At 38.2% G+C, this 72,089-nt stretch overlaps 4 protein-coding genes across 4 annotated transcripts; 1 reads left to right on the top strand and 3 right to left on the bottom strand.

The window, feature by feature from the left end:
- Positions 1-29,649: 29,649 nt before the first annotated feature.
- Positions 29,650-35,112, bottom strand: LOC139745407 (uncharacterized). Its single transcript, XM_071655799.1, has 3 exons — positions 34,550-35,112; positions 33,501-33,735; positions 29,650-30,723 (listed from the first exon to the last, which is right to left on the bottom strand). Exons 1-3 carry the CDS (start codon positions 35,110-35,112, stop codon positions 29,650-29,652), a joined length of 1,872 nt encoding a protein of 623 aa, XP_071511900.1.
- Positions 35,113-37,566: 2,454 nt separating this feature from the next.
- LOC139745406 (photoreceptor outer segment membrane glycoprotein 2-like) lies at positions 37,567-40,013 on the bottom strand. Its single transcript, XM_071655798.1, has 3 exons — positions 39,436-40,013; positions 38,610-38,844; positions 37,567-37,716 (listed from the first exon to the last, which is right to left on the bottom strand). Exons 1-3 carry the CDS (start codon positions 40,011-40,013, stop codon positions 37,567-37,569), a joined length of 963 nt encoding a protein of 320 aa, XP_071511899.1.
- Positions 40,014-45,065: 5,052 nt separating this feature from the next.
- LOC139745404 (tubulin-specific chaperone C-like) lies at positions 45,066-47,409 on the bottom strand. Its single transcript, XM_071655795.1, has one exon. It carries the CDS (start codon positions 47,407-47,409, stop codon positions 46,354-46,356), a length of 1,056 nt encoding a protein of 351 aa, XP_071511896.1. The 3' UTR covers positions 45,066-46,353.
- A 3,220-nt stretch (positions 47,410-50,629) lies between these two features.
- On the top strand, positions 50,630-60,177 carry LOC139745403 (arylsulfatase-like). Its single transcript, XM_071655794.1, has 7 exons — positions 50,630-50,846; positions 55,080-55,219; positions 55,707-55,856; positions 56,595-56,707; positions 57,628-57,850; positions 58,744-58,908; positions 59,528-60,177. Exons 1-7 carry the CDS (start codon positions 50,716-50,718, stop codon positions 60,175-60,177), a joined length of 1,572 nt encoding a protein of 523 aa, XP_071511895.1. The 5' UTR covers positions 50,630-50,715.
- The last annotated feature ends 11,912 nt before the right edge of the window (positions 60,178-72,089 follow it).

The raw sequence follows: 72,089 nt of genomic DNA, 5'->3' as shown, positions 1-72,089 counted from the left end.
TTTATGTCTATTCATCTCATTCTCCCTGCCTGCTCTCCCTCTCCGGGGCCATGAGAAACCTCTGACATTTCAATGATGATGGCAAGCAAATATTATGAGATGATACCGTGTCAACACTACAGCCATATCTATTTGGAATAAGTCTACGATTCAATGAGGGTGTCTAAAACCTTGTGTGTGCTCTTGTTCTTGTGTTTTCATTTTGCTGACGTCACTGAAGGAATAGGCGCGATCTCTTCTAGGCACTCTCCTAGCTAAATCTCAGAAGGGAACAGATATTGAAATTATTATGTTCCCTATTAAATGTCACAGATTTTGATCGAATTATTGAATATGTTACAGTGGTGTGCAATCATGTTGTAAGACTAGCGACCTTCAAGAAACGGATGGAGAAAATGTGAGATTTAAGACCTTTACAAGGACAAGGAAATGATACATTTTGAAACCAACTTTGGTATATTTTCATGCTCTTTCCAGATTTTCAGATGGTATGAGAGATTGTTTCATATATTTTCAAATTCAAGTAATTAATTAGATGGTGTATCATTCCTATAACTTTGCCGTATTGGAAGGGTCTGAAAATGTAACAAAGTCCGTCACGAAAATTGAGAGGTGCTCCCATAATTCCCAAATTCTCAATTTGTGAAAAACAATTTAACATTACAACGGAAGAGTCATGCTTCTTCCTTAAGAAAGAAAGAACAAAAGCCAAAAACGTTTTACAAAAAGGGAAATATCAAACAAACAAAACGATGGAAATTTCACAAAAATTGGATAGGATAACGAATAGGACAAATTGTTCTGGAATTCTTCAGATCCCTATACGAAACTGTCATATGTTCACAACAGATTGTAATCGCATTGTAAATTGTATGAGTTGGTGACTTTATAAACCATTAGTCTCCTAAAAAATCAATTCACATTCCAGTTTTCAAATTTAACAAATTTCCTGATCTTGATGATGTTCTTCTTCTTTTTTTCAGTACAAACAAGTTGAAGAGTATTGAGGAAATTTTGCCTAGTCCCAATCTTATTTGCATACCGGTATGTGTATTGTATCTCTGATCATGAGAAACTTCAGAATTTCATAATATACGTTATGAAGCTTATCCATGATAGATTACTATTATATGTGTTGCGGCCAACTTGAAAGAAAAGGAAGCATAAGTAACAGCATGAAAATAGGACGCAGTAGGGACCTAACTACTAAGAAAGCAAATTAACAAACATCGGGTTCATAAATTGTCATTTCAAATGAAAGATGGGCATGCTGAGCTGAGCTTGAATGCAAATCTCGTCGAGCTTGAGTCATGCATTACGCGTTGGCGGAATGAGAAAGAAATCCCTTCATCATCATCGACTCAAATTGGAATTTTCTCACATCCCCCCCCCCCCACCCCCATCCCCTATTCTTCCACTCTTCCTGATGCGATGCGAGAGCTCGGTTGGCTTCGTGTATTATAGCCGTCTACTCGTTCCATCTTGGCCTGAGTTTCCCAGCCACGAACTAGACAGAGCCCCCCGATCTCTCCCGGACGTGCGAAGCTTTGCCCAACGGGTAAGTGCACTTCGAGAGCCCCTGATGGCCTACAGAAACAGACCGCCCAATTTCGGACATGACCAGCCAACAGATCGGGAAACATAATTATAACTCCCTAAAGTGCAAGTACTTTGCAAAAAGAAATTTGCTTGAACGAGGTCTATATAGGAATATCTACATGTTGAATATGAATTATTTGAGAGTGGAACACAAAACCTTAGACCGTGATTGTCAGGAATCATAATATATAATAAACCTTGTGTCAAACGTCCTGAATTTCTTTTCTTCTTTTTTTTTTCATTGAGAGCAGGCGTAATAGTTGAAATGAAAAAAAAAATACCACCATGATAATTCGTCTTTGTATTTTCATTCTAATCGACATAATGTACACGTGAAAAGTTCTAAAGTTATAGGTCTCATAATTGCTTCTTCAAACATTCAAACATGATAAGTCAGTTCGTAGTTCCATTTTGCGCTTGAGCGGAAAAATGTGATTTGTACCGACAGGCATGTTGGTTCTTAAATTCACTGAGATAAGCATCTGTGATGTAATATTCATTCATGTTGGTCCTAATCCTTATCTATGGTGCGTGCCATCACATCCACCCAACAGAAAGCCTTGTATTTGGTAATATCAATAGGAAAAAAAAATATTCAATTCAAACCAATGAAATTGATGCTTTCATAAGTGTCGATTCGCGAGCCATTCTGGTCACCTGGTCTACGCAAGTTTATTCTTTATTTGAACATGAATTCCATAAATTGTCACGTCAGGCAAGCTGATGCATTACGTCACTTTGAAAGTGAGTGAATTGCCCAAGTGACAAAAATAGAAATGTCATTAATCTTTGTACCAATGTGCTCATGAGGTAAGTAGGAACTGGTTTATTAATGTCTGTGGATTGTCGTCAATCGTCTCATGATAAAGTAAAAAAATTAAGTTATTCTTTGCCTCATGAATATGAACGGCATGCAGTGAGCGGGCAGTCTTGATGTGCCTGCAGGATCATGAGTACGCATTTTCAACCATTAGCAATCGATTCATATCAATGAGAAAAACGATTGACATAATAGGTTACGAATCAATTTTGATTCTTTCAGTTTCTTAGTTTGTAGGAACAAGCGCACACACACTTGAAGCGTTGTACTTCGACGAGATAAATGCTATACTTTATACGACTTATAATAAATTGGCTGAATTGTCTCTCAAATTCAGTTGTCAAATTGTGCCTCCCGTCTTTTCTAATAATTGACATTCATTCTGTTTTCTCAGAAAACTATGGGCAGAACAGTTTGAGTTGTTCCTCCGTGGTCAGATTATGCTGGGATGTTCTCACATGGACAGAACATTCAAGGGTGTTCTCCCGTGTGCAGAACATTTGAGATGTCTCCCATGGGCTTAATCTGTGATGTTGTTCTATGGCAAGAATGTTCTAGGATATTTTCCCGCTGGCATGAAATTCGGGAATGTTCTCCAATTACCAGAAGATTCTGGGATGTTCTCACATGGGCGGAACGTTCTGGAAGATTCTCCCCCTAAGGACAGAACGATTTCGAATGTTATCCCAAGAGAAATATGTTGGGGTTAACAAAACTATGGTCAAAGAAAATAACAAGACTGCTGAGTTTTAGTGGAACCGATAAAATAAATGTTTGAATTCTGTGTTACAATGATATACAAAGATGGGTATTTTTTTTTTCTTTGTGCAGAAATAACAGAATGTTCTAACCTCAGAGTTTATTGTAATGCCTCTTTGGGGAAGTTATAAGTTCGTAAACTTAGTCTAGAGATATAATCTCCCACAAGACAGCATTTTAAACCCTTTGCAGTGAAACATTAGGGACGTTTCTTCCTATGCCACTGATCATCTTCATGATGTATGCATGAACACATTGTTGTACGTGGGTTTTTTTAAAATCTAAACGTACACAGGAATAACGATAAATAGATGGATATGCAAGGAAAAGAAAGGTGGCGAGATGAATAGATGTAGATCGGTCGATAGACGGAGAGTTATAGAGATATAGACAGATAGATAGATAGAGATATAGATAGATACAAACGCAGATTTATACATAGGTAGATAGATAGATAGATGAGATAGAGATAGAGATAGATAGATAGATAGAGAGAGAGAGAGAGAGAGAGAGAGATAGAGATAGATAGATAGATAGATATAGATAGATAGAAATGTAGAGAGGTAGATATATAGATAGATAGACAGATAGAGATAAATAGATAGATAGATAGATAGATAGATAGATAGATAGAAAGATATAGACAGATAGATGGCTGGATAGAAAATTGATATAGATAGATATACGCATATTTTATAGATATAGATGCGCGCATATGCTAAATTTTGCTGGCATGTCTTGCTGTTCACGAAATGAATTTCAACCAAGACACGTAATTGACCTACTTAGTTTTTAATGAGGGTATTTTTGTTAAAACCTTCAAGTTCTGGTTGCCTTCGGTAATAGAGAGGGGTTTTTTTGTGTTTTGTTTTGTTTTTTTTTTTTGGTTGGTTGGTTGTTTTTTTATTGATGTCGCATATAGAGTTGCAAAGTTATGGAAATTTGAATGTTTCAAGTGTTGATATCGAACAGTGAGTTTGGATGGCAATCATTGTCTCATCGTTACACAACGCTCCAATCTATCAACACAATTATCTTGACGAAATGTCCTTATTTGACCTGAAATCCAAATAGATAATATAACTTAGTCGGGATGACGTTAATGTGGTAGAGGTTGAAGTTGCTATATCCTATGAAAGAATAGACTTGATTACCATCATTATTTGCCGGAAGAGAAAAGTCATATCGAGAAGAGAGAGAGAGAGAGAGAAAGAAAGAGAAAGAGATGGTAACGAAAACATGGAGGGGAAATAAAAACGGCAACATTATTTTAGAAAAAAAAAACCTGAAAGAAGAGCAAAAAAAAAAAAGAGAAAGACAAGATAATAGATTGTCGCTCGTAACTTCGTGTTTGCGCTTTTCTTACATAGCTAAATTTGATTGTTAGAATAAGATGCAAATCGCCGCAATTTGGGCCCAGCGTCTACCAAGCATCCTCCAACTTATTGGGGCCACCCCCTTCCCCTCGCGCAGGTGCTATACAGGTGTACTACGGATGAGGGACGGTCTTCGTGCTCCTGCTGCTGCAGCTGTTCGCTGTCAGACAACTTAAAGGGGCACAGACGATTTCTGTAATATCACATCTTGTAGCACATAAATCGACAGCTCCATGTATAGATTTGTGGAATTTACTGTGGTCCTTGAGCAGAGAAACCAATAATCTTAAACAAATCACTCTGAACAGTTTTGATGACATAGACCCTCACACATTTCAGAAATGTAGCAGTGTAATTCCATTACAATACCGCTTGCTTAACAAATCCACCTGTGATGTAGAATCTGTGCATGCCGTCTTCTTTTGTTCTGCTTCCTTGAGTCCCAACTCATTCATTCTTATAGTGAGGCTGCCATGTCATCATCCCTGTTCATTGCATTTCATTTGTTATGAATTTTGAAAACATTCTAATTCCTCATCCTAATCACTATAAATTCTGAAACCCAATACTCAGTATAACTAATTTATAGTTGTTCAAAATCAAAGGCCTGAAAATCATCCGGAGGTCTCCTTTTTAACTAGTCCTGAACTGAATGAATACGGGGTGATGGAGGATGACTCGGAGAGTGGGTGCGGAGAAGTCGGGCGGTCTCCATGACGTCATTGTAATGACAGGATCCGGAGGATGTTGTCAGCCTCCTTGACCTGTCACGTGGATAAAACCTCGAGAAGAAAAAAAAGAAGAAGAAAAAGAAAGCATAGACTGCAGTGACCTCACCCAAGCATGTGTTACCTATATATAATTATAGAGGCACGTAATTAGGATTGTGCAGTGGGACTGCATGTGTAGGGTAGGCTTGATGGATAAAGATAAGATTGCAGGTCAACCTGTCGTAACCAAAGACGATCTGACAACTGCTTTCCCCTTCTAATACACCCCCTCCATTTCTGTTCTTTGCCAGACCAAGGAGGTTTAAGAGTTGGAGTTCCAACTGGCTGTAATTATTCAAACAGTTCTCAGATTTCTATTGATGTACAAAAGAATTTCACAGGTGCATTTTCATTTTGTGCCTTTGATGATCGATGTTCGACGCCGCCGTTTTGCTGAGCAATCTGAAGATTCATTTTGAACGTTAACATGATATTGGCCATATTTTGCTTACTTATTTATTAAATGAAATGAAATTTTACTTAAAGATAAGCATGTAAAACAAAAGTCAATCCGGTGCAGAAATTTGTGCAAAAGTGTAAATCAGAGCTGTACCATGTGAAAATGTTTAAAACTGTACCATCCTGGAAAGCTGGTTTTATCACTTTTCCGCTTAATTTCCACAAATAAAACTAACATGGAATAATCTTCAAGTACAATTCTTTATTAATAGATATATCAGATTAGTGCCCGGGTATGCCAAGTTGAGTAATTTACATCTTTATTTCAGCATTTTTTTTTCGCAATTTCTATTCGCACATCCTCGTGTCTGTACCACCCACTTTTTATAAGAAGGGATAGCGAAAAGTAATTACCATCACAAAGACATATCTTCCTTATAAAGTGGCTGGCGATTATGCAATGAGACACGAGTCAATAAACTGCGTGGCAGATCCTGTTTGGCGCATGCTTCAAATATTTTTGAGCGGCGGCATCGAACACCTAGCAAAGGAAATAAGACGGTTCAAGATTCAAGATTCAAGATTCAAATTTATTTTCACTTCCATCAAATAAACAAAGAAATTATTTACAATGCATATACACAGGATATTTGTAATAATTGCAGAATGTGATTTAACAAAGTACTATGTGAAAATGAGTAGCAGATGAAAAAAGACCCCACAATTATATCTTTTGAGTCATTGGTGATATATGCATAAAGCGTATAATACAAGTTAACTAAGGATGGGGATGGAAATGGAGGGTCCCACTAAGAAGCAAAGCTTGTACGATATGGGACCCTCAGAAAATACACAAGACAGCAATATAAAACACAATAAAACGAACCAATATCAACTGACATGAAATCAAAATAATTGGGAAGGGAAAACAGAAAGAAAGAAAAACTACAGCACGTGCCATTATGGACGCAAGCAAGCTGGATTCCATGATGTAAAAGTAGTGATAAAATACAACCTGGATTGAATATAATGCAAAAATTTTTATACGTAATTATACCGGTAAGAATGCAGGAGAAGGAGAGAATATAGACACATCGGTATATACGGAACAATAACAGGAACATGTAAGGAGGACTTGTGTTTTAAAAAAAAAATCATAATTGTTTAATTTTCAAAGAAATGATGACTTGAATGAGATGGTAAGACGGTTTTGACTCTATTCTCTTGAACCCCCTTGGCCAGACCAAGAAAAGAAATGTTCTGTCACCCACCCACCTCCCACCCCTCTCCAATACCAAAGGCTCCAATATTGCGGGTGACACGTGAATTATTTTGTTTTCTATACATTGTCGTTGAATTTTCTCACTGCGCTTGTGATTACACTATGGAAAATGTTCAACAAAGTTCTATACAAAGCAGCTGTGTTCACTAGTCAGTGAGTTACAAGTCATGATAAGCAGTTTGTTCGAGATGCCGTTCCGCAAAAAGATTGAGAAACATCTTGACGTGCAGTTAGGCCTACGTCGCGATGAATAATCACAGACATGAGGTCAAAAATTGTGCCCATGTACGAACGCTAGCGCACGCCGAAATCGAGTGCCCATATATAAGAAAAGCACTTGAACGAACAATCAAACTCAGAGATGTGTTGATTTCCTGCTTTGCTGAATAGTTATGGCCAGAGTATTGTATTTGCACAGCTTGCCTGCTTTACATGCATATTATTGTCAACAAGGGAGACACACTCAAATATGCTTAACATGCATAGATGTGTATGTTGAATTCGGATATACCCAGTGTGAAAAGACCCGCACGTGTCAGCTATCGACATAAAATCTCATGACATTGTGACGCGATGTAAAAGAGAAGTATATGCACCTTATGGAAAATATGACGTCACACACTTTTTATGAATACTTTCAGGGACTCTACGAGGGATATGATATCGATCACAAATTTTTATTACAGGAGGATGCCGAGAGTCATGAACTGAACAGATCTCCACATAACCGTGTTGACTGTTGAGTGCTGAGAGAGAGTGAGATTCCGTGTCGTGGTCATGTCGATCCGAGACACTGTAATTTGTTCTGTAAACGGACAGAAAGCAAAATTCGAAATCGACGAAATTTGCGTTCTTTCTGGTGTCTCTATTTCTTACCGTCTCTTCCTCATCTCTTTCTCATAAAGCGGAGCTTCATCTTTAGTTGTTTTTTTTTAAATTTAAGCCATTTTGGTATATGCTTTGTTATGGGTTTAATTCTAGGGCGGGGGCTAAGTAATACAAGCTCTGTTCTGAATTTACCCCCCCCCCCTCACTTTGGTTCGTATTTTGTATTACCATTAATTGTTCCAAAAGTATAGTCGTTATCAGAGTATGCTTTTCGAATATCTTTGTATACGTCAAAAAAGACAAGATGTTATTGTATAGTAATAATCAATGTAACTATAATGTTTGTTTCTTTGCTTTTGTGAACACGAAGTGGAAACCAATTCAAATAAAATGAAAAAATAAAATCAAGTCAAAGGAGGAGATATTCGTCGTTTGCTTTTTCCACGTAAATAACACATTTGAAAGAGCTGCACAGAAAAATAAAAAAGAGATGTTTTGTTTTCAAATAGACCAGGGGGTGTTTCATAAAGCTGTTCGTAAAGTTACGAACGACTTACGAGCGACTGGTGATCAGTTTTTGTGCTGAATTATTGAAATTCTGATAAGTATAGCACTTCAGAACTGATCACCAGTTACTCGTAAGTTGTTCGTAACTCTACGAACAGCTTTATGAAACAGGGCCCAGTTTGATAACACCTTAAAATTTCATGCATTTTCTTTTTGCACAAGGTAATAGTTCCTGATAACAAGAAAGCTCGCCCAATACAAGACTTGCCCGACATAGCAACAACTCATGTACGCAGGCTGGATTCCAAGTATTGAAGTTTACTCATCAGGAAGAGGTTAATGGAAAAGCTATTTAACTAGGACGTCAGGAAAGAAACATTCATAAATTTGACAATATTCACGACATTGGTAAATCGGTCTATTGGTATACGGCATGAGCGCTAAGCCTTAATCATTATGCCCACTCCTCATTAATGTATGTGACTGTGAATGTACAGCGGAAGGAATGGTGATCAATGAGTCAAATGATCAATTCCGACACTATATAGCAAGGCCGAAATACATGTCACTTTTAATTGTTTATGGCACCACATGAAGGGCACGGATTATGCAGACTTTCAGCAGGTGCAGCGCGTGGTTATTCATGACCAGTACCAGGGCCAAGTTCTTCGTACTTTTGATCTGAAAACTCCCGGAAACGCTCCACTTGTATCCGTTTTCCATGAAAAACACGATGAAGACCTAGACTGGTTGTTGCAATGAACTAAACGTGTGAATCATGATTGGCTGTTTTCTGCACTCGAGTGCTCATTTCCTTTCCTGCAGATGACTTGTCGAAGTTTGCACGTGACGCAGCGTGAGAGCGACTTGTTTAACACGAGAAGGCGAGAAGGCGAGAAGGCGACTTGTTGGGGCACAGATATCAGGGCGAAAAGTCAAGATGTAATACCCCGCCAATGCGGCCCTGCTGATGAGGACAACGTGGCAAGACAACTTTTTAAAAACCGGCGAAAGTGTTTGGGTGCCTTCTCGTCCTAAATGACGCACTCAGCCGAGGTGAAACAAATTGGCTTTCACCACGCGCTGAAGCTTCTAAATACGAATAAAGATGATTTTTCCTTCCACATACACTGACATGATAGGCGTACCAACGCGCGAAGAAGGGAAGGAATTTCATATTTTTATGCAGTTGTTGTTGGGTTTTTTTTATATTCTAGAATTAGAACAAATTGCTACCATGTTCGTTTTTCTAGTCTTTACGACAAAAAGTGTTTCTTCTTTGATTATGTATTCTGCCTGACTTTGACCACAGGCACAAAATTAACTGTGGATTCCATTCATTGAAATAATATGTTTGACAGCTGAACAGGTGAGCTGAATAAGTCGTTCTTCGGTCAGCATCTCAAAGATGATAAAATCTTTCACAAATTTGAATACATCAACAAGCAGCTCCCCAATATGTATGTCGTTTTAAAATGCTACAGATTTACCTGTGTCAATTTTATGAATATGCAGTTTTGGTGTTGTCAGGTTTCTTTGAGAAATGGTACAAAATGGCAGGGCTTACGTTAAAAAACCCTCCATCAACTCTTTTTGGTCTGAACTCCTATTTCAGACGAGCCACAAATGCACTTGGATTGCAAATATTGAAAACGTGTCATTTGATATTCGTCAAAGGCGTGATCTGAAATGGAGGAACTTGACACAATCCACGTCAAACAAGGTATGAATTATTCTTTGTAATCCATCACATCAGTCATTGAAACTCCTCCTCCTCCTCCTCTTCCGCTTCCTCTTCTTCTCATCATCCCCTTCTTCTCCCTCCTTCCCTTCTTCCCCTCCTCCTCCTCCTCCCCCTCCTCCTCTTCCTAACCGCTTGTCCACCTCCCCTCCTCTTCTTCCTCCTCCTCCCCTAATCCCTTTCTCGATCCCTCCTCCTCCTATCGTAAGGAAATAGTTAAAAGAAAGAGACCCGACCTAATTTGCCTACGTGTTTCAATACGGGGTTGGCAGGAAATAACAGGTCTTACGGAGGTCGCTGAAATTGGACCAGTTCATCCACTTCCCCAACTCCTCGCCTGATGTTATAGTAGGAGTACATTGTACAAGGAATTCTAACATAAGTGTTTGATTTGGGTTTTTTCTGTCATGTTTGTCTGAAAGTTATGCAGTTGAAGGAAGGGAATAGATTATATTTGTTTTCAGCGTTTTCATTCGATGTTTGGGTTGTTTGATTGTTTGTTTGCTTTTGCATATAGCGTGCTTGTTTCTGTGTGTGCAGTTTGTCGATCGAGGATGGTTGATCAGATTTTCTTCACATTATATCAACCCTTTCCCCTTCGATAACAAAGAATAATTGAGCATGAGAACGAAGGAGTTTCGTTTGTTTGAGAGGAGGCAGCGGTTAAAACTCAAAGACAGGCGAAGGAATAGGAGTAGGCCTAATACGCATCCGACAGGTTGTCAATTTATGCGACTAACAAGGCAGACTGGACGCCACGTGTTTCCGCTAGCATTGCGTTAAGACCGAAAACAATCAAACAAACGAACAAACAAAACATGAATTTGAGTGAAAAAAAAGCCCCAAAATTTGTAATTCATTTAGAGGCTGGCTGCGATGGCTACGTAATAACTTGCTACAATGCAGAGTGCTATGTTTCATCCCTAATTATAATAAATCCTATGGAAAATGGGATTTAAATGGGAGGGGCAGGGGAAAGGGGGGGGGGAGCGGGATACAAAATTCGAACGTGACGGACATCGTGCGTAAATGGATTTCGCTTTGCGATGACTTCGCTGCTCCGCTTTGTCACGCACGTACTTCAAACTTATCCAGGTGTACCCAGTCTCGCCCAAGTCGCCCTGTCACACGCGAATGATACCTGGATGAATTGTTTGTCAACGTGCATCTGTCGACATGCGGGTTGCTAGGTAACGATGGTCGTCGGACGAAGAAGTATCTTCCTGTCAGTCACACCTGACTCTTTGCCTTGAAATAATATATGTTATGTATACAATCAATATATACATGTATATATATATATATATATATATATATATATATATATATATTCTATATACATATAATATACACAGATGGATAATAATATGTGTGTGTACGTGCGTGTTAATTGAATGACCACTATATATCTAGATCTTCAAGTTTCATCAGGTTTCAAATTCATCACTCCATCTCATCATATTCAATTTTATTCCACATCATTACTTGAGGAACATTTTCATGCTCTGCAGCAAAACCAAATAAAGACTTCATTCACAGAAACAATACACAGGATTGGAAAATTGAGACACGTTCTCGATAAAGCAACTACAGAAAAACTGGTCCATGCGTTTATTTTTAGTCATTTGGATAAAATAATGGTTTGCTCATTGGAGTTTGTTTGATAGATACTTTATTTTCTGCAAATCAATATACATTGTACATAAACTGAATAATCGTGAACATGGGAAATATACAAAGTATATTTGAAACAGAGTTGTTTGACTTGCATAAACAATGATATAAAAGGAAATTAATGATATTACAGTATGCATGTCTATGCAGCTGGGATTACAATAACAATATTATATTTAGGAAATGATAATGCAGAGGGCCGCCATTGTAAGCATTGCTTGAAAAGATGGCCGGCCCGAGGAAAAGGTAGGTAGGTAAATTGGTAAACAATACAAATTCTGCTGCGAGGATAGCAGGGGAAAATAAACTCTGATGTGTGAAGGTGGTGAATGTGCGTGCGAGTGCTTGAGAGTGCACAGGGGCAGATAGGCTGGGATTTGGAATGATAAAATTGGTTTGCTGGAAGAGGGAATGACTTACGATGTTGCTACTATCGGGAGACCAACATAAGTCATATAAATTATTCGGGCTTAATTCGTATTTGAAGTATACTGTGATAATGTATGCTTCTTTAAGTTTGCTTTGAATGAAAACAAGGAGGCACACTGTTTCAACTCTTCAGGAAGAGTGTTCCATGTATCCGGACCGTGATGTCTAATCGACTTTTGAGCAAGTAAAAGCTTTGGATTACTTAAATGAAAATCATGGGAACGACGGGTAGGGTATGAGTGAATATGATCATTAGTAACTAGGGCATTATGGAAAAATGGTAATAAATTTCGAATGTGTTTGTACATAAATATAGCAGTTAAATATAAATGTATATCATGGGCCTTTAGGGTTTTTAGGCGATAAAATATGGGATCAGTGTGAGCCAAAAAAAATTGAATGTGTGCATATACGAAGAGCCTTTTTCTGAAGAAGAAAAATTGTGTTCAATTTGGTTTTGCTACAGTTGCCCCATACAATATTACAGTACATTACATATGGTAGAAATAAGGTGTTGTATAACATCATTAAAGTTTGATCATTAATTAAGTATTTTATTCTCCTTAACACACCAGTTGCCTTAGATATTGCTGTTATAATATTCTGGACATGAGTATTCCAAGTTAGATTGTTATCTAGGGTCACTCCTAGGAACTTGGTTGAATGTTTCTCAGCAATGTTTATATCATCAATAGAAATACTTTGAGGAAGGGTGGGTTGAGATTGAAGCGTATGAAAATGTATAAAACATGTTTTATCAATATTCAATGAAAGCTTATTACTTCTAAACCATTTCGAAATATTACTTAATTCCATGTTAAATGTATCCACCAATGTTACAATATCCTTGTGGGAATAAAAAACATTGGTGTCGTCTGCAAATAAAATGAAGTTTAAACGAGGAGAGGAATTAATGATATCATTAATATAAATCAAAAAAAGTAGGGGCCCGAGGATAGATCCCTGAGGGACACCACATGACACGTTCAAATGGAACGAATGACTGGATTTAAATGCAACATATTGTTTTCGATGACTTAGATAACTTCTAAACCATGACAAAGTAATCCCTCTCACGCCATAATTATGTAATTTTTCAAATAAAATGTCATGATCAATAGTGTCGAATGCTTTACTAAGATCCATAAAAACTCCAATTATGTGCTCCTTTTTAATAAGCGCATCAATAATATTATCAACAGATTTAATTATAGCATAATCGGTAGAAAATCCTTTCCTAAAGCCAAACTGATTCACATTTAATATTTCATTTTCAATCATAAACGAGGAGAGACGCTTATAAACTAATTTTTCTAAAATTTTCGATATTGCAGGTAACAATGAGATGGGTCTATAATTTTTCACCAGTGATGGATCTTCTCTTTTATAAATGGGGATAACTTTGGCGATTTTAAAAGAGTCTGGAAACTCACCGTTAAGTAAGGATAAATTAAATATATGGGTGAGAGGGGCTGCTAAGGGGTAGATTATTTTTTTCAAAAAATTCACCCTTAATTTGTCAGGCCCACAGGAATTACTACATTTCAGAGATCGAACAATATCAATAATTTCTGATTCATTTATTGGAGTAAAAAACAATGAGTTTTGATTACTTTCAGGTAAGTAATCTTTATAATTTTTGATATCATTTATGGGAATAGATGCAGCTAAAGAAGGACCAACATTAACAAAAAAATTGTTAAAAATATTTGCAATTTGATCAGAATTAGTAATAACTTTATCATTATGGGTAATGCTATCAGGATTCCAGACTCTCAGCTGAAAGGACTCCAACGGATACAAAATTCAGCCGCAAGGCTGTAACACGCAAAAGGAAATTTGATCATAAACTCCCATTCTTCGTAGTCTTCATTGGTTGTCCATAAGAGCTCGTATCAGGTTTAAGATTTTGACCCTTGTATTCAAATGTTTTCATGGAAATGCTCCTGCATATCTCAGTGAACTCATCAAGCCATATCATCCTGGTCGTAATCTGCGCTAAAAATCAAAAAATCTCCTTTCTGAAATAAGTGTCAAATCTAAGACATTTGGTGATAGGGCTTTTGGAAAAATGGCACCCTCATAATGGAATAACCTCCCTCTCAGTATTAGATCCATTACAGATTTTGATAAGTTCAATACGTTCAATCTGTGTTAAAAACTCACCTTTTTGATAATTGTTGATTACATGTTTGCATAGAGAAATATGTGATAAATTTTGTTTTCATTAATTATGATATTATGCGTTCTAAGAACTGACTATTATTATTATTATTATTACAATGAATCAACCAATAAGATCACAGTGTCCACAAAGTTTGCAGTTACAATGTACGTGAACTCACTTCGAACACGCATTTAAAATAATGTGAGAAGTTTGCGAACTTGACGCATTAATCAAAGCATAATGACGTTGACAGATCTCATGATCATCTCTATTCAACAGATGATAACTATGGAAACGTCAGCTCATCCTTGAAGCTTCGTAAAGTTACCAACAATTCCTTTCCGAAACAGCTTTCTCTCTATCATCCTGTATGTTTGCCATTGACACCGACAATTTCTTCAAAGCCTTGTTTAGCCTTTCTGTGCGAGGGACTTTGGACAGTATGTAGGACCTACAATGTTCTCTGTACCAATCGGTACTCACAGCACACAATTAATAGTTAAACATTGTGATGGCTCAATTTCAAAGATTGTCGAACTGACTTTGATAGCTACATGCGTGATGATGTTCCAGTGTATGAAGAGAAAAACATTCTAACGTTCTACAGTTTTGATAATAATCATATGCTGTCAGTATCAAGATATCTGAACAGATATCACTGTTGCTTATACTGTAGTATGGTTTATTTTAACCATACTGTCTATGGGTAATACTGAGTATGGTAAATTCTGTCAATCAGATTTTCATTTTTTAAAGTAAATAGCATTGATTTTCAACGATATAACTTTTTCATAGCATCATATTCAGACAATATCAAAGACTGTGGAAGCATGTACATAATGATTTTTTTTTTCAAATTGGAAACTAATAAAGATATCATTATGAAATTCTACAGCTTTGATTAATTGAGACCAATTTAGGCCATTTATTCGGCATAAGAAACACTGGCATTTGTAATGACAGCCAGGCAGCCTTGAAATCATCCCGTGCACGTATTAGGTTTGAGCTAACATAAATTGTTGTGACTGTTCAGCCTGGATGTTCAAATACAAAATAATCAATTGCCTAAACGGTAAAACAAAGTAGGTTCCAAATGCTATCGTCCTAAGATGTAAAAGAGTAATGTTTTATTCATTCCACACATGCATGCTCAAAATAACGGACCGGTATTTCTGATGGAGGAACAAAATGTGTTATCGTAGCTCTTCTCGTCAGAATTTGGTGTGGAACAAAATCTCGCAATCTTGCGTGTGTGCACGTCTCAAAATATGTTTGTATATAATATTCCTTGAGGGAAACGATATTCGCCCTGGGGTAAGAGCTCAGATGTTCAGCGTTTAACGATTTACAGCTCGCAAGCTAATAGACCAGGTGTCGATTTAATGAGGTTCATTGTCCAGCTGGCAGTAAGAAAGGCATGCTCATTCCACGTCCACCATTCTTTCTTCCACGAGGCCTCCCTGTAAAGTAGGGCAGTAACGACGCGCGTGTGTGATATACGACCTATTTCGATTTCAGGCAGTAGAATGAGTTTCTTTTCTGTATCCCCGTGCAAGGGGAGGGTGTGTGTGTGGGGAGGGGGGGGAGTGAAGCTGGAAGAGAACGATAATAACAATGACATACATTATCGATGCAGATGTGTGCGTGCAGCATCAATGTTCATTAGATATAAATCTAATTTGTAAGTCATTGTACAGAATATGCCCTCAAATAGTTCGTACACATCGTGAATAGTTTAAGGTCATAGACATCTGTACCAGTTGGCGATTGATTGTCACTTTTCTAAACTGACCGTAAGAGTAACTGAAAATACTAGTCGAGCGGAGACTGGTCATTTTGAAAGCTGAAGTGGCTGCAGCCGTGGTAGTTGCCAACAATATTTCAGAAGTTGCAATTCCGACTTATCCAGCGGAAATCCCTTCGACCTTTCCTAAGATGAGAACAGTCCACGGTCCAGCGGTTGAAATAAATGTATTTCATTTCGCCAGACTCGATTTCAAATCTCCTTCGTATAATGCAAAAAGTGCTCGAGCTGGTTTATAACTATGAATTAAGATGTTGAGGGATGCCGAGATTTTCGTGGGGAATGATGGCATCATTGTTAATTCAATCTTCTTGCAGTCACTGTCATAGCGGTTGCTTAAAAAATAGTCCCGACGTGATCCGAGGTTTGGAGAGCTGCCTTGATAAAGACAGAAAGAAAGAGGGGGAGGGGGAGGGGGAGTAAGCAGATGGAGACGGAGGGATGGGGTGAGAGAGAGGGGACGGCAGATGAAACAGAGGAACGGAGTTAAATGGAGTGTGAGTTAAAATGGGCCAGCAGGGTTGTATACGCCCACACTCGGCATCTTCCGTAGATGTCGAAAACTCGCATAATGGCGCCAAGGCATAATGGCGCGTCTCATTGATGGTTAAAGCGCCCGCGTAGTTCTGCATGATGTGTCCTGACAGATTCGCTTTCCTGCTGTGAAACGGTAATGGTGCTTATAGTTATCCTTTTATCTATTTCTCCATCTGTGGATACTTCTTGATACCGTCGCTGTGTACGAATTTCCAAAGCAGAACGCAGAGGCCGCACCCCCAACTGTGATCCAAATTTCGTCGTACAATACACCCCCGCTGTGTAGGAATCTTTGCGCTTCGGTGATGAGTAGCTAAAACTTAAAGCGTACAAGTTAGTAAGGCCTCAACATATTACAGAGGGCCAATGCAACGTGATAACAACACACAGACTATGAGGCTGGTAGCAGTTTGTGTTTGGCTTGCATAATCATCAGACACACAACAGCACAAAAGGTAAATAATTATATGCAAACACTATGCGTCTTTCTCTAAAGTGTCCTGTCATCTCAAAGTTTCAAATGAAAATAAACCACTCTCTCTTATTACGGCTCTGAGCAAAATCCGATACCTTGTTTTTCTGTAACTCACAGATTTGTCGGCACACATTTTCGTCCCCCTAGACGATAATAAACATACGTATATTTGGAACGTCTACTGCCCCTTCCCACTCCCTCCCCTCCCCCCCCCCCCCCCCTTCCTCCTGCCAAACCTCGACAGTCAAGCCGATTGAAGTGACAAACTACCCCAAATATTTGTCAACGTATGGCTTCGCTTCTCCTTTGCCGTCCTCCGTGTTTGCCGACCAGATCGAATCGTGCCTCGGAAAGCGTTTCTGAGGTGTATAATGGATGACGGCTGGCATCTAGGGAGGGCAATCCGCTCGAGAATCACATACGCCGGTCTTATAGCGTCAACCATGGCGGGAATTTCCGACACAGCAGTGATTCGCCACAAAACGGCTCTCGCACCTACATAACAATGTCATCTCAAAACAGGCGTTAATCTCTGTTTCCTCCTAAAATCTCAGATCTATTCAGATTCAATTTGTTGCTTGTTTGTTATCCCATACTGTCCAAGTTGTTTCACCCTAATGCGGTTAGCGATTTGATTCCAATCTTTAGGCATGATTGCCAATTGATATCGATTTTTTTTTCATTTATTTCTGGTGACGTTAAAGGAAAATTCCGGATGATTGTCAGACTTAAGCACTGGACATCTATATATTAGATTGGTTATAATGGGTGCAGAGTTTCAGAATTAATAGTAATTGCGATGAGGAATGAGAATGTTTTCAAAATCAATTAAAAAATCACAATGAAAGAGGATGAAGACACAGTAGCTTCACAAATGAAGCATGATTGGATGCTCAAAGAAGTAGAACAAAGGAAGAAAGTATGCATAAATTCTACGCAGATGAACTTGTTTAGCAAGTGGTACGGTAATTGAACTATATTGCTACATTACTGTAGCACTGACTAGAATATAGATTATGTGAGCTTATTATATGTCATCATCCTTGTTCAGTGTAATTGTCTTGGGCTTTTCAGAGTACTGCATATCTGCTCAAGGACCACAATAAATTCCACAAAACTATTCACGGAGCTGTCGATTTATGTACTACATAATGTGAAATTATTAAAATCCTGGGGCTTATTTTCATCTTCATCATCACCATAGATAGATCAAAATAGATATGAATTCATAATGACGTAACAATACCAGTCACAGAATCAGGGCAGATAATGATTTTTTTCTTCGTTTCGTCGAATATCCCTGTAAGATATGCTGGCTAGAAGCACACGAGATGAACATTGGATGTTAATCAAAATGAGGTAAAGAATCTGGAAATTGCATCTTCTGATGGTTGGTTTCAAGAAGAAAAAAAAAAGGTCATTACCAAAATTCAATGCTCTCTTTTTACCATACTTTAGATGCCCCTCTAACGTTTTAGATACCAATCAAGCAATGTAGATAAACACGTAATGATATACCTCAGGTCATGTGAGTCACTGTGTTTGTGATTTGATTCCCAGTATGTAAAAAGATGACGGTTTTATCTATCAGAGGTAGCCTCATCACTGCTTTCAAATCCCATCCCCCCCCCCCCTCCCAAGGGGATCCTACCATGATAGTATCTTCAGCATTGTCATCACAGCACTCCAGGGTATAAGGAGAGGCTAGTGAATGAATCACCATTTCAAGAGGACGAACGCACAGAGGTTAATCAAACTCCGGAGGGGGGATTCTTGTTTAACGTGTCTATAGTTTAGGGGGCCTGCAGGTCATTCGAGACCCCATATACATAAAGATGAGGCAAATATTGTTGAGACGATTCCTGCTTAAAACAATGTCAACGAAATCAACTAGACTCATTTCATGACTTCGGCGTAGGATATGATCATAATCTACTTGATTTGTTAATCGCGAATAAGTAAACAAAATTAAATAGTACAACACTTTTGAAACTTAGCATTATTATGTATTTGTTATCACTCATCATTGTAAGTGTTTATTACTCACAGTCTAGATAGATGTGACCTTTTGTGGAAGTATCGTAGCATGAGATATAGTAAACAGAATGATATAAACTGAAACTTCAAATCCAAGTTTTTACAATTAAGATCTGACCTCCATTTTAAGCAATATGGGCCCAGTTATTTTCGACGTAAATGCGTAAACGGGTTCCATGTCTGCTCTCCAGGACAGAATTGACTTTGCATGGAACATGTTCCTTCAAAGAAAAAGGGAACAGAAAAACAAAACGATAGAAAGAAAACGTGTTGAGGGGAGCATGATATTGTTTCCGCTGAATGTTTTTTTCGGAGAGTGCCGAACGTGACATCGGGCCGTCACGGGAATTCCATCTCTAGCGCGTTAATTAACATAATGAGCGCAGAGCGGCCCCCAATCCGTAGTATAGAGAGGGAGTTGGTTAATGTTCTCAAGAGGCCCTGGCAGCCGCGCGGGAGACCTGGGCAATACATAGATGTAAAAACCGGGTATAGGAGACTCCAATTTCATCGTTAGCTCTTCGCCGCAGAGTCGTTCCAGAGGTAATAATAAAAAACGACCGTTTACTGGATGTGGCGCATCCGAGACGGATTTATAGGCTCACTATGATAATAATATGACGCACCATCATTTCGTTTGCCAACTCCGCGTTAAAGACAGGATTAAAAAATGTCCCCCCCCCCCTCCTCCCGTCTCGTTCTTATATTTCTTTCTTTCTTTTACCCCTCTCCGCTTCCCGAATTCTGATTTATTCACTCTTGTGTGATCACATAATATCTTCACATCAATCAATAGAAATAAGTTCTAATTTCTTTCAGGCTATCATTTTGTTTTAGCTGTCATTTTGTCCAGCAACACAACCATAATATTTTTTTTTCTATTCCCCTCCTTTTTAAATAGTTTTTTTTTTTTCTGTGAATCTCTCAGCCAGTTTTGCCCCGTATTGTGTTCTAGTGACGCAGAACAAAAGAAAAACATGCATAAATTATACACAGGTGAAGTTGTTAAGTGCATTGTAACGGATTTACAATGCTTGCTTCATTATACTGGAATAGATGAACATCATACAGTATGTCATCATCCTTGTTCATGATGTAGCATGTTTTGGGTTTTCAGAGTATTGGTTTATCAGCTGAAGGACCACATCAATTAGATCCCATGGTGCTATCGATTTATGTACTACACGATGTTGAAATTATAAGAATCGCCTGGAATTTCCCTTTAAGTTAGTTTATTGCCTTGCTCAACGTAAAGTTAACTTGATGAAATTTCCGCACGCACAGTGAATTTTTCAGTCACAAATTAATCTACTTTTAGCGTTCTAAATTCTATTCTCGATTCATTCCCAATTAAAAGTCATTTGGTTTTGAAGCAATATGGAGTATTCTCGTAGCAGTTTTCATTTAATTCTCGTGGTGAACGCTCAAGGACAAAGACATTAGTTTATATTGATGTTAATTTGTATATATATGTATGTATACAAGTATATATATATATATATACATATGTATATATATATATATATATATATATACATATGTATATATATATATATATATATATATATATATATATATATATATATATATATGTGACGAACTCGCCTTCTCGTCGTGATTGTGAGAGAGTGTATTTGACTGTCTGTACAAATGCCTCCGCGAGCCGTGTCAGGATGGCCGAGTAGGCGGGGTTCGTTTTGTTGCAGTTTACAACGATCCCTTTAAATTATTAAAACTACTAGTCTGTATGCTACCATGTATTATGTTGTGTCAGAAGCAGCTCACCAACACAAGCGGCACACATACCAAGTTCAGCATCACTTAAAGTATGCCACTCCCAAACGTCACTTGTAGAGGATGTTAAGTTGGTACACTTATTTGTTATCAACTTTTACTACCAACTCTTGCTACCAAGTTCTGCTACCAAGTGTTGCTACCAATTCAGTCACGCTAACGTGGAACACCTTTCACAATCATTATGGTGGCACAGGTATCGTTGGTGGCACGGGGTAAAGTGCTATATCGCACCGTTACCAACTTCCTCAGGCGACGACTGGAACTTGGATTGGGCACAGGGCATATGCGACAAGTCACATTACCACTATTCCCGAAATCCAACGGCGACGACTGGAACTTGGATTGGGCACGGACTATGCGACAAGTCACATTACCAATATACCCGAAATCCAACGGCGACGACTGGAACTTGGATTGGGCACGGACTATGCGACAAGTCACATTACCATTATACCCAAAATCCAATGACTTGCTAGTTGGTCTTCTCAGGAAAGGCGCTCCAGCTCAGGAACATGTACCACCACTCTCCAAGCTGTTGTATTGTGGTAGAATTCTCAAGAAGACACATTGAAGATAGTAATTCAGGAACATATGTACAATTTACTACACAGAGAAGTGAACATTAACAACACATTGGAAATGTATCATACACGGGCTACTTGTTGCGAACTATGTCACACAACGGCCACTTTATATGCCTCTCCTCCTATCGCGGAATGAGGAGGCAATCCCGCACGGCCGTGAGCATCGTGGAAAATACCCGCAGTAGTCGTTCAAATTATTTACAATGTTGGCGTGGTTACCAAATTCGTGCAACGATTATACATTTTAACAGTATTTCTTGTACATGGTTGCTATAATTCGGCATGTATCATCGGTCTAAACCGGAGTTGGTATTAAAATAATCCAAACTTGCCCATGACAAACAAGTAACCATATATCTAATGATAAATATTAAAACTCATAATAATGCACTACCACATTACAGCATTTGCCAAACGTTCCAATAGTGCCCCCTTCCTATGCTATAGGCACAATCGATCATGACAAATTATAATCGAACGGTTAAATCGAATTTCGTTACAATATATATATATACACTGTACATATATATGCACATGTGTATGTTTTTACTCTTTTATTACTCTTTGCTATCTACACAAACTTTTGCGCCATGTTGCACCATTCTTCATAATTATGTTTCCCCATTCGGAATCTGCTTGATGAGTGGTGACTGGATTATCTTTGATTGTATGTGTATGAGGCCATTACCCTCGTCATGCATGTGCTTACGATTAAAGGCATTATTTACCATTTGCAGATGAAACAAAAACAGATATAATGCTTCAAAATAGTTCTAAAATGTGAGTTAGGGATAGAAACAACCAATGTAAAAGTATTAATCTGTACAATCAATGTTAAACATTGCTAAATAATAATACATAATGTGAACAACAGTTATAATAAAATTGTTGAATAAACCGTCTACAGTTATGGTTTGATGAGAAAAATAGTGATATTCCTTATATTTCAGGTTTTATTGCAAAACTTTTATTTGGTAGCATGTTTTGTGCTACAACTGACCTACATGTGGTGTTCCACAGGGCTCCTTACTAGGCCCACTATTGTTCATTTTGTATATTAACGATCTTCCTAGTTCCTCGCCAATTCTTTCCTTTATATGTTTTGCTGACGACTCCAATCTGTTTTTTACACACATAGATCCTTATACTCTTATTAACACAGTGAATAAAGAACTTAAATCTGTGCAATCTTGGATATACGCCAACAAATTGTCACTTAATATTGATAAAACTCATTGTATGCTTTTTAGCAATAGTCTTAAAACCCTTCCTTTTCATATTAAGTTTAATGAAACTGAATTAAATCAAGTCAGTAGTATAAAATTTTTAGGGCTTTTTATTGATAGTGATTTATCTTGGAAATCCCACGTTAGTTATTTAAGTAATATTCTTTCTAAAAATACGGGTGTTCTTAATAAACTTAAGAGTGTTTTTCCAAGTCAAATTCTGCTTAATCTTTATTCTACTTTGATTACTCCGTACCTTAATTATGGTATTCTTGTGTGGGGGAATGCAACTAGAAATCTTCTTGATATACTGTTCCGTATTCAAAAACGTGCCATCAGAAATATCAACCATGTCGGATATTTGTCCCACACGAATGATTTATTTTTGAAAAATAAAATACTGAAAATATCAGATCTGTTCAGTTACAACGTCGGCATATTTATGTACAAATTTTCTGCCAACGAGTTACCGGGTGTTTTTACTAGCATGTTCAGAAAAAAACTATTTGATTCATAATTATCCTACCCGCCAAAGTGACGCATTTCACCTTCCACGTACTCGAACAATTTTCGCTAAAAAAACGATAATGTATACGGGCCCTAGATACTGGAATGACCTCTCCCCCGAAATAACAAGCTGCTCGTCCTTATATTCCTTTAAACGTAAATTAAAAGAGTTTTTATTGAGTGCATATTTTGCAGACACTGAACAGTCGTAATGTCTAATGTAATACTGTGGTATGTTATTGTCCAATCAAACATTTTGTCAACACGTTGCAGATTCCATTTAGGGTCTTGCCATCGGGCTCTCTGAATTCATCATTAGCAATTCCACATTCTACTTCGTTTCCCTCTCTTCCTCTTTCCCTCTACCCCTCTCTAACCTTCTATCCAGAGCTTGACGGCAGGCACCAAATGGCTTAATAGTTGTACATGTTACTTTTTGTGTCTTACTGATCATATCCTGGTGAAAGTTTTAATGCAACAATAGTTCATAGTATATATGCCAAAGTAGGCTGTATAATAATGATGGCTCGGTCACAGTAAGTTCATATTAATGTATAGTTTGTTTGTTTTTCTTCTTCTTCTTTTTCTTCTTCTTTTTTATTACATAAAATTTGGCAACCTTACATCATCATTCTGGTCTTATCTTCTATCCGTTCTCCGTTTCTTTTTCACAAACACTGATTACTCGGGGCTTACAGCCAAACAAGCTAGCTTTCATGTAGGTCCCGTCATACTTCTCTTTGATCAACCCCATTTCGATTTCGATTGTAATTACTGTGTTATCACCATGTATATTGTTTGTTTTCTGCACATTGTTCACAAGGTAAAATAACTTGTCTGGTTTCTGTTGTAATGTTCATAAATGAGAAGTATGAAAATAAATGAATTGAATTGATTGATACATAATATATGCATCAAATGTGATAGCTCGAACATTTTTTGAAATTACTGCTCTCAATGGTAAACAGTACCTTTAAATGGTTTCCTACATTTCTATTAAACTTAGATTTGTTCATATTTATCTTTTGAAAAGCAGGTACGTAAAATGTTATTTTCATTTAATGCGTAAAAGACACCTGCTATTAATAATTTTGTATTATCAAGAAAAACAGTGTTTTTCATATGTTAACCATCAACCCGTATCCGTGACAGTTCACTTTTCAAACATTACTCGATAAGTTTGTTCAATTGGCTTTCTGCTATATTCTTATATATGAAAAAGGAATGCAGAAATAAGATCAAATCAAATTACTACTGTTTTACAAAACGGGCGCATTTAGGCATAAAATTTGATGTTTGAATTCGATACAGTATACAGTCGAAACCATGATTCTTCAATTGTTATTCCTTCTGAACATAATGATGTATAACTGAAGAACATGCACATTACGTTTCTACTTAAAGTAACTGAACACATTATTACATCCCATATTTCAGTTGACTTTGTGTCATAATCGTGAAAGCATGATCTGTTATCAAAGAAGAATAAAGAGCAAAGCTACATGTACATAATGTATCGAGAGGGAATTCCTCCGTCGATATTTGCAAAGAGAAAAGAAAAATCACACATGCACTTAACACACGTGATGTACAGCATGCTAAGTGACGAGTGCCGAGGAAGACAGGGTTTTGATCGCTAGTATTGAATAAACTTTACACGTTTAAATTCTAGTCTTTGTGATTCTATTCGGCCATGTTGGTTATTGTTGTTGTTGTTGCTGTGGAAGGTGATGACGATGATGAGGATATTATTGTTGTTGTTTTTGTTGTTGTTGTGATGACTACGATGATGATGATGTATCATATGATGTCTAGCGTTGATGCTAAATGGGAAAGTGCAGTGGAGTAGTCGTCACACGTGAATGACAAAGTGTTAACATTAACAGCAGCAGGCTTTATAGAACTATTATGGAAGAAACTGAAAACACAATATTCCTCTCAGCGCACGTAGTTTACCACAGGATGCAAACTATTTTTTATTTTCACCGAGAGAAATCGAAACACCAATCGAGAAGTAGAGGAAAAGGATATTGACCTGCTGTGTACCGCCAACGTGACCGTTCCAACAGTGCAAAGAGTCCGATCTGCTCAACATTGGTGGTTAAATACCCTGCTCTTTGCGATGAATAAATGAAGCGGGATCTTTTACGTGCATGAGTTGTGGCTCTCTCACGAACGGGACCTCCATTTAATGTCCTATCCGAGGGACAGAGTGTTTTGCCTCTTACTTAAAGGTCCCGCCTAACATCCAACTGGACCCCATAATATCTTATTATATAATAATAATGCCTTATTTATCCAGGGTAGCCTCTTCAGTGTTGCCACTACTCTACCAGAGGGCCCTGCCATTATTATTACCCCAGCGTTGCCAGGTACCCATTTATACGCCTGGGTCAAGAGGGACATAGTGGGTAAAAACATCTTGTCCAAGGACAAGGACGTGAGCACTGGGCGGGAATCGAACTCGGGTCTTCCGATTAGGAGTCAGGAGTGTTATCCACCATATCCACTATGCCACAGCGCCCCCATGCATGGAAGACCAGCTATTGCAGCTGAATATGGGCTATCCAGCCATCTTCTCAGATGGGAATGAAACAAACAAACAAACAAACAAACACACACACAAACAAATAAACCTCTCAGCTAATAACTGTGCCTTTAAAGTGAGGGCGCCTTTCAAAATTATACATAGGCCTCTCAAGGAAGGCAAGTTGTCTGCTTCCATTCTGCAAACCTCAATTATTGTCTCTATATACTTTTAACAGAGTCCGATATTGGCTATTTTTTCTGTCTTCTCGTTATAAGTAATGTATGTCCGTGTGTAGATGATAATATTATATTAATGAATCTTCTCTGAATCCGCGTAATATAGATTCAGACAGAACTTTTTTCTTCGCCCCTCTCCCTCCTCCCCCCCCCCCCCCCTCTCTCTCTCTCCCCCCTATTGAAAAGAGGGAGGAGGCAGGTCTTCAGAGCTCTTTTCAAAATGTACGAGATCATTTTTTCCTGTGTGATTATATATGACCAATTTGCCGAGGATGGGGTAAAGAAATTCTAGTTACCTATAGTTCCCTCCCAACAACACTGACATCGCCCTTTGCTTCGCTTTTTTTTTTGCATCTCCCCCCCCCCCCCCCTCAATAATAGTCGCATGATAGTAAGGGTCTGTGGTTGATATTTTGTGTTGGCATGTGAAATATTCCGTTTCTTGTCTGTGGGTGTTTTGTGTTGTTGTTGTTGTTGTTGTTGTTGTTGTTGTTGTTGTTGTTGTTGTTGTTGTTGTTGTTGTCGTTGTGATGGTCAGTTGGAGCAACGAATGATAGCACTGTTCCAATTATTGCTAGAATTTTCCCCCATTTGAAGGTGTTTTTCATATATACTTTAAATACAAAAATTCAATTCAATGCGAATTGAACTGAGTTGAATTGAATTGAATTGAAATGAATTAAACTTTATCTTCTGTATCGAGAAATGGATGTTGTCATTTTGTGACTAAGGACTGTATTTTGCGATGTGGTGGCACCGACATGATATATTAGATGGTTTGGAAAGATGCATGATTTAGTAGGGCATCATCAGCCCCAGTGAAATACATGGGTGTCATCACTGCGCGTTTGTCCCGTGACTTGGAATGTCACGTCTGTCTACGAATGAGTCACACTACCACAGGGGCCAAGGGCGAACTCACTGCTGGAAGGCGGCTATTACTCGCCCAGGTCAGAAACAATCAGGGGATCATCGGGATGAGTTCCATTTAAACAAGAAAATGAAGAGTTTGTTTGCAAAAACCGATAAGTCCATATTTGTCAAATGGAGATATTTGCGATTAAAGGTCAAGAAAAATAAAGAGAATAATAAGAAAATTTTTGCTTCTTTTGACCATAACTTCAAAAATATACCTTTAAATGTAATGACCAATATATCATTTGAAAGGTATTATTTTGTACTTTATGACAGAGACCGTACTTCAAAATCTTCAAAAATGGACTTATCGGTTTTTCCAAACAAACTCTTCAAATGTAAGTCGCATGCATGTCCCATGAGTGTCACCCTGATCTATCACCCACATCACAGCGTAAATAATTATTTTCGTACTTTTCCAAGTTTACAGGGAAAGCCCCATACCCAAGCCAGAAAAGAAAGCCGAAACTCTTTCATCAGATCAAGATTATTTTATTCGCGTGCTATATTGTGATACAGTGTATCACGCCTCGCTGGTCCACAATTGATTGCAAATACGGAAGAATGAACATAAAAGAAATCACAAGTTCGAAACAATCGATACCTTCTTACGAAGGCTAAGTTTCTTTATATTAAGATTCATTATATTAAAAAAAAATGAGCGGTGTTTGATAAACGATACAAAGATTTGAATCTGGGAAAGATAGTGTGCTTATTACGATCTGGTAACAGCGACTTTATATCGGTAATTGACAACGCGCCGATAGTGATTATAATTATCATAGACGTGATCACCACGGAGGCCGTAGACATGTATGATAATTTACAGAAAAAATGTCAAAATAACAAAACAAAACCCTAAGGCTTTGTAATTCTAAGCGCCATATATTTTTGTCGGTTTTTTTAACGGAAAAAGATATTTTGGTCATGCTCACTGTTGTGAAGGTGATAACGTAGACATCAATGGACTTAATGTCCCATTGACCCAAGTATCAATCTTGATTAAACTGTCGTCTTTTGAAATTAATCGAATGATAATTATGACATCTTTGATATCATTTTGCAGTTGTGACAGCTTAAGATTGATAAGTCGTTGACAGGAAAAGTATTACAGTTGCAAAGTTGTTTTTAAAACGACATCAACATAGAGTGCTCATGGAATGACAGATGTTTTGTTCTACTCTATTTCTTGAGGCCAGTTTGGACATGGATTGGAATTGCGCTTTATATTGACCCATAAACGGAAAAAGTTCCCCTTTAATAACTGGACATGCACAAAAGTATTCAGTCATTCAAGTGATTTTAAAAAAAAGGAAAATATTTCCAAAGAAGAGCCATCGTGTGTTAAATTCATCAATATTGAAAGAGCATGAAAATGTGGGACAGTGAACAACTAAAATCATGACAGCGCTTCCCCACTTGGAACCAGTCTTCATAATAGCAGTCTTGTACGTGGTGATGTAAAGACTTCAAAAATAGAATTTCATTTCTGAACCTGGAATACATTCCCTGTGTCTGAACTTCAACACAACATGATCCTATCGCAATTATAGGACTACCGATTTCTTTTTCTTGACCAGACAGTAGACAGGGTTCAATAATACATGTTTGATCATGACAAAAACAAGAACGCCCACCAATAATCAAACAAGAGAAGACAGAGCGAATTCAAAAAAGAAGCAAAATTAGACATCACTAAATACTTGATACGGCTTGGTCAGCATGGCCTAGCTGATACAGAGGAACTTGTTCGAACCAAAGGAAGTCAACGTTGATGGCGCATATCAGACAAACAAGTCTCTCGACACAGCGCGTCCTCTCCACACTCAATGTTCATGACGATTTTAATGAGCCAATGGGTGTTCCGATCACGTCCCGGGAGAAATATCGATCGTTCTCCGCGATGGCTGGACACCGCCCAAAGAGCTTCTCGATTGCAGGCCTCTAATCGTCTGCGCGTAAATGAGTTGTAGGGCATTGACCCCCACTCGATTACCCTCTTTCTCAATATCGACAACAGTTCGCCTGAAGAGGATAGTGTAGGTGTTAGATAATGTCTTAGATCAAACACATATTATATTATCTGCTGTTGAGCAGTGAACCATAATGTGAATGTCGGTATGATCCTTTTTTAATTCTTACAATGATTTTGTTTAGAAATCATTTATGGAAATGTACTCTCAGCTCACAGAACTTCAGTGTCAAAATGCTTTAGTGTACAGGTATACATTTCTCAAAATATAGACTTACTTCTTTTCTATGTCTTTTCGAAATACCAAAGATGCTCTGAATATTAGCCAGTATTGCCGGACGAACCTCAGTTTTCTTGTTCAGATAGAATTGGTATCTCGTGCAGGTTAACATCTGGAAGACGAACTTCAAGATCACCGCATATGGGCCACAAGTTTACACACTTTCGCGTTGCCTCTAGGCAACCTGAAATGTCTCCAGCAAACCAACCAAAAATGAAAGATATTTCAGACACCGTAATTCTTTGACCTATCACGGCCACAATCATGAGTATTTTGAAATACGGATTTGGTATAGGCTACTTCTCATAGCGATGAAGTTGTCCAAACACAAAACTTTTGAGGAAATGAGGGAATGGGGGTATTGCTTTTGTCCCTAAACTTTGAGATGGTGGTCGAAGTCATTGCAATAATGGCGTTTCACTCGAAGGATCCGACTCATCGGAACTAGAGCCTGACTCGAGATCGTAGGTACTGGCGTCAGTTGCACTGCTCGAGTCCTCGCTGCTCTCAGTGGCCGAGTCTGTCCCGCTCGAGACGAAACTCTCGCTCGAATCAGGTGAAATGTTGTTGTTCCTGTTTTTCGATCTCCGTTTCTTTGATTGTTTACCGCTGCTTCTTTTCGGGCTCCGTTTGACGCTCTTGGTTTTCGGGGACTTCGTCATTTTTTTGGAGGCCTTCGCTGGCTTGGACTTACTTGAAGATCGTACTTTTTGCTTCCCTGCTCTCGGTTTGGTTGTCTTTGCTCGTTTGGTCGAACCTCTAGCTCCGGGTGACTTCGATTTTGTACTTGCTTTCTGAGGACTTTTCGCTTTGTCTGAGCCTAAACTTTTGTCCCGCTTGGATGGGGAGCCTCCTTTAGTCCCTTTGACAGACTTTTGTGGTGGAGTCTTTTTCGGTGTACTAGTCTTTGGCTGCGCTCCTTTATTTCTTTGGGGTGGAGGATTGCTCGGTCTCTTTGGAGGATTGTTGGGTCTCTGTGGGGGCTTATTGGGTCTCTGTGACGGAACTTCCGGTGGTTTCGCTTTTGAAGGCGCGCTGGGCCGCTGAGGCGGTGTCATCTGCTGCTTATTGGCTATATTGTCAGCTGTGCCGATGATATTTGCGTATATAGGTTCTTCCTTATTCGCGGAAACGTCTTGAATATTCGCGTATATTGGTTCGTCCCTAAACTCCTGAATATTCGCGTAAATCGGTTCGTCCTTAATCTCCTGAATATTCGCGTACACCGGTTCCTCAAAGTTCTCTTCATCGAACGTCGAATCGTCGATAAAGGTGTCGTCGTCATCTTCGAAGTCCAAGTCGTGAGCTTTGAAATCGTCCAGGGATCCTCTCACAACCTTGCCCCCTCCAGCCCCTGACTCTGCCGCTCCTCCTGGGCACAGGAAACCGGGTGATGTCATCTCGGGGTCACCTCCTTCTATGGCTGTCGTGATCGATGTCTGTAGGTATCGGACCAGGAGAGAAGCCACCGTCTGGCAGGTAAAAAACAGACAAGCAAACAAACAAAAACATAAGAATGTATGCAAACCCTAGTCTTCACATTACGTAAGTTGAAGATGTTGATGTATTTATGCTTATACACAATTTTAATGTGCAACGTATGACGCGTATCGGATTTCACGCCGAATATACACTCATTGTATATAGGAGCTGTTTGTGCCTATATTTGTTTCTTTTCTCAATGAGGGAAGCGTAAGGAATAATTTTCCCCCAAGAAAATGTTGTGGAGTTTTTTGGTTTTTTTTTAAATACCATAGCATATGCCTTGAAGACAAAAAGCAGGGAACACTAAGTGAAGTTATACGGCTGATGCAAAAAGTCGCTATCATCCAATAGGTCATGCATGAACCATGGAGCTACGCATGAGCCATTGTTAAAGATAATCGTACATGGATGATCCATGAGCAAGAATCGAAATATGACGTGCAAAAAGAAAGTGCTAAAGATGCAACACCTTGAATATGCAGCAATAGCCTAGCTCGTTATAGCACATTTTTCTTTTCATCTTTTATGATATGAGGCTCACATTATGAGCTGGTTCCAGATGTTCCATTCACTTTACGATATTGTTACGACAACGAAAATTAGATTGGGGAGCTGCAATCTAATGGGAAGAAAAAAATGATCAATTGCACAACAGGAAACGAAACTGTGTTCTGTGGGCGTTGCCTATATATACTCAAGTGTTGATGTCACGCCTACACCGTTAGAAGACCAGTGATGGCTTCTAAACATCTCCTTCATGCAAAACTCTCGTTTGGCGGAAGACGTGACAAACCCAGTTTTCGACAGGGCATTGGAGAATGTCAAATCGCGCAATTTGTCGACAGAAGAAGAGATTATTATCATCATTATGATCACAGTGTTATTTCTCTACCAAAGGTGCATATAATATTTAAAAACAACAACAACAACATGATAACAATATCCTTCCTAAAAAACCACGTGACTGAATTCTATTGCATATTTTAACAGCTGTATAAACACTTATTTTCTACACCGCGAAGTTTACTTTTCGTCATTTCAGAACAGATGTGAATACAGTGTTGGCGCTTACGGAGACTCGTGATGTCATATTGATTTCAATTTCACATAGACTTATTTGAATTGTGTACTTTGGTTTCCAAACGGATTACAATGTACTATGTCTTCTGCAAACAACAAGGGGACTCCAGTGGAATTTACAGACAAATGCAATGCAGCATGATAGCATTCAACCGTGAACTTAAGGGTGTGTACAGTTCTGGTCGAGGTGAGGATTTAGCTTTTAATGTTTTGCGAGATATTCAGAAACCACTCTATGAGATGTCAAAGAGCATGCAATTCTAAGTGGTATCAAAAGTTTATTTGATGAAAATCGGTTTTGAAATGGCTGAGATATCCAAAAACAAGGTGAAACAAAGAGATCCTGATAAAGTTGTGGCCTGTCGCCTTTTATTATTATCACTTTTTGGGATATCTCAATCATTTGAAAACCAATTTTCATCAAATAAACGTTGAATCCTTCTTAAAATTACATGCTCTTTCATATTTCATAAGAGGTTTCTCATTATCTCACTTAGGAATGTTCAAAACAAGAATCCCCATCTCAACCAGTACTGTACAGTCGCTGAATACATTGAATACATTCCGCACTCATGTTAACTCTCCCTATAGTAGGGCCTATACAGGTATACGTAACAAATACAGAATAGCGAAAATTTCATTAAAAGATCACAGACAGAACTGAGAGAGTCATTGAATCGTGACGTTTCACCGTTTTCCCTTATTATTCATATCGCTTAAAAATACCATCATTGAAATTAAAATTGAAATTGAAATTTGAAATTGAAATTAAAATTGATCAGGTTTATTGCCATCCAAAAAACACACAGACGGGTGAAAAGTCCGAAGACTTATAATTCCCGTTTACAAAGCCTCTTAAGCAAATTAGATGACAACATAAATAAAGATGATCTCACAGGTCTCCACTTGCACACACAAGCCTTCAGTAAAGTTCCTTTTTGACGTGAGCTAAAATAGAAAACAATATAATAGCCCTCACGTCAAGCTGGTTTAGTTTTAACAATGGTGTTTTGCAATGAATGATCTATAAAAAGAATGTTTTTATACAAATTCTGATGTGCGTATTAATGGATGACTGAAAGAGCTGAGGACAGTGTTGCTTCTGTCTAATTTGCATCTGGTTGGGTATTGGAGTGGGGGAAATATGATTTCACATCTTCCTTGATTTCGATTAAAAGCTATTTGAGTAAAAAAAAAGACATGACTCTGTATAAGTTTGAATTTTATGCTCATTGAGTGATATGATTTATGAAGGTATACATTGTAAGTTGTTTTTTGTTCTTAGATAATTGAGTCAAACAATGAATTGAGTTAAACAATGAAGTGTTTTCCAGTATATGTTCTGTATCGACATGATCGATGGTCTTGTTTTGTTTTATACAATTCAGTCATTCTGTGTATAGTGAAGGTATTCTTATTTTGTGCATTGTGAATGTATGGAAAGAGGAAAAAATAGAATATCATTTTTAAACGAAGATCTATAGTGGTCGGGATGGATATAACTGTTTCTTTTAAAACATTCAAAACATTCACATTGCATAATTTCCATGAACGCTCTTATTTGTGTCAGGTTTCAACGAACCCATAAACTGACTGATTGTTTTATAAGCCAAACTTCTCACTATAAGCGAGCGTAGAGTGGAGTTTCCCTTTAAAAAAAAAACAAAAAAAAAAACGCACATACCTGTAACCCAAGCAATGCCATGGTGACCGCGCCCACGCTGGCTAGTCGCGATCCGAAGTACTCCATGAGGCTGGTTTTGCATCCCATCCGATGGAGAGTCAGGTCGATGCCGTAGTCGTACCGGTAATGGATGTCGTTATCGTGCACGAAGTGGTGGACGCATGGCCTCGACGACGATGGCCGACAGCATGAGAATGGGACGTCATCGTTGAGATACTGTCCACTCGTCATCTTGCTGCAGAAAATGGAAACATGAAAGGAGAGACAATTAGAACAAAAAAAAAAAAGACAAGGTGAAAGGAATACATATAACTTTTGGTATCTAAAAAGGTTACAGTTCTTGACGGAATAATATAATCTGTCTTTACCAAAAATCTGCTCAGTGACATAACTGGCAGAATTACAAACAGATTTTTACTTTTACGTGGATGTTATATGTACTCTTGATCACATTTAATTGCAAAGAACAACATAAAACGGAAGGCAGAATGTACGTAATAAATCGTACAGAATATGAAAATTGTCGCATAAACAAGCATAGATGGAAATAATGCAACATTTGAACACTTTATATGAATAGTTTGCAGGTCACTGGGGATTGTGGAAGATACAGCTTCATCAACAAGCAGAGCAGCTCAACCCCATCATCACTTGATTGAAGTTTATCAAATAACAAAGAAAAACAATGAAAGACAACAGTTACTTATAGACATACGCTCTAAAGGAGGAATATACTTTCGGGGGGGGGGGCAAGTGGGGGCGGGGGGAGCTATAATGGACAGTTCGTACACGAGAAGGCGGACAAGGCACTTAATTTCATTTCACTGTGGCAGAAAAGGGGAATAATTTACCCGCAGAAAATACCGCAGATTCATATTCAGGGTGGTCGATCTAAAAATAGATGGTCGAGAACATGCATGATCAAACTATACAGCCTATATATATATGCTATCTAGCAACGGTTCAGGCTATGCAAGAAAATAAAAAGTCAGTTCTTGTTGTCTTCAGAGACTTAATAGACTTTCGAAACCCTTAATATAGGCCTATACCTCTGAATGTTTGGGTTTTGGAGATCCAGGAAATCGTTGCTGACCCACTGTATGTCAAACCAGTCTTCGTAGCCGCCATTACCGCAACATCGGAAATCCATCTGGAGCTTGTGGATGTCGTACCGAATTTTGTGATCGTTCTGAAACTTTTCCATGGCTTTGATGAGTCCGTTGTGGAAAGACTTTGCCAGATGACGGCGATGGGCGAAACACATAATACCCGCGGTGAGCAGGGCGATTTGGACAACGAGCAAGAGAACGAGGAGGGCGACCAGCAGACACCGCAGTCGTTTCCTGCGCAGCGGTTTGCCGATGTCGAAAGCCATTTTGCTTCCGACGAGGTTGGTGAGACCCGTGAATCCGCCCACGGCCATGAGGACGACGGGCAGAACGTCGCCATCGTAGCCCTCGATGAGGTTGACCTTGGTCGCGAGACTGACACGGAGAAAAAACCCAACAGCACATAGAGCGGTGCTACAAAAGAAGCAGATGATGTGTATCATCAGGAGAACGATGGCGAGAGTTTGACGACAACCCTCACTCAGGTCACAGGCCAAAAACATTTTTCTTGACTTGGGAAATTATTCATCCTGATTCCAGTTTTATCTTTTACACCCATGGGTCAGATAAACAAACAAACGAGGAATTCAAAGCCTCCACGATGCGATGCCATCAAGGTGTTCATGTAATGAAAAATGATGATGAAAGTATGCGCGCTTTTTTAACTGAATGCGCGCTTGACAATGGTGATTACCCCTAGCGCATACCAACAAATAGCGCGTAAGCGCGTTATTCTGATTCAGCTTGCTGTTGTGAATGGTACCAAAAACCTTGTAATGAGTGGTACCACAGAGCTTTTCCCGGATTTGAGGAGAAAATCTCTTTGGAGTGGTATCAGTAGTGAGAAAATTTCAGGAGGCCAAACTGAAATTATTGATTGAGGATGTCATTGAGGAACAGGGGACATGTATGGTCATGATAAGAGCCGATGTTCAATACAAAATATTCCGTATGATACGTGGTTTTGCCTTTGATTTGATTTTAAAGCCCAATTTTATTTTTCCTTACCTTATTTAAATTGTTCTTCAACGGCTGCTATAAAGTGACAAAGATCTGTGAGGTATAGTGGTGACCTGGGCCCCGTTTCATAAAAGATGTTAGGATGTCAACTCTTGCTGGAATGGCAACTTCCAAAAGCAACAGCCAATCAGGAAGCTGGATTATTGCTGTTACTATGACAATTGCCATTCCAGCAAGAGCTGCTATCATACCAACTCTTTTATGAAATGGGGCCCTGGAAGGCTTATTCAGGGAGGATGTTATTATTTTTTTTACTCATAACTTTTCAAAAGAAGAATCATTAAATCTTGTGCTTATAGGTATATGTGGAAAGGAAATAGTGTTCTCCCTCTTCATATTTCTAACTAGACCTCTCGTTTACTTCTCATCGCCCTCTCTCCTTCTCTTTCCCCCTCTCTCTCACACACACTCCCCTTCTCTCTCTCTCTCTCTCTCTCTCTCTCACTCTCTCTCTCTTTATTCATAATTTCCGTCAATATACGTGCGACTAACATAATTTTAACTTGAACTATAAACTTCACCATTGACAACCATCTTGAACACGATTTTCCCATCATTCTGATTTAATGACGTCACGCTTAAATCTATAAATCAATCTGACAGTTGGTTTATGAAAAAGAATGGCAATTGGGAACGCGTCTTTTTACGGACACATTTAAAAAGGCCCTGAATAGAAAACATAAACAAACATACAAACAAATTTGAAAACTACTGTCAACCATGGAAAGGAAGTACATAGGCCTACCAGATAATAAAACCGGTTATTAGTTGCAACAAGCTTGTTGATTAAAATGCGGTATTCCTTTACACCAATAACTTAGAACAGAGCGTATGACACACGTTAAGATAGTGACTTACAAGACCAGGGCCCTGTTTTATGAAGAGGTAAAATTGATTATAAAGTTGATTTCTGTCATAAGTCTATGGCAGCCTGTGTAGTAAGGAAATTTAAAATCGATTATATCTTTTTAAAAAACAGGCCTAGAACCCTTACAATAAGAATATCTGGTATCTTATAAGCCGTAACCAAGACATAACACAGTTCTTTACATGGACTCCAAACACCCATTAATATACTCAAATACTAATATAATCAAAGAAAACAGATACTGAAAAACAGCGGGAAAGTGAGAACTTATGAGAAAGAAAGAACTGGGAAGAGATAATGAATAATCAAAGAGCTAGACCGTGAAGAAAGAGAAAGGAAGAGCGAAACAAAGAAGAGGAAGCTCCCAACACATCCAAAAGATTACATGCCCATACATATTCGTCTCAGCTCCCCTCGACATCCATTCAACACAAACGCATAATCATGAGCATAACATCGTGCTCACGCAACGTTATTATCAATATCCTTGCCTCCCATTATATCAGAGCAGGGAGATGAGACGGATTAAGATGCCCATTTTTTTACGAACTCTCAGACGAGCATACATACTATTATAACCCCGATCACAAACCGAACATTAATTTTTGAAACATCGCTCTGGCTCAAATCAAACAAGGTCCATAAAATTCGATTTTACAGTGATCATCATGCGTGATAAAAACAATTGCCAGGTACATCAAATTTCATATTCGCTTTAAATGTTGAGTATAACACGTCATCATCATTGCAGTCAGAGTAACAGAAAAATAAAATGCCAGAAAGCAATACATATTATACCAATCAGTATAATGTTTTCTTGTGAATCCTTAACCTGGGATTTTGGTCATTATTTTTTTCACTGCGATTACACTTTGTTATCAATCATGAAATAATTTTACAGTTGAGGTTAAGCTAGGCACTGTCCTCCCATATTACTATGTATTCAATAAAATTCTGTCAATTCATAATTATATCTGCTAATATCCTTGTTCCATCATCGATGACGAACATTATCATGCAATAGTTCTCGTTTCTATTCCTCTCGTGTCCCTTAGCTAACCTGTCCTCTCTAAACGAAATTCCCAGCGATGGCTTTGAAGAGAGTAATAAGAGGGCACTCTTCAAATATCCACCCCTTGGCAGTTCGCTCCGGATCGCCTCGATCCAAGGCATTGCAGATCGACGAGTTGAGGTACTGGGCTGACAGGAGCGCGATAAACTATACAAAGAAACAAAGCAAATCAGTGACATCAAATTGTCAGATTCCTTGCTTTTATCTTTTACCTTTTAACTGACTCCTCTCCCCCCCCCCCTTTCAGGCTTTTCGACAATAAACGGAGAGATAGATTTGTGGGTTTTGTTTGTTTGTTTGTTTGTTTGTTTGCATGTTTGCCTGTTTGTTTGGCTTTTTTTCTTCATTTTTTTAACTGTATTGGTGCTTCTGTTTGGTTGATCCAATTTGATGTGGCAATGATGAATGAATGATTTTTCTATTCTTTTATAGTAATATTTGTACAATGATACACATCAATGCAACATTTTGTCCTCCGACCAAGCATCTATAGACAATTTTACGGATGTCAGATGTAGTCATACACTGACAGTTTATTTTTGTTTCTCCAGGTCGTGACCAGCATGAAGGGGAGGTTGGTGTTTTACCCTAATCGTCCATCAAGTATCTGCTCCCAGAAGAAATTGTCAGATATAATATCATGAAATTTTAAAAATGGCATTACACTCATAATATACGCCACTATAAAATGTACACAGCATAATTATCATAATCGTCTATTCGGTATCATTATTGTAAAACATTGCACCTCATAAATTACGGTAACTTTGTATGACCAAAAGAATGACAGAAAAATCATTCATGAAACGTTTCGCTTATTAATTGTCAAAGTGTATTTATGCAGTGCAGACTGGTTCTGAATTTGACGCTGCCTGCTCCAATGCAAAATAAAAATAGTAAAGTTCGGATGGAATTTCATGACCAATGAGAAGGACTCTAAGGATGATACTGTCTTTACTATATGGAACCTACACGATTACAGAGGGGTGGGGGGGGGGGGGAAGGGGAGAGAGGGAGGGTGAGAAAGCGAGGTAGCGAACCTGAAGAGAAAACAAGCCCATGACGCCAGACCCGATGTTACTGAGCCTCGCATTGTAGTATTCCATCAGCCTCTGCTTGCATCCCGTGCGGTGGATCGTGTAGCTCAACTCGTAGTCGTATCGGTAGTGGGCGGCGTTGTCGTGCACGTTATGGTGGATACAGGGTCTCACCGACCTCGGATGGCAGCAGGAGAACGGGGTGTCGTCATTTGTGAATTCGCCAGATTCCGTGTCTCTATTAACATGATTAAGTAACACAAGAAATAATCCCAAAAAAAGAGTACATACAAGAATCCCCTCTGAAACATGTTTGAATGAGTCGACATCCGGATTTACAATACTTTATGTTCAACAACAAGACTTTATTAGTCTCTGTTCTACAGTTTCGTATCAATTACGATCACTGCATGCATTGTCATCGCAAGCCATACATCAATGACATTAAAAAGGAATTTAGGAGATACCCGGCAAATAAATACAGCGATTTATACTCTTTTCAAGTTTAATCAGGAGTCTGATTATTACAATCATTTGAAATAAATTTGTCCCCTTTCAAATTTGAAAAGGGTGCAGGTATCAAATAACTAGTGCCTCTTGAAAAAAAAAAAAAAAACTTTCTTTTGCCTGATCTGACATGCAAGTATTGATATATTTGATATGATTATGTTGCCAATAATTTCTGACGTTTTCACTTTCTATACGTTTTTTGGGAGTTTTCTTCTTGCTATCGAATGGCTATAGGCTCTAGAGACTTCCATAAGAGATGAAAAATCTTTATTAAAAGAAAAAAAATGAAATTATCTGTATAAAAACAAATCTCTCCTACCTTCCAATTCTACCCATGCTCTGTCTGTTGAGGTAGTTGTCATTGATCCATTGAATCTCAAACCAATCTTCGTAGCCGTTATTACCGCAGCATCCGAACTCCATCTGGACAAGGTCCATCTCTACTTTCAATTTGATGTCGTTCTTATACTCCCTCATAGCCGTGATGAGTCCGTTGTTGAGCGACTTGGTGAGGAGACTACGCTGGATGAAGGCCATGCAGCCACCGACGAGGAGTCCGGTGTCGACCAGGGAGAGGATGACCACCATCCCCAGCATGACGTAGCGGAGTTTCTCCCTGCGCGACGAGTCCGATATGTCGGAAGCGATCTTGGCGGCGATCAAGTCGAACAGCACTGTCACGCCGCCTACGCTGAGGAGGGCGATGGGCAGCTGGTCGAAGTCATAGCCCTCGATGAGACTGGCCTTCGATCGAATACGAATTCGTATGTAGAGGGCAAGACCTATGAGCGCCACGCCTCCGAGCACACCGAGAGCGAGCAGGACGATGAGGAAGGAGCTGAGACGCTGTCGACACTCCTCGGTCATCCGGCATGGTAAGACAGCCTGCTTCGGCATGGAGGTGACGACTATAGCTATTGATAAAATACCACAAAGGCTTCAAAGTTAGGTCATTTGGCACGCTCTGTACGTAATGATTTGATATCTATATACAGTCCCGCGCATACAATAAAGCAGTTTGAGTTCGATGTGAGTAAAGTATAGCGCGTCATGGCGCATAAGATTCTCGCGTATAATGCAAGATTCAACGCAGTGATTTACAATCGTGCATCCAAAGACCCCAAAGCGTGCGCTTTTGGTATCTCAACACAGAGATTATTATAAAATCTCTTTGCACAGTCATCTACTTCTTCTTTGGTGGTGCAGTGCTGACTTTCCCAGACTATTTTTGTTGAAGATTTTCTCATTTCTATCAAGAGTTCAATTTGAGTCTGACTCATCTGAATATTTCCTCAACGCTTATACCCCGAAGTTTGTTGGTAGGTATACGTTCAGTATAGTTTAAATGGCAATACTTGTGCTATCTTTGCATCATCTTTTAGCCAAGGGCAACAAAATATCTCGCTGTTCCGATGGTTGTAGTGGCGGTGCTAGTGATGACGATGTTGGTGATGATGATCATCCATGATCATGCTGGAAGTTAAGAACTATACTACATAAAGACATAAAATCAGTGGACTATTATAATAGGTTGATAAACAATGATCTCTTCATCCCCAGGATAGGGTCTCACCACAATACCAGTATGAGCCATTTCCCGTGTTATTTTTGTTACAGTTGTTTTTCAAACCGATTCGTCAGTCATATCTGGTATCATATCATCTGATATACTGGTCGTTTGTTTTTCACAACTTTTTTATGTGCGTAGAGATAGGGGACCTATAAAACTACACCGAAGGCGCTTAACGAAGTCATTAATATACAATATTAGGATTGCTCATGAGCTGTGTAGGGGGCCTACGTCACCAAACAGCTGAGGTTGCAAATTTTTTATTCTGAAGAAAAAAAAAGGAGAAAACGAAGTAGATTATTCTTTGTTACAAATAATTTGCTCACAAGGAAGGCATTGAATGATTTCTCGTATCCATGATGGGACCTACGATGAGGGAGTTATCGGATATTAAACTTTCATATGTTTTGATTAATAAAAGTGATATTGATCAAAGTCATCATGGTCATGTTAATAGAGTGTGTCATCACTTCACAACACGCGGCTTGGTTTGGTTGTTTGCTTGATTTATTCTTTTATCTATTCACGTTAACTTGAACATTAATTTCGTGGCAATATACACTTGAACTCGTTATAATCTTGCACATTATTTACATGAAAGAAATCAATACTGTTTTCTTATAAAATAACGTCCGCATTATCACTGTTTTTCTCTCTTATACGTCATTTTCAAATCAAATTGGTTGCTTTGCATCCCGGAAAACAAAGATCTTCTTCCCATTTGAAACTGATGTAAATTTTCATGCCATTCTCATCGATTTAAGACGAGATTCCCTCATCTGACGAGGTGGACCAGCTGTGATGGGTGCTGTGGTCGGTCGAACACGACACTCCACCAAACGTGCCGGCGTCGAAGCCTTCAGAGATGACTTCGTCTCGGCAGACAAATTCATTGCCGCAGAAGACGCATCGACGTCCAACATGTCGCTTTCAGACGGTCATTCCGGGGCCGCGGCTGCGGGCAGATCAGCAGGAGACGGAGACGTTGTTATAGCGCCAGTTTTCGCACCGTGTCAACCTCGCGTTCATCCCCATAGGCCCCTATGCGAAGGCTTCGACGACCACCAGCACCATGCGACGTCGGACTCTAGATCGTCGATGACACGAGAACAGGTATCTGGAACCCTTTCCTCTGCAGAACGTCGAACCGTAAAGGAAGCAAAAAAGCAAAAAGTAAAAACCCCTGATTTCTGGGACATCAGCCAGGATCCAGGGACGGATATGATGGATGTGTCGTCACCTGAAAGAGTTTCAAGTCTAACCACCGAAGAGGGCGCTAGTGGAACTTACGCAGTTGAGGAAGTTGTCGAGAATGACGCGGTGACTGAACCGATGAGTGAGCGTTCGCCCCGTGTTTTCTGGATGAACGATGAAAAAGTGTTGATGGACTTTATGGATCTCTAGTTCTCTTGCATTTTTTTTTTTTTTTTTTTGGGGGGGGGGGATGGTGGGTGGAGGGGTAGGAAGAGGAATACATGTATCATTGGTCACCGAAGATTGCCATTTTCAGCATGGTCAGTTCAAGTGCTGTAATCATTGCCTGCTGAATCCGCGAAGATATATTAGGAGGCATGTGGTACAGTTTCAAAAAGAGATAACCGGATGACATGAGTGTTAAATGAGTGTAAAGCTCAAAGAATGTCAGCCGAAGACCTAAAATGACGTCGCCCTCATCGTCTGAGACGACGTTAACGCCGCAATATTTTCATTCCAGTTGCTATGACACCACGTGAATCTGATTGATGGCGAGGCATTATTTGTGTTTCTGTATGCATAATTTATCACCTTCACACCATGTCTGCAGTTGACAACTAAGCGACTGTCACTTCCTTCTTTTATAAGCAATCATTGCAAAGAACAAAAAACAAACAAAAATAACACACACACACACACACAGAATCAATACACACTTTGATACCAAGGAAACAATTTCTTCTACATTTCATTAAAAAAAAAGAATGGTTAGGATTTCAAGGAAACTTCTGAAAAAGAATGGTTAAGATTTCAAGGGAACTTCTGAAAAATAGCTGCGAAATTTGAAAATCACTTCTCTATTTCTCATTCTTCAATGATTTGGCCAAGTTTCATGAATGACGCCCCCTTCTGCAATGACCCCGCAACGAGCTCTCCAAAAGTCTTTGATCATTGTCTGGAAGTGTTTTGACACAGTCATCCATTTTGTGTGGGAGTGGGGGTTGACAAGCTCTCAAGAAATCACAATTCAGATACCTCCGTCTTAGCGAGTCTTGAAAAGAGGAAATTGAGTTTAATCAGGCCATCAGGTTACTTAGGAAAATGTACTTATATTATCTTTATTGTCCCCAATTTTTTCTTCTTCTTTCAAGATTGTTTTGAAAGAAATGTATAAAGTTCCATAATATACCAAATGTTTTATTGTCATTGTTATGTCAGTAATTTCAGCTTGATAACTCCTTTGAAAACAAACTGAGCTGTGAACAGTACTATTCATCACACACACACACACACACACACACACACACCCACACACACACACACATGTACAGTTAACAACAAAATTATTCATACCCCTGAGAAATAATTAGTTTTGAATTTCTTACAAATGTAGGATGGAGTGATGGTGATTTGGTGTTTACTTTTTACTCTTATTTGTCCTCTATAAAATGACATGAATTCCAGTTTCAAGTCATTTGCATAACAATAGAAATGTTGAGATATAACACCCAATCACCATCACTCCTTCCTTTACTTGTAAGATATCTGCTCAAAACTAAAAATTTCCCAGAGGTATGAATAATTTTAACTGTATATATATATATATATATATATATATATATATATATACATATACATATATATATGATGTATCAATAGTTAGGACCCTATATAAAGATGGATATGTAGATATGGATAGATAGATAGATAGATCAATATAGATCGATCGATAAAGAGATAGGTAGATAGGTAGATAGATCAATGTTTGTATCTTTGTGTGTGTATTTATAACCATGTCTAGTTGCATAACTTGGCGAATATCATGATACCAATGAAAAAAGAGAAGCGATGAGGAACAAAGAAGGGAAAACATTGTCTTCTGTGGGGGGAAGGGGAGCATTTCAAGTGTTCTCTTTCAACAACATGTTAACTTTACACTCTTAAGAATACAATCTATACAATTATTATGTAACAAACCCCACTCATTATGCATACTGCTTTATTTAGGGGGAAAGCTTTATTGAAATACATTATAGTACACCCACCCACTGTTCAATCAGTCATAAAGAATAGGCCTACTTTGAACATGTACATTGTATGTCGTGAGGTCTACATTTGTTTTCATTTTGAAGTTTGACCTCTGTCACAATGCAATCAAACCCATACACAATCAAAGTAACACAACCTTGTGTACACTCCCATATGCAAACAATGAACACCATATTGATTTTTTAACGTTTATTCAGATATATGATGATAATATCGATGAATCACATCTTTTTTACACCAATGTATGGTAAGTACAACCACAACTTGCAACTGACAAATGTTGGCATGTGCTTGTGCCCAGCAAGACAGTGTAATGTACATGGAGAAGAAACATTTTTTCATTTATTTTTCATAATTACAAATGGGAAATGACCAGCTGCTAGCTTCACTTATGGAAATGGATGAGAAGTCTTACAAATATCACAGGGGCTTCCTCTACCGTTACATCACATCAATGTATACCTCAGTTATAATGGCATTGCAGCTCTGCAAGCAATGTGTACATACAAGTATGTACATACATTGTACACAATTTTTTTATTCTGTAGTACTATTATTGAAGTGTAATTATCATAAAGGAAATGGGCATAGAGAAGGGATAACAAAATGAGCAAATTCAAATCAAACAATAATCAATTTTTAACCAATTAAAAGATGTATCAACATTGCAGATGATCCAATGACTATATACACAAATATGGATTGTCGTTGCATTTGCATCATACCACATTAAAAATTGATTTGGACAATTCCAGAACATTTACAATTTTATGATGAGTACCTGTATGTATGTTCCTGCGCAAAAAAGATTTCCATATACATGTACACTCCATCGCTTTCAAGCAATGACGAGGAGTAGGCACACACTTGCAAAGAGCAACTGCTGAGGGAAAAAATTCTAGAACACGAAAACTGAACATACACACAATATACAGCATCCATACTTATAATGTATACAGTGTATACTTGTGAAGTGTTGATGGTTCATGGTCTGTACAATGTAAGCATGTACCTGGAATCATTATTTTGTTTAAACACATCATCTTCGTCTCTTCAATGTTGCCAGATTACATCACAGGGGTCTCGTCAGAAAAAAGGACAAAAAACCCTGAAAATTCTGTCTTCTCATACGATGATGGAAATTCCATACACACTGTATGCATTCATGAGGAAGATGTACTGTAGATAACATGGCATACTGTAATACTACTGATGTTATTATGTTGAAAGTACAAACTTGTACTTCTTGTATGAAACTGGGACATGTAAATGAGTTCCTTACTCATGGAAGGCAAGTTCATTCAAAAGACCATTATCATACAGGCCAACATCCTTCACCAAAAACAATGGTGTTACTAGTTTTGTGAATGCTGCAAAATAATTGAACCATAAGAGGTAGAAATCAAAGAAACTCATGGAATCATGAATAATCTTGGCCAGGTACAACAAACCAGACATATCCATGAATTTGAATACTATCAGTAATCGGTCTACTAGTATTCTGGTTACTACAGTGTACTCATATACAGTGCCAACTGGTATACCTCTCATGCAATTGTAAACAGCCAAGATAACAATCTGGTAAATGATAACCTGTTTACAAGAAGGCACATAATACTGCACAGGCATACACTTTACAACAAACAAGGCAAATCCATGAACATCATGCACTTTCTTGAACACTTATCACAAAGTTCCACTGCTATGCATGTATTGGAGAGAGACTTGTCACATGGTACTCATTCACAGCGTCACCATTCTGCATTCTACACATGTGTTTTAGCTTCATGTGGCTTTTTTTTTCTGTTGAACAAAGTGAATGTTCATTATAAGCTTTAAAACACTATACCAAGACACTTTTTGCAATATATGTAGATGCATCTTGGTAAACATAATTTTTGTCTTGTGTGTTAGACCACCAGTACCAGTGAACAGAGGGGATAATATGCTTCCTGTATGTAACTCAGCTTGTGCAATTTCTCAACTACAATGTACTTCACAACTCTCTGGTATGCAATTCACCAAGCCTGAAAGACATTAATCAGAAACTGTGATCCATGAAACAACTGCCGAAGCTGACTGACATCATTCTGATCATTGGGGGAATGCTACAAGTGCACTACGATGATGACTACCACATGGCATACATTTATAGACTGTGTCATCTTACAATAAACGTTGAATTTGCGGAGATTGTCATTCATGACTGAAAATGCTGTCGTTTCTTGTTGAGACCTTTTCACATTCACGGTTTTGCCAAGAGCAGAGATTGTCTCATCTCACATGTAGTTATAACAAATGATAGATCTACTTTTCTCTGATGTCACACAATTTGTACTGTCATCGCTGATTTGTAATACGAAAGGAACTGTCTGACCAACATGCAAAAACTGTAGTCAATATAACAATCAAACGTGGGCACTATCAGTCCCATTTCTGTACTCTGTCTGCCTCTGGAATCAGGTCCCAATGGGGCGAGCGTTTGTTATGTGCCAACCAGTTGAAATCGTCGATGTCATTCCAAGCATTTTTGCTCCTATCAAGACCACTGCGTTCATAGTCCTGCTCTAGGCCATCGTACTTCCAGTTGAAAGGCGCAAACGACACCATGGAGGTATCCTCGATGATGGCTCTGCTTGTCACGTGGATGTAAAACCTTGTGCCGCTCGTGTTGTGCACCCGCAGCTGTTGGCAGGCGAGAACCAGTGTGCTGTTGAGACACCTGTCGACAAACACCGAACCTGGGATGGGCCCGCAGAAGATCTTGCAGTCGGTGATGTTGCTGATGTGCAGAGCACTGGGACAGCCCTGCAACTTGACGACGCAGGAAGTGAGGTTGGAGAGACCGACATCCTTCGCGTGCATTTCCTCTGCACTAAGACATAGCGTCTCAGCGGTGCGATTGGAGAATCCGCAGGCATTAGCAGTCATCACATTCAGCGGTTTCGCAGCATCGACATCATCCGTTCCAATCTTCCTCGGCTGTTGAATCGTCTGCTCTTCTCCCCTCTTTCTCGCCTTGAATGCAAACTTCTTCTTCGGCATCAACACATCTCTCTTTTCATTGATATCTTTTATCAGCTTTGATAACTGTTCTTGAGAATTGCGTATATCGTATGAAGGTAGGAAAGGAGAGGTGTCTGTCACATACTTCTGTAATTTCTGTGCCAATTCTGTCAAATCGTCAAAGAAATCGTTCAAACTGGACTTATCCACGTTCTCTGCAGTTGCTAAGCGCTCCTCGATCACAGCCTTCTCTGCATGGAAAGTTTTGCTGAAGAACTCGGCACTCTCCGTTTGGACAGTCGAATTCTCGCGTTCTTCCTTCTGTTTTTCCAATCTTGCTAACCTTGCTTCATGACGTTTGACGAGCGCCTCAGGAATCTTGTCCTTTTTCTCCATCTTTCCGTTCGAAACTGAGTGACTGGGCGCCGTGGGTTGGCACTTGATCGTGTCCGTTACTTCCACGTAGGTCGCCATGATGACATGACTCATCGCATGCGATCTTACGATCACTCCTGTTGTCTTGTGTCGGGATCGCGTCTGGATCCAATAAACTTGCACACCGTTTTGCGCGTACTGATACGACGACCCCTTGCTCGGATTGTGGAGGACGGACATGGATCGTTGTCATTTGTAATCGTTCACGATCGCTCGACTCGCTGGGGCAGAGATCGATGGCTAGACTTTTTTCAGTCACGGCAAAAATAATTTTACCTAATTATATCAAAATCATTACATAAAATGAATTTAATCTACTAATTATAATTAAAAAACAGATATTAAAAAATTAATGCAATCTATTTTTGCACAATTATGCAATTTAATTTGTAAACTATGGTCTAAAATATTGCATTTGACTTTTGATACGTCTAGGAATGTAAACAGAGTTCATGAAGAAAAGAGATACGAGGTAGAGATCGGCAGAGCTTGTAAATGCAATCACAACGGGGAACGTAACGACGCACGTCTCCGTCTTGGATCTGTATAAGGTTGATATTAATTCTCTGTCAATTTCATGCTCATGAAGTGAAATGATTGCTATGCGCTGTTTTCGACGAATTTGCATTGATTGAATGATTAATTGTTGTGAGCAACTGCAGTAATAATGCACGCACCGAACTCGCGAAAGACGTGCTTGCTAATATGTCAGTCCCATATATAGATTATTCTGTACTGGACTGTGGCTAGCCTTTTTGTATAAAATTTTATTATAAAGTTGTTTTGTGGGGATGCCTATGCCTGATGCAGCCCGACCAGACGCCACGCTGTGCAAAGCACGGCGTGGAACAGCGAACAGTGTTGTCTAGAGACAGTACTGCTGTGTTTAGTTATTCAACCTATATCCCAATGCAATGTGGTCAGTGGTATTACTATACTATGGTATATTTGCTTTCACACAAAGTCAAAGTCAATGAAACTGCCTTTTCCTTTTTATTCTAAATGAATCTTTATCCATATTGGGATGTGCTGTGTCGAAAACCTCAGAAGAGTACACTTACACAAACTGTTATTGGTGAGACTGCTATAAGTAGTGAGAAATAATCTAAATAGAAAGGTGTGTACTTCTCAACGCACAAAAGGGTTATTTAAATTTGGTTTGTATGGGTTGAAGCATTGTAAATCATTCCCTTGCCCTTGGACTTATTTAAAACTAGAGAGCACTGATTTGAAGGCATCCAGTTCAAAGAATGGTGGGTTGACCTCATCTATCATGGTGTAGGCTGTTCCAGAGACCAAGTTATGTCCTTTAATCAGTTCATCATTTAGGGGACAGTGTTTTGTCGTCTGATAGTACAGGGCTGTACACTAGCCAATTTTTTCTGCTGGTCCAACCTGTCTGTCAGACCAGGGCCCCATTTCATAAAAGATGTTAGGATGACAACTCTTGCTGTAATGGCAACTTCCCATAGAAACAGCCAATCAGGAAGCTAGATTCTTGTCGTTACTATGACAATTTCCATTCCAGCAAGAGTTGTTATCATTTCAACTTTTTATGAAATGGGGCCCAGAAGGTACCCAATTTTTCAGATTTTTTACTGGTCCATTCCTGAAAAAGTTACTGGGCCGACAGTGGCTTTTACTGGTCCTGGACCGTCAGACCAGTGCCAGTGTGCAGCGTTAGATGGTAGTATATCTATTATATGCACCGTCTTAGATTTCTACATCATGTGCACTTTGATACGATTTGTACAGCACATCATGTACAACCCCACACATTGCATCTCATGACGGAAGTCATGGTGTTGCCAAATCACTTCACTTTGAGCAAACTTCAATAAACTTTGAATTTTGTTCACATATTTTTCTTCGGTATTTACACCAAAAAAGGGATAATTACCAAATACAGGCATTTTCAAAACACGCAGATTGAATTGCCTACTTTTGTAATTTATGTGATATTAGCCCTCCCTTTTGGTGATAGGATGCACTATATCTTTAGTAGTGTTTGCATGGTAGGCATATTGATTTTAACACATTTTATTGAGTAGAAAAGGATAATGAATTTCTGTGCATCTGGCCTTATACATTAGACTGTATGTTTATGAACAAAAACCATCTTATGTTCTCTAGGTACCTATACACATGTGGCAATAGCTTTTCCCCCTGTTTGATAATTTCTTCTTCTTTTTGTTTTGTTGTCCCCGCCGAACGAGTTCGAGCAGGGGACTATGAAACGGGCTCCGTACGTGTGTGTGTCCGTGTGTCCATCCGTCCGTCCGTCCGTGTGTGATCAAAATCTTCAATTTGCTACTTCTCTGTCATTTATGAGCCAATTTTGATTCTGTTTGCTTTATATGATAGCACTACATGGGAGCTTTGAAACTTCTACACAGAATTTCAGTCGTGACCTTTGACCTTGACCTTTGACCTATATTGTACATTTTGCTACAAAATACTACTCCTTCGCCATTTCTAACCCGATTTCGATTCCGTTTGCTTTATGTGATGGCACTAGGTGAGGGCTTCAAAACTTGTACACAGAATTTTGACCTTTGACTTCTTTGACCTTTGACCTTGATTTTGGACCTGTATTGTACATTTTGCTACAAAATGCTACTCCTTCGCCATTTCTAACCCGATTTCGATTCCGTGTGCTTTATGTGATGGCTTCAAAACTTCTACACAGAATTTTGACCTTTGACTTCTTTGACCTTTGACCTTGATTTTTTGACCTATATTGTACATTTTGCTACAAAATGCTACTCCTTCGCCATTTCTAACCCGATTTCGATTCCGTTTGCTTTATGTGATGGCACTAGGTGAGGGCTTCAACACTTCTACACAGAATTTTGACCTTTGACTTCTTTGACCTTTGACCTTGATTTTTTGACCTGTATTGTACATTTTGCTACAAAATGCTACTCCTTCGCCATTTGTAACCCGATTTCGATTCCGTTTGCTTTATGTGATGGCACTAGGAGAGGGCTTCAAAACTTCTACACAGAATTTTGACCTTTGACTTCTTTGACCTTTGACCTTGATTTTTTACCTATATTGTACATTGGCTACAAAATGCTACTCCTTCGCCATTTGTAACCGGATTTTGATTCCGTTTGCTTTATGTGATGGCACTAGGTGAGGGCTTCAAGACTTCTACACAGAATGTTGACCTTTGACTTCTTTGACCTTTGACCTTGATCTTTTGACCTATATAGTACATTTTGATAGTAAATGCTACTTCCGGCGGGGACATATTTTACGCACCGCGTAATTTCTACTTTTCCTTGTTTTGTTTTGTTTTGTTTTGTTTTGTTTTGTTTTTTGACAGTGTCATGAAGCAAGATGGCAGTGATGAGCAGTGGCATCATAGCAGTTGCATCTTTTGTTCTCCTACTTGGAAATTACTGCCTGGCTCTGACAAGAGACCCACATGACAGACCTAATGTCATCCTTTTCGTTGCAGATGACATGGGGTAAAATTTCTGCCTTCGTCTTTCTCTCTCTCTTGTACTTTAGTCATCATGCTGAGTAAGAAGGGTTATAAAACTGAAGGAATCTTCAAAGTTTTTCCCTTGTTTCTTAGTCAATTTGTGACATTCTGATATTTCGAGACACCTCTCTCGCATTGAATAGACAAAAACTATCGTGCTGTAAATGTTCTCACAATGAAGAAGATTCATTTCGCTTACATTCGTAGTGAAAGAACAAACTACAGTACCAATGCAAAATACGAGTATGTTTATACCTTTATTGTATGTTTTGTTTTGTTTTGTTTTGTTTTGTTTTGTTTTGTGTTGTTTTTGTTTTGTTATGTTATGTTTTGTTTTTCTTTCTTTTCTTTGCAAAATTGAACTTACACTGTATGTTTACTAATGTATGCAAATATGTACTTCTTGTCTATTATGCTGCTCATGTTGTCAAGTTTTATCATTTGCAACAAAGTGTACATGAGAGGAGTTACACACTTACACAATTGCCTCCCAAAGGAGTAATTTTTTTTTTTTTTTTCCCTCACTGGGATATTTATTATTCTCTTTCATCTATACACATATTACAACATATTTCAAATAACATCATGCTTTTTTTTTTCGAATTCAATACAATATACATCAAGAAAAAAGGTGTCTAAAAAGACACCATTTTTTCTGAAACGCTTGCAACTTATGATTATTTCTTGCGATGAATTTCTCTCTATCATAATATTCCCTTATACTATATTTACATAAATCAAAACGAGGTATTATTTTTCTTATTTTACAAACATAAATTTCATATCTCACAAGCATGGTAATACAATTCAATGCCGAATTGTTAATACCCCCAAAACCAAATAATTTATTTTCCGTCGTAAATGTTATTTCTAACCCCGTGTTAATATTAATCCATTCTCTTACTTCAACCCACAATCTATCAACATATTGACACTCACTAAAAAAATGTATTAAAGTCTCAACATTCACATTACAGAATGAACATTCACTTCTTTCAACCAATCCAATTCTGTTCAACATCTTATTTGTATATAAAATTCTATTAACTATTTTAAACTGAAACCATCGTAAACTAACATCTTCCGTGCTCTTAAACGGGGCCAACGAAAAAGATTGCCATTTCTTTTCTTCAAGTTGTATCAATTGTCGCCATCTTAAAAATCCTTTACATTGATATACATTATTTCTATTCTTTAACAAAACAGCATAAATATGTGAACATCCTTTAGAATGTTTTATAACCAATTGTAAAATATCAGGTATAATTGGTTGACAAAACTTTTCCATATTATTCATACTTCTATCACAACCTGCTTTTTTAACCGCATGACATATTCCAAAATAATCTAAAAAATTAACGTCAACATCATATTTCCTCTTAAAGGCAGTAAATGATAATACATTTCCTTCTTCATCTAACAAATCATTAACAAAACGAATTCCTTTTTGATACCACTTTCGTTTAAAAACCGACGCATTTCCTATAGTAATCTTATTATTTTTCCACAAAGGTTGACACTGAAAATTATTACAATAAACCGAAAGTAATTCGCCGTAAGCTGTGAATACTTCTTTCCAAAAGGGATTACACGTATGTGAGGCTCGTTCAAAGAAAAAATCATTTCCGAGACTCATGTCTAATTGATGGGTACGGGGCAAAAATATACTCAATAATTTTTCTGACCATTTATCCGTTGTAAATAACAATCGCCTAATCCATGATATTTTCAGTGCTGTAACCTGTGTGTAAATATTTATCATTTTCACTCCACCTTGTGCGTATGTCTGAGACATTTGAATTCTGTTCATTTTATCCGGCTTCCTTTCCCATATAAAACTATAGAACATATCATTTATCTCATTCAAAAAATTACCTTTAGGACTTGGCAAAGACAAAAACAAATAATTCAATTTTGATAACAACAGTGACTTAATAACTACAATTCTACCAAGCACTGTTAAAGAGCGTTTACGCCAAGAGTTCATTTGTTTCCTAATCACTTCCATTTTGTCATAATAATTATACTGAACAGTTCTCTCTAAATCAACAAAAAAATGTATACCCAGATACTTAAAACCTCCTTCATACACCCAATGAAAATTCCTTTCAGGCAACATTCTATCTTCTTTATTCTTACATTTCCCTATCCATATTACTTTTGTTTTATTTTCATTGATTTTTAAACCAGATATATTTGCAAATCTATCTACAATATTCATTGCTATATATAAATCCTTCTCTGTACCATTTAATGTCAACAGTGTATCATCCGCATATTGAACTATTCTATGAAACATATTATCTATTTTTATCCCTTCAAATGAATTAGGTCCAGAAATCATCAAATTTAATATTTCACTGCACAACAAAAATATATATGGAGAAAGAGGGTCGCCTTGCCTGCAACCTCTTTCTATCTTAAATCTCTCAGTAAAAAAACCATTAATCTGAGCAGACGAAAAAGCATCAGCATATAAAATATTTATCCAAGAAATTATTGAGGGACCGAAATTGAAAAATGGCATCACTTTTGTTATAAACTCATGAGAGATTGAATCGAAAGCTTTTTCAAAATCAATCAATAATAATAATGCTGGAATATCTTTGACATCTGTATACAAAATCAAATCATATAAACGGCGAATATTCTCTCCAATAAATCTACCTGATAAAAACCCTTTCTGGTTTTCACTTATCACAAAAGACAAAACCTTCTTAATTCGATTCGCAATACATCCCGATGCTAATTTATAAACTACATTCAACAAAGAAATTGGTCGCCAATTTTTCAAATAATACTTATCTTTATCTTCTTTAGGAATCAAAGTTAAAACACCCAATTTTTGAGAAAAGGACATATTTTCCTCTGTATATGCATAATTCAATGATCTCAACACTAAAAACCTCAAATCTTCCCAAAATACTCTAAAAAATTCTACAGTAAATCCATCCATTCCAGGTGACTTATTATTTTTCATATTTTTCAACATTTGATCCAATTCTTCTATTTGCAAAGGGCCTTCTAAAGACAATCTAAGTGCTTCGTTTAACCTTGGAATATCTTGACCTTCTAAAATTTCTTGTAAATCCATATCTTCAACATTTTGCTTCTTATATAATAAACTATAAAAATTTGCTACTTCCTCTAATATTTCCTGTTGCTGATTTAATATCTTTCCATTTTTATCCACCAATTGTAAAATTTGCTTATCTATAACATTACTCTTTTCCAAATTCAAAAAATATGTTGAAGGCTTTTCACCAAATTCCATCCATTTAATTTTCGATCTAAAACATATACTATTCACTTTTTCCTGTCTAATTTTATCCAAACATTCTCTCTTTTCTTTTAATTCCTCTAAAATAAATTCTTCATCTTGTTGTATTAACAACAATCCTTCCAACTCAATTATATCTTTTTCTAATTGCTTTTCCTTATTCTTTTCCAATTTTTTCTTATAACTCATATAACTTATTGTTTCACCTCTTATCAACATTAATAATGTATCAAAAAATAATTGATCATTAATAACAAATTGACAATCTTTACAATCATAAGAAATATCATTTATCGCATAAAATTTAACTGTTTGTGTAATCAATTCTTTTATCTTTTCAATATACACATCATCTTTCAATAATGTATTATTAAATTTCCAATAACTCGGCCCCCTACAATATCCTAAATTCAAACTTAATGTAATCAAAGAATGATCCGTCCTAAAACCTGACATTATATCTACCTTATCAACCAATGTTAATGCTTTCTCAGATATCAAATAAAAATCTAATCTAGCTAATTTCAAAGGATTATTTTGACGCCATGTAAACTGTTTCTCTGTAGAATGTTGTATTCTCCACGGATCTACCAACTCCAAATCACATTTCATTTCATCCACTTTCTTCTTTTCTCTAGGGTTATTTAACCGTACATAATTGTATGTGTCCAAATCAAAATTTTGTACCAAATTCCAAATTCCAATCTCCACAAAGGAGTAATTGACCCGTAGAACAGAAGGCTATTAATCTGTTCAAATCATAAGTATGAAGAACAGCCAATGTAATCAACATTCAAACCATTTCACAATGTGCATTATTGCACACATGCTGTTGACAAAAGAAGTGTGTTATGGCTTTTATAGGACATCTTGCTTTGATTTTGAGGTGATCTGCTCTGTCATTATAACAGATGTAATTGTCAACTGTCATTTTAGATATGGTGATCTAGCTTCATACGGTCACCCAAGCCAAGAGTATGGCCCCATTGACCAGATGGCCAGTGAGGGAATGAAATTTAGCCGATGGTATAGCCCAGATGTCCTGTGCAGTCCAAGCAGGGGAGCCATGTTAACAGGTGCTTTACTTTGTATAAACTTGTTTCAATGTAATATATCCATTTTTGTGTAGATGTATAAGGTGCTTCAAAGTTTTGATGTCTGTCTGATTAACACATGGCAACATGCAAGCCAGTAAATCTGATACAATATTTCATATTTCCAGGTAGGATGCAGGTTGTGTTCTCTAGGCATTGCTATATTACAAAGGCCCCATACAATGTTATGAACTGTCAAATTGCCTTTAAAACTGTCAAAGTTTGTATAGGAATTTTGTTTGAGTTTGAAATCCCCCTTTTCTCCATAATTACTAGATTGAAAAGAAAAATCATGGCGAGATCACGTCCGGATAATAGAGAGATCCGGATAAAGGGAGGCCAGATAAGAGAGGTTGGACTGTAGGGGTAAATCAAGTCGAGAAAAGACATATTTCAGTATGAAAGAGGAAACAGTATAAAGGAGCTACACTTTATGTACTTATCTACTTTAACCTGCATAAATCTACAGGGCGGCTACCTGTCCGTGTCGGCCTTCATGGGCCAGTGAGAGTGTTTGAGATGACCAGCAGCCGCGGCCTGCCCAAGTCAGAAATTACCATAGCCGAGATGCTGAGGGATGTGGGATACAGCACTGGGATAGTGGGCAAGTGGCATCTTGGTAAGTATTGAAGGCAAACTCCTGTGGCATTGCTGACTTTTCTATTTCAGGCAATTCAAGTTATTGATCAACAAATCTAAGAGGTGGCACAATTTTGTGAAGACATACTAAGTTATATGTCTTCTATACTTTCATTAAATCCTATCTGTTTCCTTGTTTATTGAAGGAGCTTAAATTCTGAGGTGATCCCCCAATAATTAGTCAATAGATTTGGAGTTAAAGTGTGGTGACCCTCCTCCCCTCCTTCTTCTGTGCTTGCTATTGTCTGAGGTGCATAATTTCACCATCATGAATATTCAGTGGTTGCATGCAGTACTCAGTGCAAGCTGGGTCCAGTGTGTCACTGGATTTTATTGTATTTTATTTATATTTGAATTTGCATTGAGTATTATTGGCAGTAGCCATAAAAGTGAGAGGAAGCAGAGATGGGAAGGTGATCAGATAATTGTATGATGGATTTTGATTTGGTGGGAAGAAAGTTGTGAAATAGAGATGAAGAGTGAGGAGGTTGTGACTGATCAAGAAGGTAAACCATAATGATCTGCTTGATATTTAAAGACAATGTGGAGTAGGCCATAGAAATAACACATCTGGGATTTGGATCAGTGTAGAAAACTAAAGGCAAGGAAATATCAGTCGAAATCACCAGTAGGGGGGAAAAATGGAATTACTCAAGCAAAGTATGTCACAAATTGCAATTTCATGAAGATTTTGGTGTCAACCCTTGGTATGTAACAGGAATAAACGAATTCAAACACGATGATGGCAACCATCTACCTCACCACCACGGCTTTGACTTTGTGGGCCACCTCATGCCCTTCACCAATCACTGGACATGTGATGAGACCAAGGTGAACAAATTTCATCTGTGATAAGAAGAAAAGAAAAGATAGATATCTTATGAGGTAATTTTGAAATGTGTGATGATATGTCCAGCCTCTTAAGAATTTGTGGTCTCTGACTCGCACTGGCACACACTTTTCACCACCCCATGTCCATCTTAAAGCTCCTTGACTCAAACATCAAATTGAAAGCATGCGTGATATTATATGTCCATTATAAATGACACAAAGGCAGCAATGCACAGTTGAGATGAGGCAGCCTTGTGCATGAGTATGGATGCAGGTTTTGAAACTTTTAACTCGAAGTTGTGAGACTTGATTAAAGTCATGGCACACACTCATAATGCGATGCTGCAGTGCTGTTGATGAATATGCTACAAAGCATCACAACCAAGCATTAAAAAAACCTTGCCAAAACTAATTTTGGTTATGTTCTTTTTTAAAGCCAGTTTGGAGATAGCTCATGTGCACAGGGGAACAAATGACCTTTCTTCTTTTTTTTTAATGTAGTTTGTTGGGCACCTCACTCATTTACAATGCGACATAAAGCATAGGCTTGCCCGACATAACAATTTATGAATTCATCATTCATGTTCAAACAAAGGCTGAACTTGTGTCGACCAGTTGACCAGGATAGAACATCAATTAATACTTTTGAAAGCATCCATTTCATTATTTTGTACCGGTACTGAGTATATAAACAATCTTTTTCAATTGGTACTGCCAAATTCTACTTTTGCTGTCAGGTGGATATGCTTGCAAGTACCATTTATAAGGATTACCTGAATATAAACATTACATCACATATGCATTGAATTTAAATACCAAGATGCCCTGTGAGTTCAAATGACCTTTTTCTGCTCATGTGCAAAGTGGAGCCCCAAACTGGTTAATTCTATGTTTGTCCACCCCCCTCCCCCACCCTACAGCTATACATGTCGGCACCAGACAGATACTACTGCCTGCTCTACTACAATGACTCCATCGTCCAGCAGCCGGTCAGGCACCACGACCTGACCAGGAGACTGGTGGACGATGCCAAGGCCTTCATCCACAGCCATCAGGAAGAGCCCTTCTTCTTCTACTTCTCCTTCCTGCAGCTCCACACCGACATGTTCAGCAGCCCGTGGTTCAGCGGGACATCCAAGAGAGGTCAGAAGGTCAATGTCCTCGGCTCTGTCAGTAGACATGTATAGAGAGCTATCCCAGTTGCTGTTTTTTCCCCAAGTATGATGTATATTGTGTAGATCGGAAATGGAAGCCGTACAGTTTGAAAAGAGCTTCTTAGTATCTATCATCACCACTTTCAGGGGTGTATTCATACCTTTCCAGGGTTTCAAAATGTGTTATATTGTCATTATTTTTGTGTGTATGTGTGTATGAATTTACTTTTTTTCTGTTAAAAATGAATATTACTTTGTAATCTAAGGAAACAAAGTGAAGGAAAAAAAGTTGGATCTTGATTCTGTAAAGGGCTTGGTTAGAGAGCATGGAACACCTTGATGTTTACCCCTGTGAAAATTTTGATTTTAGCACAATTATCAGAGAGAATATGTAATTGCCTGCATTCAAGAGTGCAATATCTCCAGAATATTCTTTCTGCCCATTCCCAAAGTTGTAGAATTGCTTAGGAAGTCTCACTCTGAAACAAACAAAAAAGGAAAAAGTTCTATAGGCATACAGGATGCAAGAATGGTGTGATTGTGTCTATGGTAAAATTACAATAACCATTAATTTTATGTGCTAATATGATGTTTTCTCTCCACTTCCATTTGTGATGCTCAGAAGATATGCATCAATGAAATGTGTTGTTACAGCATATACTATCTGACGTGAATTGATAAGAAGTTTATTCATCTGGTTGATTTACAAACTTTTGGTAGTCCCGTCCACGTCCATGGTCAGGCAGTGTTTTCCTTCAGAGGTCTGTGTATATAAACATGCAGAAATAGCATAGTAAAACAAAGCAGAGATGGAAAAAAAAAGATATATCATGATTATAGACTTAGTTCATGTTCGTAATCACCACATTCTTCCATTTTAAGGTCGCTATGGTGACTCATTGAACGAAATGGCCTGGGCAGTCGGGGAAACCCTTGCAACAATCAGGGAGGCTGGTTTAGACAACAACACACTGGCTATCTTCCTGTCTGACCATGGTCCACATGTTGAGATGTGTAGGGAAGGAGGGTCACCGGGTATTCTCAAAGGTAAGGAAGCAATGGCAGTGAAATGCAGTACAGGTGACTCTCATTACGACAAAGTCTTTGGGACCAGCAGTTTTCAGTTGTTAAGTCAACAGTTCATTATAGCCTAACAATAAAGTATACAAGCATATGTAAGGCAATAATTTTTGGACCTGAAATTTAATTGTTGTAACAGTGTATATTATAAATGGTGTGCATTGTAATCACACCATTTAAAGTGTCCTGACATATGTTTTTTTTTTTTTTAATTTCTAAAGAGCCCTTCTTGTTCAGCATTGTGGGTAGGTAGAAGGTAGATCTATCATAGATCATGCCCTAACAATCAAATTTCCCAACAAGCTGCATGCAAGTCACTCTCGCACGGAAGATCGATGGATTCTGCTATGGTGTGATTTGTCAATAATTGATAATAAACCATTACATAGCAAACATGATCACATGTTCTCAGATTGCAATAGGGCCTACTGTCACCGTACACACTGTTGTCATCACCCAAGTAGAATTGTGTTATCACAACCCTATTTCACACACTTTTTATAGAGATGTATCCATTTCAGGGCAAAAAATCAACAGTTTCTGCAGGCATATGGAAACTATATCTTACCTTTGATTATCTCACCAGGAGGCAAAATAACAACATGGGAGGGAGGTGTGCGTGTGCCAGCCATTGCCAGATGGCCAGGCACCATACCTCCAGGCGTCCACTCTGGTACCTTGATGAGCAGCATGGACCTCTATGCCACACTGGCAGAGCTTGCCGGAGGGAAGGTCCCGGACGACCGCATCATGGACTCGCAGAGTGCGCTGTCCGTGTTGACCAACGGGTCTGACTCGCCTCGGTCAGTCCTCTTCCACTACTGCAACGACAGGCTCATGGCGGTCACCCTCGGGGATTTCAAGGCCCACTTTTTCACCAAGCCAATGCCGACGCCGCAGGGCTTTGCAGACGCTTGCTTCGAGGAGTGGACTCCCAAGGGTGGACACCACCACACAGGCTTGAGTTGCGACCCTCCCTTTTCCAAGGCCCATGATCCTCCCCTATTGTACAACATCGGAGTTGACCCAGCAGAACTCGCTCCCCTTCCAGCACGCAAGTACGCCAAGGTGCTGGAAGAGATCGCCAAGATCGTAACAGAGCATCAGAGGAGCCTGGTGAAAGGGGAGCCCCAGTTTGTGAGAGACTTGAGCAAGACCCTCACGCCTTGTTGCAACCCTCCGTACTGCATGTGTAATTACAAGAGAAATAGGTATCTCCATGAATTGGGCCTATAGCCAGTACCATTTGTGTGTGTGTGTGTGTGTGTGTGTGTGTGTGTGTGTGTGTGTTGTTCATGAACCATGCACCCTGTGATCATTTTGATATATGTCTGAAATATAAACAGGTTTTGGAAGTCATGGAAATGAGGAACAGATCTGCACAGGATAACATTGTGACAAAGTCCTAAATTTACTGCTGAATTCCTTGGAATGCAGGTTTTAGTTATTCATTATACTGAGCTTTCCGAGCAAATAACAGTCTCTATTAGGGACTTTGTTTTGTTTTGTTAATTCTATTTTTTTGTGGTTATGGGACACTTATATAATTATTTTCTGACTAAACTTGATCAGATGTACAGGTAACAGTAACAACAAACAAGCTACAGGTACAACCTGATTGGTGCTATGCAGTATTGCATTTTCCATTGTCAAAATAGTGGAGTGAGTTTTTAACTTTTTCAATGTACAAGAGAGGGAGCCAGTATGTAGATAGTGATCGGTCATGAGTGCAGTGGTACAATGATTCGTATGGGATGAGAGATGAGGCACTGTGTTCAAGAGGTGAAGCCGAGTTGATTAGAGCATCTCATATCTCTCAGAGAGCAAAATCTTGTTTTATATATATATTCGTGTTTTACAACACGCAAGACGTCAAGGCATGTGGTCCAGGCGGATTTTTACCTCTACCAAGGGAGGAGGAGAAGGAGGTTCTGTTTTCATCAGTGTAGCATTGTTTGTTTGTTTGTCTGTGTGCAAAGTAACTCAAAAAGTTATGAACACTTTTAGATGACACTTACAGGAAAGGTTGTGAATGACACAAGAAACAGATGATTAAATTTTGGTAGTGATCCTGGAATTTTTAGGGATTTTATGAAGGATTTTTGATATTTTGGCAGGTAGGTCAATGAACTTGGGAGTTCAAGCTACGCATTTTTTGAGGTTTGCATACGCGTGCTGAAGTGCGAGTTCTAGTTTCTGCTAGGGCAAGTTGCCGCACACCTGGAAGTTGATGACACAATAAAATGCTTCTGTATTGGAAAATTGGGAGATTTCCAGCATGCGTACATATGGGTGGAAATCACTGATCTCTATGGAAGAACAAATCAGTGGTGGAGATGAGCTGCTTGGCGGAGGTCTGATCTGCGCTCTCAGAGTGCTTCTCTAATTAAATATGCTACAGAATGGCAGCCAAGTTTTAGGAAAGGCAAAAGGTTGTACACTCCTGTACACTAAGCGAGCTATTGCAATTTTTGACAGTAAATGAGTGACTGAGTGCACATGAAAAAGTATAGTTGTTGAGACCTCAAAGGTGTGCATTGGTGCCAAACTGTGAGTTTATTAATTGTGAGCCCATCCTGTGAATGAATTTAAAAGGGTGACATCATCGTGCAATATCCAAAATTGATTGACAAAAATTGCACCCTCGATAATGTCAGCATGCAATGATACTTTGACTGCGTGTCATGTGATGAGCAGTTGCCAATTGGATAGCAGAAGTTTGTAGATGTTATGTAATTATATTTATCACACTGAGTATCGGAGAAGTTCCTTCGCACAAAACACCTACGAGCTGAGATAGATGTAGAGTGAGTGCTCTCTAATGAATCGTGATATTCACTTTTTAAATGGATGTATATGGCATGCCACAGGATTGTGGAGAATGCGAAAGAGCCTAAGAATGGGACATGTAAAATTTAGGAGAATTGGAAAATATGAATGACTCAGTGTTACAGCAGAAGTAAAGAAGCCATGGTTGGCATACACCCTCAGAAGTCACTACCTCATCTTAAACTGCCATTACAGGTACTATGGGAAAATTAGGCCCAACAGGTAGGAAGAATGGTATGCTCCCTCTACTCCCTGAATTTTTAATGGATTTTTGAAGGATTTTTAATCTTTTGGCAGGTTCAATGAACTTGGGAGTTCAAGCTGCGTGTATTTGAGGTTTCCATATGCGCACTATAAAGCGCATGCTCTGCTCAGGGAAGGCACTTCGTAGCTGGAAGTTGATGACGTAAGCAAAAGGCTTTCTACATTGGGCGAAATAAATTTTCAGCATGTGTGTCTAATGGGTGGAAGTGAGCTACTTGGCAGAGGTCTGTGCCCGAGTGCTTTTCTAGTTGATATCGAGTTAGTCTGTGGAATTATGGAAACTGTTATCCTAAATGATAGGTGGTTATCAGTAATATTGAATGAGTCTATAGAATTTTGGGGATTCTGTAACCCTAAATAATCATTGTAAAGCAATATTGAGTGAATCTATGGAATTATGGAAATCCTCTGATCCCAAATAATTACTGGTTATAAATATTGATTGAGTCTATTGAATTGTGGAAATCTCAGTACTACATAGTAGTTTTTCTATTTTTTTGCATTGTTCAAAATCTTGTTCATATGTAGTAAATTACCGGTATCTAATCTGTGGAAGAGAGCAGAAAATATGGGAACCCAGAACAGTTTTGATCGTATAAAAATGATTTAATTTTTGAAGTGAAGGTACTTGCACCTTCTGTGTGTACTTGTATAATGATGCATAATGCTGTATAATGATGTATAATGATGTGCACATGATTAAAGTATTGGTGCAGTGCTTCCAATACAGGTAACAGTGCAAGGTGTGCAGCATTGGAGTAGTACACTTGACTATAGGGTATGGTTTTTGCAAGTATTGGAAATAATCTATTTTAGTTACAAGGTTATGATTGGAAAAAAAAAATGGTCCACTAGGCAACTTTGTACTCTTGAATAGGCTTGCCCGCTCGATTATGTTGTCTTTTCTGTGATTGTAAAGGAAGAGCTAAGCTTCAGAATGCTGCTTTTTTATTTTTTGTTGCATTTTGTCTGTCAAATTCAAATCAGTTCAAGGACGTCTATTTTCTTTAATACAGTGGAAACTCGATATAACGAGATGGTCGGGACCGAGTCATTTTCCTCGTTATAGCCGATATCTCGTTATATCAGTAGGCATAAAAGAAGGCATAAAATAAAGACATTAATTTGCACATGTGGGACTACCCATTATATTTCAATCAATACTGATAACTTGATATTGTGTGTGAGGGAATTACTCACCTTTATGGGTAAGAAGATGTTTTTCGCCAAGGAAATCCAATATCAAGAATGTGTTTCTTATTAATTGTAGATGTTTGAATTTGTAAATTTATATAGCTTGCGATTGTATCAAGATCGTCTGTGGATTGGTATGTGGTTATCGTATGGGTGTGTGTTGTGTGGAAAACTTGAATATGGTCTGCACAATGCTGTGAGTGTATGTGACACATTCTGTATGTACATTATGACTGCGTGTGTGTGAAGACGGGGAATTCCCTAAGTAGAAGGCCAATCACAGCATCAGATTGCCTCACACCTACTAAACGTCATGATGATGTCATGTATACATATGGCCGTCCCACCACATTTTCTGCATGTATCAGTGTGCGTGCACACACACACGTCACACGTACAACATGCAGAGCTAGCTGGAGAGCACTGAAGAAAATGATTATGTGTGTACAAGACAGTTTTTGGCGCATCAAGCTTTTCAATCTCGGAAGATGATAGCACAGGCGAAGTAAAGCTTTACCGAAGGCATTTTGCTTTACCTCGCTATAGCAGGTTTAATTTACTATGTTTTTCTTTGTTTGGAAGTCACAAAATTTATCTCGTTATAGCAGTTATTTCGTTATAGCCGATCTCGCTATAAGAGTAGCATTTTACATAGACTTGTGTGGAAGGAAATTTGGGACCGAGAAAATTTCCTCGTTATAACCAATATCTCGTTATAGCAGTGTTCGTTATACCGAGTTTCCCCTGTATATAGAACATGGAGAGAAAAAAAAAAATATGTAGCTTGAGGAGGCATACCGGTATGAACAATTCTGTGTATCACTATACTTGCCAAATGACTTCACATGGTATTCTGTATATGTTTGGGATACTGTAAAAGTTACAACAAAAAAATCATCATGTGGAGATTTTTGCACATTTCCCATGACCAGAAATTAGTGCCAATATAAAAGCACACAAATGTTTGTTGTTGTTGTTGTTGTTTCGTTTTGTTTGTTTGATATATGTGACATTTTATGTTTTGATTCCACAGAATTAGAAACACATGAAATTCATCTTACCAGGCCAAACGTGAACAATTTCCACTTTTACAGTATATTGCAACTTGTGTGCATATGTATGTGTGTCATATTTCCATGTTTTACTACCAATGAATGGACGAGATGATGAAAAATAAAAATGTTTAAAAAATACCTTTGTGCATCTCATTTTGTCGGTTTCGCTCTTTTTTGCAGATTTCCGTTAATATGCAATTCCACTTCATATGAAGGTAGCTGTAAAGGACAATTATTGTGGACCAGAAATAACTTGATTCTCAAAAAAAAAAAAAAAGACAAACCACTTAATACAAGCACGAGTGTCGGATACTCACAAAAAGTGTATCGCTCTATACTTAGAGCACACTTTCCATCGCTTCAGAAAGATAAGGGCATTGATGCCATAGGGTTAGTGAAACCGTAACGCCCATATCTTTCTCAACAGATGATTTTACTTGCAGTCCAATCTTGCTTAATGGCCATGTCGGGACTGGTGACCATCCTGATAAGTGATATAACTATATAAACGAGATACACTCCAGCACAACTAGTCTTAAAGGCAAGTTTTGATACATGTGGTATTGTCAATTCACTATTCACTACAATGATGTGCATAATATTTGCACATGTCAGAATTCAAATACTATGACAATAAAATCGTCGGCTGAGAATAAGTAAGGGTGTTAAGTTGTCATGAAAGCCATAGTATTCGAGGCACCTGAATGCCCTTCTCATTCACAGCCGATGAAATCAAATACTGCACGAGTGGAATTACACCTTCTTCTAGGTCTTATGTCCCTTTAAGTGAGCAATATTTTGGTTGGTGTAAATGTACATCATCTCAGTGATCAAAATTTAAGTCCCATTTTTTTTTAGTTCCTTTTATTTGTAAGAGAACAAAAGTTGTTTTCCACTTTCAATAAAATGTCAAACTAAAAACACGAAGACAGTCGTGTGCGAGTCCATGACCAGATAGTAAAAAGATCAGGAAAAAAGATGACGGGACAAACAAAGTTGGCCTGTATACATAGTTTGTTCTCCTCTTCCTGTATAGCACTTGTCATCGAGTCTTCCAGGATATGTGTCTCCATATAAATAATTACTGGTGTAGATGTAGATATCTACTTTCACTTTCACTTTCCAATAAGGCACTTTGCATTGCACACCTTATGTAGAAGAAACAGAAACCAAAGTTTGCCTTTGAAACCAGGAAAAGTATTTGTACCTACGTCATGAGCTGAATGAGGTAAATAGACATATAAATGTTTGTTGTGTGGGGACAGGTATAATACACACTTTGCAATACGGAAAAGAAAATTGACTGGGCATTGTCAGAGTTGTGTCTCCTCATAATCGAAACCTAAACATATAACAGCAATTAATGAGCAAATGATCCTGTTTGTTTTCCAGTTTTTGTTTTGATCCTGAAATATGATTCTTCCTCATTTTTTTTTCTCTGAGAAAACATTCCTCACACAAAGGCTAACCTAATACACTGTATCATTCAAGTTAAGCATGTAGATGCACTTCTTGTCATTAAAAAACCCAAAAAAACATGCAGCCATATTGTGCGTTTTGTATGATTGTATGCATGTACCATCTATGTGCAGCTGTGTTAGATGTATTCATCACTTGAATATTTTAGTTGTGTCATATGTATGCTGTACTGCTAATGTTGTTTAACACCATTTAAGTCAACCTGCATTTGCTTTCAAGAAAGGAATCAACACATAATTGATTTATATTCCACATACTAAGAATCTTGTTATAGGATTGGTTAAAAGCTGATCACGTGATAAAGCGTAGTTTCGCCCATCACATCACCTGAGAAGAAAAGTTTGTTACACTCTATGTTGATAGTCCCTTTTGTTTCGCTGATCTCTTCAGTCCATACAGTCCTAACGTGAGATGAGTATGCGCGAAATAAAAGTGCGTTGCACTGTGGACTATCACTTAACTAGGTCACTTGATAGTCCACAGTGCAATGCACTTTTATTTCGGTGCGCGGAGCAAATTCATTGTTTTTTGTCATCTACGCGCATACGTCTACGTAGCCTAAGCCCTAAGGATACCTAAAGACAGCTAAAACAGTTTCTGATGTGGAATAAAATGGGAATATCTATGACCCTGGATGTGGAATATAAAGCAAATAATCGCTTTTAGTTCAGGCAATGAGACAAACTGTCACTTCCTCAGCGATCTGAATGTGTACGCTATCTTTCCTCAGCTGCACTTAGGAAAGATAGCTACATCCAGATCACCCCGGAAGTGATAGTTTGTCCCATCACCTTCACCAATGTTGATTATTTGCTTACTATCCATTCATCTATCTATCAATCTACCTTCCTATCTAAGTATGTATCTTTTTATGCACCCTGCCTCTTGCAGTAACTGAACACAGGGGGGTCTGTAATATATGCTGTAATTTTAGGTGTGACACTATTAAAACCTGAATATCAAATTTTAATTTTTGGAGTGAACTGTGCCAATCTTTGGAAGATGATGACTTGCTAGCATGTACGCTAATGCTGTATTATGTTCAGGGGAACCACATTATAGTTACTTGGAACCACTGACATTTCCGGGTTATATCAGGTATCATGTTATATCAAGGATAAAACAAAATGTAAAAACAAATGTGACCAACAAAATTACCTTGTTATATATCAGATATCTCACTATATCAGACCTCATTATATAACAAGCTTTCCCTTTTTGTTTTTTTTTTGTTGTTTATTTGTTTGTTTGTTTTTTGTCACAGCATGCAAAAGTTTTTGGAGAGCTCACAATATGCACACAAGCTCACACACACACACACACACACACAGTGTACACACACAACCTCCAAAAAAGACAAGCCTCTTATCATTACAGGTGACTCTCGTTACAACGAAGTCCTCATGACCAGCAGTTTTCTTTCATTACGTTGAAATTTCATTTCAGCCGAATGGTGAAGTATATAAACATATAAAGATGACTAATTTTGGGGCCTGAATTTTTACTTCATTGTAACAAGTATTGTGTTTTAACTATATTTGTTGTAACGGGAGTGCACTACACAAATACGAGAACAACACTGTTTTATTTTCTGTTTCTTTTATTGCATTGCACAAAATGTATCACAAATTTCATCTTCATTTTATTTCAATCAAAAAATAATTCAATCCATATGAATAGACAAGAACAATCTTGTTTAACACAGGTAATCATTCAGAATTTTGTACAGAGGAACTCACATGCATCATACTGTAGAGTGGAAATTTTTGCGTAATTTTTCTGTGCTAGGCTGGGTAAGATGAATTTTGCGTATTTTCAATTTCAAGAATCAAAATATAACAAAGAACTTGTGCATTACAAGCAATAAAATTTGCATGCTTTAATTTTCGGGCAAGTTTCATTTTGCACGAAAAGCACGAAAATTTCTGCTTTATATGTACACAAGTATTTTGCCCTCTCTTGCTCGGAGGCATGAACCGATTATCATTGACTCATGAGAGGAAAGGCATCAGACATGGACAACACACTGATATTATGAACAACAAATCTCTCTTGTGATCTCCAAATGAAATTGTGCGGGCATCAAAGTGCATTGAGCAAAGGTTCACGCAAACTGCCACGAATTGCGTCAGGTATCACGATTGTTTTTACATCTGACCCCATGATCCAAGAAAACGGCGAGACAAGGACCACAGACGAGTCACTGGCAAGGAAGCTGTGCAGTCGTGTCACATACAGTAAAGCAGATGCAACTACTCTGAGCTTCTTGCACCATACACTACCCCGCTATCTGTGATTAGACTAGGTTCCTACTTTCAATGGAACTTTCATATATCTCGATAACTGTTACCCTTGGTCATTAGAATCTTGTCTGTAGGAACTGTGGTGAAATATCCTCAATGTGCTGCCATGAAAAGGTGAATTACAAATCCATGATATTACTTCCTGATTTGTCTTGAATAATCAAAATGGTAGACATCAACATTTAAATTCCACATATTAGGGTACCGGTATGTCCTGGGGCCAATCAGAGTATGAAGAGAATGCCTGTATGTAGGATTGTAGCATGTTCTTCATAGCAAATGTCCATTCTCACCAACCATGTACTCAGAATCAAATCTAAATCATGTGTAAAACAGCATTTGGCACATCACAAAATGTGAATTTCTGGATGAGATTGATGAGAAGTGGATATTGTATGTATTCCAAATCCAACATACATCCACAAGTATCTTCTTCCTACATGACTCACTTGCAATCATCACCACAAAAACCAGGTTCCAGTCATCTACATGTATGATGTGTCCCACTTTAATTCCAAGCTTGACCATAGAAAATGGTATTAAGCTGGCCCTCAGATAATCACAAAAATCAAGAAGTCCTGCTTTGAAGTGAATGCCCACTACAGGGTTTTAATAAAAAAGTTTCCACTTCTACAATCACCTTTGATAGGCCAATTCAAAGCCACACAGAAGCATTCTTTATCACAACCAAAAGGCTCCTTAAAGGACAAGTTCACCTTCATAGACATGTGGGTTGAGTGAATGCAGCAATATTAGTAGAACACATCAGTGAGAGTTTGAGCAAAATCGGACAATCCATTAAAAAATTATGAATTTTTGAAGTTTCTGCTCAGTCACGGCTGGATGAAAAGACTACTATGGCTTGTGATGTCACATGAGTACAACGATATAAAGATAAGAATAAAGAAAATTCACCATATTTCCATTTTTCTCGCATAACAAAAGAACACTTGACTTCTCTCTTTCAGAAGGCAGGGGGAATAATATTACCCTTAACATACGTCAGTAGCAAGTCGAAGAAATGTGCACTTTATTCAAAAAGTAAAGTTTTGTGAAATTTTATTTTTCTTTTTCTTATATAGTTGTACGCATGTGACATCATACACTGTAGTAGTCTTCTCTTCCAGCAGTGACTGCGCAGATACTTAAAATATTCGTAACTTTTGAACGGATTGTCCAATTTTCCTCAAACTTTCACTGATGTACTGCATTTTCTCAATCCTTACGTATATGAAGATGGACTTGTCCTTTAAAAAACAGGGAAGGGGGGGGGGAGAGAAAATCATTCACTGACTTGAAAACGTGGACAGGAGGTAATATTTTTAACATCAAAGTGAAGTATGAATTTTGCATGCAAGCACCTCATTTTGAGGTTTTCTCAACTTAAGTGAATGCAACTTAGTGATCGTGAGGTGCTGACAGGTCACATTGTATACATTTTTAGAAAATACCATGGTATTGCAATTTCTTGATCTAAATATATGTCCTCTCAAATCATACCACCTCATTTATTTGAAAATCCCTTTTTTTTTAACCTAATAAACCATAACTAGCTATAATGATATTTCAAAGTACAAGTAAAAAACATGTTCATTGATCATGAATCACATTTATGAGACTATAAAATATAACACTTATCATCACTCTCCATTTTCTCTTTACATAATCTTTATCTAATCTCGTATATACATTGTACAAGTACATATATAATGAAACACAAATATACCTTGTATACTACATAACTTAAGCACCTAAAAACTTTGGGAATGTCATGACTTTAAAAAAAAAAAAAATCAGAGCAGCAGAAACACATATTACATGTGGCACCCTGCATCGTATCTGTTTAAATTTTTCTTACCATAATCAAAACTTGTACACAAAACTTTATGTGGTGCAATATCTATTCTTGTTCCAACGAAATATGATAGAACAAATCCAGGGAGAGAGCAGGATGAAGCAATCCAAACATCACAAAAATGTTACATAAATTTAAATCCTTGGTCTACTACTGAAGTCCCCTTTAAATTGTATCATTGACTTCCCACGATGCATACTAGGAAACCTGAACATGGACAAGATTTTCTCCAAAAGACCTGGTAGCATGGAAATTCATGGGTGGCCCGATTCATTCGCTGCCCGACGGAGTACATTCGAAAACCGCGAATGGCACTGGTCAGCGAGTACATGCATCGAAGCGTACGCTCATTGGTAACGGTCGACTCCAGGTGAGATTCTTTGGCTGTGCGTGTACTTAGTTTGAGATCAGTGATGAAGCTGTACACAATTTCTTACAGGGATTCTTGAATATATCCAAACAAACCTGGCCAGCCTTCACACTCCATGAATCCCCACATAACCGGGGCCCTGTTTCATAAAGCTGTTTGTAAAGTTACGAACAACTTACGAGCAACTAGTGATCAGTTCTAATGTGCTATACTTATCAGAATTTCCATAATTCAGCACAAGAACTGATCACCCGTCGCTCGTAAGTCGTTCGTAACTTTACAAACAGATTTGTGAAACACCCCCAGGTCTTTAAAGGGGATGGCTAGTAACTGATCAGTGGGAATCAGTGGGAATGCTGGGGGATGATTGTTTCAATCCTTATGGGATTCATTTAAGAGCACATTATAAATCTATTGTGTGAATTATTTGCTTCAGAATGGTCTCATATTCAAGTAATGTGCAGTTCAATGCCCCGTCACTGTACAGGCATGCTAACCTGGAAACATTAAACTGCACATTACTTGAATATGAGACCGTTTTGAAGCAAATAATTTTCACACAACAATAGATATAATCATAATGTACTCTTAAATGAATCCCACAAGGACTGGAACAATCATCCCCCTGCATTTCCATTGATTCCCACTGATCAGTTAATAGCCATCCCCTTTAAAGTCTCACATGTGATGAATCTAATCAGTACAGGTGTGGGCATCACACTAGACTAGCATGACTGTTACTTCTTAAATTTGTTTCACTCATTATGACGGGGGCACTATAAAAACCTGGTGTCTGCCCAATTCCTGCTGGCGAGAAATCTTATACAATTGTACTACCACATGAAATTTTCCGATGCTGTCAAATCATTGATAATTACTTTTTGTTTTCCTCCGTTCTATTTCTTTGCATGTTTTTTACTGCAAATCTAATTTGTTTGTAATTAGTGAAAATGGAAAGGATATTTTTATTTTGTCTGGAGAAGTGACTGCTATTAAAAAAAAAAAAAAATGCTTGCAAAATTATAAATATCAACAAAACAGGAGAAATACAGCAGTTTGGGAATATATCAGAACACACAAGAGAATGATGACATGCTAAGACACCACATACTATGCCATCTACCTGGTACTGTAAGCGACCACAAAAAACAGTGCCACTGCGAAAGGTAGTTTTCAGGTGATGGCACTGAACACAACAGGAATTCATTTAGCAATATTTCCTCCCCCAGCTAATAATAAATTGACATATTGTGTGGATGTTATCATTTTTATTCCCAATAATCGCTGTCAAAGTCATCCCTAACTATCCATGCCTGGGAGAAATTTCCTTATGATACAATGTTGTATTAAGAGTAAGGTTGATTAGTTCATCCCACGGCACTCAAAACAAATTTGGTCCCACGCCAGAAATGAGAAAACCCCGCTATAAATAAAGTGCAATAACCATCCTTTTCCTTTCGCCCTTCAAAGTGTTATTTTGGCCTCATTCAATGAGAATGAGTTGAAAATATTGCATTTCAAGTACACCACCGAAGGCTTGATGAAATGAATCAAGCCAATATGTATTAAATTGCCAGCACAATGTCTGTACTGCAGCACACTTTCCAATAAAACTGCACATGTAGAGCACATTACCGCTTAGAAATCTATTTAGCACCTTTCCTCGGCAGCAAATGATGACAACGTACATTATTCACATCAGTTCCTCATTTACAACAGACAGAAAGAGAGAAATGAAAAGGGGAAAGAAAAAGTGACATCACACTTACAAGAAACATAAAAAGTGTGATCACTGCTGC

The sequence above is a fragment of the Diadema antillarum genome, unplaced genomic scaffold (assembly GCF_040938485.1).
Source record: "Diadema antillarum isolate AM-2024a unplaced genomic scaffold, OU_Dant_1.0 seq00001264_RagTag, whole genome shotgun sequence".
In the NCBI taxonomy this organism is placed as follows: domain Eukaryota; kingdom Metazoa; phylum Echinodermata; class Echinoidea; order Diadematoida; family Diadematidae; genus Diadema; species Diadema antillarum.
The sequence above is the reverse complement of the archived record's forward strand: the minus strand, read 5'-3'. Positions and strand labels throughout refer to the sequence as shown.

What these genes read in the sequence shown, in the direction of transcription:
- LOC139745407 (XM_071655799.1), bottom strand. Translation starts at nt 35,112, where the DNA reads ATGTTTTTGGCCTGTGACCTGAGTGAGGGTTGTCGTCAAACTCTCGCC. An exon ending in CAAAACCCAAACATTCAGAG is followed by an intron (nt 33,736 to 34,549) that starts GTATAGGCCTAT and finishes CATTTTCTGCAG; the next exon opens with CAAGATGACGAGTGGACAGT. An exon ending in TGGCATTGCTTGGGTTACAG is followed by an intron (nt 30,724 to 33,500) that starts GTATGTGCGTTT and finishes TTTACCTGCCAG; the next exon opens with ACGGTGGCTTCTCTCCTGGT.
- LOC139745406 (XM_071655798.1), bottom strand. Translation starts at nt 40,013, where the DNA reads ATGCCGAAGCAGGCTGTCTTACCATGCCGGATGACCGAGGAGTGTCGA. An exon ending in AGCATGGGTAGAATTGGAAG is followed by an intron (nt 38,845 to 39,435) that starts GTAGGAGAGATT and finishes TCATGTTAATAG; the next exon opens with AGACACGGAATCTGGCGAAT. An exon ending in TGGGCTTGTTTTCTCTTCAG is followed by an intron (nt 37,717 to 38,609) that starts GTTCGCTACCTC and finishes TTCTTTGTATAG; the next exon opens with TTTATCGCGCTCCTGTCAGC.
- LOC139745404 (XM_071655795.1), bottom strand. Translation starts at nt 47,409, where the DNA reads ATGGCGACCTACGTGGAAGTAACGGACACGATCAAGTGCCAACCCACG.
- LOC139745403 (XM_071655794.1), top strand. Translation starts at nt 50,716, where the DNA reads ATGGCAGTGATGAGCAGTGGCATCATAGCAGTTGCATCTTTTGTTCTC. An exon ending in TTCGTTGCAGATGACATGGG is followed by an intron (nt 50,847 to 55,079) that starts GTAAAATTTCTG and finishes CTGTCATTTTAG; the next exon opens with ATATGGTGATCTAGCTTCAT. An exon ending in GTCACCGGGTATTCTCAAAG is followed by an intron (nt 58,909 to 59,527) that starts GTAAGGAAGCAA and finishes TTATCTCACCAG; the next exon opens with GAGGCAAAATAACAACATGG.